The sequence below is a fragment of the Rhynchophorus ferrugineus genome, unplaced genomic scaffold, assembly GCF_030347505.1.
Source record: "Rhynchophorus ferrugineus isolate W39M unplaced genomic scaffold, kcgeb_rfMv2 rfM4, whole genome shotgun sequence".
In the NCBI taxonomy this organism is placed as follows: domain Eukaryota; kingdom Metazoa; phylum Arthropoda; class Insecta; order Coleoptera; family Curculionidae; genus Rhynchophorus; species Rhynchophorus ferrugineus.
Window position 1 is genome coordinate 39,824,860 of NW_027472583.1, and position 72,089 is coordinate 39,896,948.

Below are 72,089 nucleotides of genomic sequence, written 5' to 3' on the forward strand. Positions count from 1 at the left end.
GACTATCGACATATTGCAATATTGGCTCTGCTTCTAACTTGAGCCAGAATTGTAAAATGGTCTTATGAATTAGCGATTTCGCTCCAATTCACATTCCAAGTAATATTCGGCATGCTAATTACGTTGCCGATTGCCAAATTGCATTATCTCTTATAGCTTCCGAGATATGGACTATCGACATCTTGCAATATTGGCTCTGCTTCTAACTTGAGCCAGAATTGTAAAATGGTCTTATGAATTAGCGATTTCGCTCCAATTCACATTCCAAGTAATATTCGGCATGCTAATTACGTTGCCGATTGCCAAATTGCATTATCTCTTATAGTTTCCGAGATATGGACTATCGACATCTTGCAATATTGGCTCTGCTTCTAACTTGGGCCAGAAATGTAAAATGGTCTTATGAATTAGCGATTTCGCTCCAATTCACATTCCAAGTAATATTCGGTATGCTAATTAAGTTGCCGATTGCCAAATTGCATTATCTCTTATAGTTTCCGAGATATGGACTATCGACATCTTGCAATGTTGGCTCTGCTTCTAACTTGGGCCAGAAATGTAAAATGGTCTTATGAATTAGCGATTTCGCTCCAATTCACATTCGAAGTAATATTCGGCATGCTAATTACGTTGCCGATTGCCAAATTGCATTATCTCTTATAGTTTCCGAGATATGGACTATCGACTTCTTGCAATATTGGCTCTGCTTCTAATTTGAGCCAGAATTGTAAAATGGTCCTATGAATTAGCGATATCGCTCCAATTCACATTCCAAGTAATATTCGGCATGCTAATTACGTTGCCGATTGCCAAATTGCATTATCTCTTATAGTTTCCGAGATATGGACTATCGGCATCTTGCAATATTGGCTCTGCTTCTAACTTGAGCCAGATTTGTAAAATGGTCTTATGAATTAGCGATTTCGCTCCAATTCACATTCCAAGTAATATTCGGCATGCTAATTACATTGCCGGTTGCCAAATTGCATTATCTCTTATAGTTTCCGAGATATGGACTATCGACATCTTACAATATTGGCTCTGCTTCTAACTTGGGCCAGAAATGTAAAATGGTCTTATGATTAGCGATTTCGTTGTAATTCACATTCCAAGTAATATTCGGCATGCTAATTACGTTGCCGATTGCCAAATTGCATTATCTCTTATAGTGTCCGAGATATGGACTATCGACATCTTGCAATATTGGCTCTGCTTCTAACTTGGGCCAGAAATGTAAAATGGTCTTATGAATTAGCGATTTCGCTCCAATTCACATTCCAAGTAATATTCGGCATGCTAATGACGTTGCCGATTGCCAAATTGCATTATCTCTTATAGTTTCCGAGATGTGGAATATCGACATCTTGCAATATTGGCTCTGTTTCTAACTTGAGCCAGAATTGTAAAATGGTCTTATGAATTAGCGATTTCGCTCCAATTCACATTCCAAGTAATATTCGGCATGCTAATTACGTTGCCGATTGCCAAATTGCATTATCTCTTATAGTTTCCGAGATATGGACTATCGACATCTTGCAATATTGTCTCTGCTTCTAACTTGAGCCAGAATTGTAAAATGGTCTTATGAATTAGCGATTTCGCTCCAATTCACATTCCAAGTAATATTCGACATGCTAATTACGTTGCCAATTGCCAAATTGCATTATCTCTTGTAGTTTCCGAGATATGGACTATCGACTACTTGCAATATTGGCTCTGCTTCTAATTTGGGCCAGAATTGTAAAATGGTCTTATGAATTAGCGATTTCGTTGTAATTCACATTCCAAGTAATATTCGGCATGCTAATTACGTTGCCGATTGCCAAATTGCATTATCTCTTATAGTTTCCGAGATATGGACTATCGACTTCTTGCAATATTGGCTCTGCTTCTAACTTGGGCCAGAATTGTAAAATGGTCTTATGAATTAGCGATTTCGTTGTAATTCACATTCCAAGTAATATTCGGCATGCTAATTACGTTGCCGATTGCCAAATTGCATTATCTCTTATAGTTTCCGAGATATGGACTATCGACATCTTGCAATATTGGCTCTGCTTCTAACTTGGGCCAGAATTGTAAAATGGTCTTATGAATTAGCGATTTCGTTGTAATTCACATTCCAAGTAATATTCGGCATGCTAATTACGTTGCCGATTGCCAAATTGCATTATCTCTTATAGCTTCCGAGATATGGACTATCGACATCTTGCAATATTGGCTCTGCTTCTAACTTGAGCCAGAATTGTAAAATGGTCTTATGAATTAGCGATTTCGCTCCAATTCACATTCCAAGTAATATTCGGCATGCTAATTACGTTGCCGATTGCCAAATTGCATTATCTCTTATAGTTTCCGAGATATGGACTATCGACATCTTGCAATATTGGCTCTGCTTCTAACTTGGGCCAGAAATGTAAAATGGTCTTATGAATTAGCGATTTCGCTCCAATTCACATTCCAAGTAATATTCGGTATGCTAATTAAGTTGCCGATTGCCAAATTGCATTATCTCTTATAGTTTCCGAGATATGGACTATCGACATCTTGCAATGTTGGCTCTGCTTCTAACTTGGGCCAGAAATGTAAAATGGTCTTATGAATTAGCGATTTCGCTCCAATTCACATTCGAAGTAATATTCGGCATGCTAATTACGTTGCCGATTGCCAAATTGCATTATCTCTTATAGTTTCCGAGATATGGACTATCGACTTCTTGCAATATTGGCTCTGCTTCTAATTTGAGCCAGAATTGTAAAATGGTCCTATGAATTAGCGATATCGCTCCAATTCACATTCCAAGTAATATTCGGCATGCTAATTACGTTGCCGATTGCCAAATTGCATTATCTCTTATAGTTTCCGAGATATGGACTATCGGCATCTTGCAATATTGGCTCTGCTTCTAACTTGAGCCAGATTTGTAAAATGGTCTTATGAATTAGCGATTTCGCTCCAATTCACATTCCAAGTAATATTCGGCATGCTAATTACATTGCCGGTTGCCAAATTGCATTATCTCTTATAGTTTCCGAGATATGGACTATCGACATCTTACAATATTGGCTCTGCTTCTAACTTGGGCCAGAAATGTAAAATGGTCTTATGATTAGCGATTTCGTTGTAATTCACATTCCAAGTAATATTCGGCATGCTAATTACGTTGCCGATTGCCAAATTGCATTATCTCTTATAGTGTCCGAGATATGGACTATCGACATCTTGCAATATTGGCTCTGCTTCTAACTTGGGCCAGAAATGTAAAATGGTCTTATGAATTAGCGATTTCGCTCCAATTCACATTCCAAGTAATATTCGGCATGCTAATGACGTTGCCGATTGCCAAATTGCATTATCTCTTATAGTTTCCGAGATGTGGAATATCGACATCTTGCAATATTGGCTCTGTTTCTAACTTGAGCCAGAATTGTAAAATGGTCTTATGAATTAGCGATTTCGCTCCAATTCACATTCCAAGTAATATTCGGCATGCTAATTACGTTGCCGATTGCCAAATTGCATTATCTCTTATAGTTTCCGAGATATGGACTATCGACATCTTGCAATATTGTCTCTGCTTCTAACTTGAGCCAGAATTGTAAAATGGTCTTATGAATTAGCGATTTCGCTCCAATTCACATTCCAAGTAATATTCGACATGCTAATTACGTTGCCAATTGCCAAATTGCATTATCTCTTGTAGTTTCCGAGATATGGACTATCGACTACTTGCAATATTGGCTCTGCTTCTAATTTGGGCCAGAATTGTAAAATGGTCTTATGAATTAGCGATTTCGTTGTAATTCACATTCCAAGTAATATTCGGCATGCTAATTACGTTGCCGATTGCCAAATTGCATTATCTCTTATAGTTTCCGAGATATGGACTATCGACTTCTTGCAATATTGGCTCTGCTTCTAACTTGGGCCAGAATTGTAAAATGGTCTTATGAATTAGCGATTTCGTTGTAATTCACATTCCAAGTAATATTCGGCATGCTAATTACGTTGCCGATTGCCAAATTGCATTATCTCTTATAGTTTCCGAGATATGGACTATCGACATCTTGCAATATTGGCTCTGTTTCTAACTTGGGCCAGAATTGTAAAATGGTCTTATGAATTAGCGATTTCGTTGTAATTCACATTCCAAGTAATATTCGGCATGCTAATTACGTTGCCGATTGCCAAATTGCATTATCTCTTATAGTTTCCGAGATATGGACTATCGACATCTGCAATATTGGCTCTGCTTCTAACTTGGGCCAGAAATGTAAAATGGTCTTATGAATTAGCGATTTCGCTCCAATTCACATTCCAAGTAATATTCGGCATGCTAATTACATTGCCGGTTGCCAAATTGTATTATCTCTTATAGTTTCCGAGATATGGACTATCGACATGTTGCAATATTGGCTCTGCTTCTAACTTGAGCCAGAATTGTAAACTGGTCTTATGAATTAGCGATTTCGCTTCAATTCACATTCCAAGTAATATTCGGCATGCTAATTACGTTGCCGATTGCCAAATTGCATTATCTCTTATAGTTTCCGAGATATGGACTATCGACATCTTGCAATATTGGCTCTGCTTCTAACTTGGGCCAGAATTGTAAACTGGTCTTATGAATTAGCGATTTCGCTTCAATTCACATTCCAAGTAATATTCGGCATGCTAATTACGTTGCCGATTGCCAAATTGCATTATCTCTTATAGTTTCCGAGATATAGACTATCGACATCTTGCAATATTGGCTCTGCTTCTAACTTGGGCCAGAAATGTAAAATGGTCTTATGAATTAGCGATTTCGCTCCAATTCACATTCCAAGTAATATTCGGCATGCTAATTACGTTGCCGATTGCCAAATTGCATTATCTCTTATAGTTTCCGAGATATGGACTATCGACATCTTGCAATATTGGCTCTGCTTCTAACTTGAGCCAGAATTGTAAAATGGTCTTATGAATTAGCGATTTCGCTCCAATTTACATTCCAAGTAATATTCGGCATGCTAATTACGTTGCCGATTGCCAAATTGCATTATCTCTTATAGTTTCCGAGATATGGACTATCGACTACTTGCAATATTGGCTCTGCTTCTAATTTGGGCCAGAATTGTAAAATGGTCTTATGAATTAGCGATTTCGTTGTAATTCACATTCCAAGTAATATTCGGCATGCTAATTACGTTGCCGATTGCCAAATTGCATTATCTCTTATAGTTTCCGAGATATGGACTATCGACTTCTTGCAATATTGGCTCTGCTTCTAACTTGGGCCAGAATTGTAAAATGGTCTTATGAATTAGCGATTTCGTTGTAATTCACATTCCAAGTAATATTCGGCATGCTAATTACGTTGCCGATTGCCAAATTGCATTATCTCTTATAGTTTCCGAGATATGGACTATCGACATCTTGCAATATTGGCTCTGTTTCTAACTTGGGCCAGAATTGTAAAATGGTCTTATGAATTAGCGATTTCGTTGTAATTCACATTCCAAGTAATATTCGGCATGCTAATTACGTTGCCGATTGCCAAATTGCATTATCTCTTATAGTTTCCGAGATATGGACTATCGACATCTGCAATATTGGCTCTGCTTCTAACTTGGGCCAGAAATGTAAAATGGTCTTATGAATTAGCGATTTCGCTCCAATTCACATTCCAAGTAATATTCGGCATGCTAATTACATTGCCGATTGCCAAATTGTATTATCTCTTATAGTTTCCGAGATATGGACTATCGACATGTTGCAATATTGGCTCTGCTTCTAACTTGAGCCAGAATTGTAAACTGGTCTTATGAATTAGCGATTTCGCTTCAATTCACATTCCAAGTAATATTCGGCATGCTAATTACGTTGCCGATTGCCAAATTGCATTATCTCTTATAGTTTCCGAGATATGGACTATCGACATCTTGCAATATTGGCTCTGCTTCTAACTTGAGCCAGAATTGTAAACTGGTCTTATGAATTAGCGATTTCGCTTCAATTCACATTCCAAGTAATATTCGGCATGCTAATTACGTTGCCGATTGCCAAATTGCATTATCTCTTATAGTTTCCGAGATATAGACTATCGACATCTTGCAATATTGGCTCTGCTTCTAACTTGGGCCAGAAATGTAAAATGGTCTTATGAATTAGCGATTTCGCTCCAATTCACATTCCAAGTAATATTCGGCATGCTAATTACGTTGCCGATTGCCAAATTGCATTATCTCTTATAGTTTCCGAGATATGGACTATCGACATCTTGCAATATTGGCTCTGCTTCTAACTTGAGCCAGAATTGTAAAATGGTCTTATGAATTAGCGATTTCGCTCCAATTTACATTCCAAGTAATATTCGGCATGCTAATTACGTTGCCGATTGCCAAATTGTATTATCTCTTATAGTTTCCGAGATATGGACTATCGACATCTTGCAATATTGGCTCTGCTTCTAACTTGGGCCAGAAATGTAAAATGGTCTTATGATTTAGCGATTTCGTTGTAATTCACATTCCAAGTAATATTCGGCATGCTAATTACGTTGCCGATTGCCAAATTGCATTATCTCTTATAGTTTCCGAGATATGGACTATCGACATCTTGCAATATTGGCTCTGCTTCTAACTTGGGCCAGAAATGTAAAATGGTCTTATGAATTAGCGATTTCGCTCCAATTCACATTCCAAGTAATATTCGGCATGCTAATTACGTTGCCGATTGCCAAATTGCATTATCTCTTATAGTTTCCGAGATATGGACTATCGACATCTTGCAATATTGGCTCTGCTTCTAACTTGAGCCAGAATTGTAAAATGTTCTTATGAATTAGCGATTTCGCTCCAATTCACATTCCAAGTAATATTCGACATGCTAGTTACGTTGCCGATTAGCAAATTGCATTATCTCTTATAGTTTCCGAGATATGGACTATCGACTTCTTGCAATATTGGCTCTGCATCTAATTTGGGCCAGAATTGTAAAATGGTCTTATGAATTAGCGATTTCGTTGTAATTCACATTCCAAGTGATATTCGGCATTCTAATTACGTTGCCGATTGCCAAATTGCATTATCTCTTATAGTTTCCGAGATATGGACAATCGACTTCTTGCAATATTGGCTCTGCTTCTAACTTGGGCCAGAAATGTAAAATGGTCTTATGAATTAGCGATTTCGCTCCAATTCACATTCCAAGTAATATTCGGCATGCTAATTACGTTGCCGATTGCCAAATTGCATTATCTCTTATAGTTTCCGAGATATGGACTATCGACATCTTGCAATATTGGCTCTGCTTCTAACTTGAGCCAGAATTGTAAAATGGTCTTATGAATTAGCGATTTCGCTCCAATTCACATTCCAAGTAATATTCGGCATGCTAATTACGTTGCCGATTGCCAAATTGCATTATCTCTTATAGTTTCCGAGATATGGACTATCGACATCTTGCAATATTGGCTCTGCTTCTAACTTGAGCCAGAATTGTAAAATGGTCTTATGAATTAGCGATTTCGCTCCAATTCACATTCCAAGTAATATTCGACATGCTAATTACGTTGCCGATTGCCAAATTGCATTATCTCTTATAATTTCCGAGATATAGACTATCGACATTTTACAATATTGGCTCGGCTTCTAACTTGGGTCAAAATTGTAAAATGGTCATATGAATTAGTGATTTCGCTCCAATTCACATTCCAAGTAATATTCGGCATGCTAATTACGTTGCCGATTGCCAAATTGCATTATCTCTTATTGTTTCCGAGATATGGACTATCGACATCTTGCAATATTGGCTCTGCTTCTAACTTGGGTCAGAAATGTAAAATGGTCTTATGAATTAGCGATTTCGTTGTAATTCACATTCCAAGTAATATTCGGCATGCTAATTACATTGCCGTTTGCCAAATTGCATTATCTCTTATAGTTTCCGAGATATGGACTATCGACATCTTGCAATATTGGCTCTGGTTCTAACTTGGGCCAGAAATGTAAAATGGTCTTATGAATTAGCGATTTCGCTCCAATTCACATTCCAAGTAATATTCGGCATGCTAATTACGTTGCCGATTGCCAAATTGCATTATCTCTTATTGTTTCCGAGATATGGACTATCGACATCTTGCAATATTGGCTCTGTTTCTAACTTGAGCCAGAATTGTAAAATGGTCTTATGAATTAGCGATTTCGCTCCAATTCACATTCCAAGTAATATTCGGCATGCTAACTACGTTGCCGACTGCCAAATTGCATTATCTCTTATAGTTTCCGAGATATGGACTATCGACATCTTGCAATATTGGCTCTGGTTCTAACTTGGGCCAGAAATGTAAAATGGTCTTATGAATTAGCGATTTCGCTCCAATTCACATTCCAAGTAATATTCGGAATGCTAATTACGTTGCCGATTGCCAAATTGCATTATCTCTTATAGTTTCCGAGATATGGACTATCGACATCTTGCAATATTGGCTCTGGTTCTAACTTGGGCCAGAAATGTAAAATGGTCTTATGAATTAGCGATTTCGCTCCAATTCACATTCCTAGTAATATTCGGCATGCTAATTACGTTGCCGATTGCCAAATTGCATTATCTCTTATAGTTTCCGAGATATGGACTATCGACATCTTGCAATATTGGCTCTGCTTCTAACTTGAACCAGAATTGTAAAATGGTCTTATGAGTTAGCGATTTCGCTCCAATTCACATTCCAAGTAATATTCGGCATGCTAACTACGTTGCCGACTGCCAAATTGCATTATCTCTTATAGTTTCCGACATATGGACTATCGACATCTTGCAATATTGGCTCTGCTTCTAACTTTAGCCAGAATTGTAAAATGGTCTTATGAATTAGCGATTTCGCTCCAATTCACATTCCAAGTAATATTCGGCATGCTAATTACGTTGCCGATTGCCAAATTGCATTATTTCTTACAGTTTCCGAGATATGGACTATCGACATCTTCCAATATTGGCTCTGCTTTGAACTTGGACCAGAAATGTAAAATGGACTTATGAATTAGCGATTTCGCTCCAATTCACATTCCAAGTAATATTCGACATGCTAATTACGTTGCCAATTGCCAAATTGCATTATCTCTTGTAGTTTCCGAGATATGGACTATCGACTACTTGCAATATTGGCTCTGCTTCTAATTTGGGCCAGAATTGTAAAATGGTCTTATGAATTAGCGATTTCGTTGTAATTCTCATTCCCAGTTATATTCGGCATGCTAATTACGTTGCCGATTGCCAAATTGCATTATCTCTTATAGTTTCCGAGATATGGACTATCGACATCTTACAATATTAGCTCTGCTTCTAACTTGAGCCAGAATTGTAATATGGTCTTATGAATTAGCGATTTCGCTCCAATTCACATTCCAAGTAATATTCGGCATGCTAATTACGTTGCCGATTGCCAAATTGCATTATCTCTTATAGTTTCCGAGATATGGACTATCGACATCTTACAATATTAGCTCTGCTTCTAACTTGAGCCAGAATTGTAATATGGTCTTATGAATTAGCGATTTCGCTCCAATTCACATTCCAAGTAATATTCGACATGCTAATTACGTTGCCAATTGCCAAATTGCATTATCTCTTGTAGTTTCCGAGATATGGACTATCGACTACTTGCAATATTGGCTCTGCTTCTAATTTGGGCCAGAATTGTAAAATGGTCTTATGAATTAGCGATTTCGTTGTAATTCTCATTCCCAGTTATATTCGGCATGCTAATTACGTTGCCGATTGCCAAATTGCATTATCTCTTATAGTTTCCGAGATATGGACTATCGACTTCTTGCAATATTTGCTCTGCTTCTAACTTGGGCCAGAATTGTAAAATGGTCTTATGAATTAGCGATTTCGTTGTAATTCACATTCCAAGTAAAATTCGGCATGCTAATTACGTTGCCGATTGCCAAATTGCATTATCTCTTATAGTTTCCGAGATATGGACTATCGACATCTTGCAATATTGGCTCTGCTTCTAACTTGGGCCAGAAATGTAAAATGGTCTTATGAATTAGCGATTTCGCTCCAATTCAAATTCCAAGTAATATTCGGCATGCTAATTACGTTGCCGATTGCCAAATTGCATTATCTCTTATAGTTTCCGAGATATGGACTATCGACATCTTGCAATATTGGCTCTGCTTCTAACATGAGTCAGAATTGTAAAATGGTCTTATGAATTAGCGATTTCGCTCCAATTCACATTCAAAGTAACATTCGACATGCTAAATACGTTGCCAATTGCCAAATTGCATTATCTCTTATAGTTTCCGAGATATGGACTATCGACATCTTGCAATATTGGCTCTGCTTCTAACTTGAGCCAGAATTGTAAAATGGTCTTATGAATTAGCGATTTCGTTCCAATTCACATTCCAAGTAATATTCGGCATGCTAAATACGTTGCCGATTGCCAAATTTCATTATCTCTTATAGTTTCCGAGATATGGACTATCGACATCTTGCAATGTTGGCTCTGCTTCTAACTTGGGCCAGAAATGTAAAATGGTCTTATGAATTAGCGATTTCGCTCCAATTCACATTCCAAGTAATATTCCGCATGCTAATTACGTTGCCGATTGCCAAATTGCATTATCTCTTATAGTTTCCGAGATATGGACTATCGACATCTTGCAATATTTTCTCTGCTTCTAACTTGAGCCAGAATTGTAAAATGGTCTTATGAATTAGCGATATCGCTCCAATTCACATTCCAAGTAATATTCGGCATGCTAATTACGTTGCCGATTGCCAAATTGCATTATCTCTTATAGTTTCCGAGATATGGACTATCGACATCTTGCAATATTGGCTCTGCTTCTAACTTGAGCCAGAATTGTAAAATGGTCTTATGAATTAGCGATTTCGCTCTAATTCACATTCCAAGTAATATTCGGCATGCTAATTACGTTGCCGATTGCCAAATTGCATTATCTCTTATAGTTTCCGATATATGGACTATCGACATCTTGCAATATTGGCTCTGCTTCTAACTTGGGCCAGAAATGTAAAATGGTCTTATGAATTAGCGATTTCGTTGTAATTCACATTCCAAGTAATATTCGGCATGCTAATTACGTTGCCGATTGCCAAATTGTTTTATCTCTTATAGTTTCCGAGATATGGACTATCGACTTCTTGCAATATTGGCTCTGCATTTAATTAGGGCCAGAATTGTAAAATGGTCTTATGAATTAGCGATTTCGTTGTAATTCACATTCCAAGTAATATTCGACATGCTAATTACGTTGCCGATTGCCAAATTGCATTATCTCTTATAGTTTCCGAGATATGGACTATCGACTTCTTGCAATATTGGCTCTGCATCTAATTAGGGCCAGAATTGTAAAATGGTCTTATGAATTAACGATTTCGCTCCAATTCACATTCCAAGAAATATTCGGCATGCTAATTACGTTGCCGATTGCCAAATTGCATTATCTCTTATAGTTTCCGAGATATGGACTATCGACTTCTTGCAATATTGGCTCTGCTTCTAACTTGAGCCAGATTTGTAAAATGGTCTTATGAATTAGCGATTTCGCTCCAATTCACATTCCAAGTAATATTCGACATGCTAATTACGTTGCCAATTGCCAAATTGCATTATCTCTTATAGTTTCCGAGATATGGACTATCGACTACTTGCAATATTGGCTCTGCTTCTAATTTGGGCTAGAATTGTAAAATGGTCTTATGAATTAGCGATTTCGTTGTAATTCACATTCCAAGTAATATTCGGCATGCTAATTACGTTGCCGATTACCAAATTGCATTATCTCTTATAGTTTCCGAGATATGGACTATCGACTTCTTGCAATATTGGCTCTGCTTCTAACTTGGGCCAGAATTGTAAAATGGTCTTATGAATTAGCGATTTCGTTGTAATTCACATTCCAAGTAATATTCGGCATGCTAATTACGTTGCCGATTGCCAAATTGCATTATCTCTTATAGTTTCCGAGATATGGACTATCGACATCTTGCAATATTGGCTCTGCTTCTAACTTGGGCCAGAATTGTAAAATGGTCTTATGAATTAGCGATTTCGTTGTAATTCACATTCCAAGTAATATTCGGCAGGCTAATTACGTTGCCGATTGCCAAATTGCATTATCTCTTATAGTTTCCGAGATATGGACTATCGACATCTTGCAATATTGGCTCTGCTTCTAACTTGGGCCAGAAATGTAAAATGGTCTTATGAATTAGCGATTTCGCTCCAATTCACATTCCAAGTAATATTCGGCATGCTAATTACGTTGCCGATTGCCAAATTGTATTATCTCTTATAGTTTCCGAGATATGGACTATCGACATCTTGCAATATTGGCTCTGCTTCTAACTTGAGCCAGAATTGTAAACTGGTCTTATGAATTAGCGATTTCGCTTCAATTCACATTCCAAGTAATATTCGGCATGCTAATTACGTTGCCGATTGCCAAATTGCATTATCTCTTATAGTTTCCGAGACATAGACTATCGACATCTTGCAATATTGGCTCTGCTTCTAACTTGGGCCAGAAATGTAAAATGGTCTTATGAATTAGCGATTTCGCTCCAATTCACATTCCAAGTAATATTCGGCATGCTAATTACGTTGCCGATTGCCAAATTGCATTATCTCTTATAGTTTCCGAGATATGGACTATCGACATCTTGCAATATTGGCTCTGCTTCTAACTTGAGCCAGAATTGTAAAATGGTCTTATGAATTAGCGATTTCGCTCCAATTTACATTCCAAGTAATATTCGGCATGCTAATTACGTTGCCGATTGCCAAATTGTATTATCTCTTATAGTTTCCGAGATATGGACTATCGACATCTTGCAATATTGGCTCTGCTTCTAACTTGGGCCAGAATTGTAAAATGGTCTTATGAATTAGCGATTTCGTTGTAATTCACATTCCAAGTGATATTCGGCATGCTAATTACGTTGCCGATTGCCAAATTGCATTATCTCTTATAGTTTCCGAGATATGGACTATCGACTTCTTGCAATACTCGCTCTGCTTCTAACTTGGGCCAGAAATGTAAAATGGTCTTATGAATTAGCGATTTCGCTCCAATTCACATTCCAAGTAATATTCGGCATGCTAATTACGTTGCCGATTGCCAAATTGCATTATCTCTTATAGTTTCCGAGATATGGGCTATCGACATCTTGCAATATTGGCTCTGCTTCTAACTTGAGCCAGAATTGTAAAATGGTCTTATGAATTAGCGATTTCGCTCCAATTCACATTCCAAGTAATATTCGGCATGCTAATTACGTTGCCGATTGCCAAATTGCATTATCTCTTATAGTTTCCGAGATATGGACTATCGACATCTTGCAATATTGGCTCTGCTTCTAACTTGAGCCAGAATTGTAAAATGGTTTTATGAATTAGCGATTTCGCTCCAATTCACATTCCAAGTAATATTCGACATGCTAATTACGTTGCCGATTGCCAAATTGCATTATCTCTTATAGTTTCCGAGATATAGACTATCGACATTTTACAATATTGGCTCGGCTTCTAACTTGGGTCAAAATTGTAAAATGGTCATATGAATTAGTGATTTCGCTCCAATTCACATTCCAAGTAATATTCGGCATGCTAATTACGTTGCCGATTGCCAAATTGCATTATCTCTTATAGTTTCCGAGATATGGACTATCGACATCTTGCAATATTGGCTCTGCTTCTAACTTGGGCCAGAATTGTAAAATGGTCTTATGAATTAGCGATTTCGTTGTAATTCACATTCCAAGTGATATTCGGCATGCTAATTACGTTGCCGATTGCCAAATTGCATTATCTCTTATAGTTTCCGAGATATAGACTATCGACATTTTACAATATTGGCTCGGCTTCTAACTTGGGTCAAAATTGTAAAATGGTCATATGAATTAGCGATATCGCTCCAATTCACATTCCAAGTAATATTCGGCATGCTAATTACGTTGCCGATTGCCAAATTGCATTATCTCTTATAGTTTCCGAGATATGGACTATCGACATCTTGCAATATTGGCTCTGCTTCTAACTTGAGCCAGAATTGTAAAATGGTCTTATGAATTAGCGATTTCGCTCTAATTCACATTCCAAGTAATATTCGGCATGCTAATTACGTTGCCGATTGCCAAATTGCATTATCTCTTATAGTTTCCGATATATGGACTATCGACATCTTGCAATATTGGCTCTGCTTCTAACTTGGGCCAGAAATGTAAAATGGTCTTATGAATTAGCGATTTCGTTGTAATTCACATTCCAAGTAATATTCGGCATGCTAATTACGTTGCCGATTGCCAAATTGTTTTATCTCTTATAGTTTCCGAGATATGGACTATCGACTTCTTGCAATATTGGCTCTGCATTTAATTAGGGCCAGAATTGTAAAATGGTCTTATGAATTAGCGATTTCGTTGTAATTCACATTCCAAGTAATATTCGACATGCTAATTACGTTGCCGATTGCCAAATTGCATTATCTCTTATAGTTTCCGAGATATGGACTATCGACTTCTTGCAATATTGGCTCTGCATCTAATTAGGGCCAGAATTGTAAAATGGTCTTATGAATTAACGATTTCGCTCCAATTCACATTCCAAGAAATATTCGGCATGCTAATTACGTTGCCGATTGCCAAATTGCATTATCTCTTATAGTTTCCGAGATATGGACTATCGACTTCTTGCAATATTGGCTCTGCTTCTAACTTGAGCCAGATTTGTAAAATGGTCTTATGAATTAGCGATTTCGCTCCAATTCACATTCCAAGTAATATTCGACATGCTAATTACGTTGCCAATTGCCAAATTGCATTATCTCTTGTAGTTTCCGAGATATGGACTATCGACTACTTGCAATATTGGCTCTGCTTCTAATTTGGGCCAGAATTGTAAAATGGTCTTATGAATTAGCGATTTCGTTGTAATTCACATTCCAAGTAATATTCGGCATGCTAATTACGTTGCCGATTACCAAATTGCATTATCTCTTATAGTTTCCGAGATATGGACTATCGACTTCTTGCAATATTGGCTCTGCTTCTAACTTGGGCCAGAATTGTAAAATGGTCTTATGAATTAGCGATTTCGTTGTAATTCACATTCCAAGTAATATTCGGCATGCTAATTACGTTGCCGATTGCCAAATTGCATTATCTCTTATAGTTTCCGAGATATGGACTATCGACATCTTGCAATATTGGCTCTGCTTCTAACTTGGGCCAGAATTGTAAAATGGTCTTATGAATTAGCGATTTCGTTGTAATTCACATTCCAAGTAATATTCGGCAGGCTAATTACGTTGCCGATTGCCAAATTGCATTATCTCTTATAGTTTCCGAGATATGGACTATCGACATCTTGCAATATTGGCTCTGCTTCTAACTTGGGCCAGAAATGTAAAATGGTCTTATGAATTAGCGATTTCGCTCCAATTCACATTCCAAGTAATATTCGGCATGCTAATTACGTTGCCGATTGCCAAATTGTATTATCTCTTATAGTTTCCGAGATATGGACTATCGACATCTTGCAATATTGGCTCTGCTTCTAACTTGAGCCAGAATTGTAAACTGGTCTTATGAATTAGCGATTTCGCTTCAATTCACATTCCAAGTAATATTCGGCATGCTAATTACGTTGCCGATTGCCAAATTGCATTATCTCTTATAGTTTCCGAGACATAGACTATCGACATCTTGCAATATTGGCTCTGCTTCTAACTTGGGCCAGAAATGTAAAATGGTCTTATGAATTAGCGATTTCGCTCCAATTCACATTCCAAGTAATATTCGGCATGCTAATTACGTTGCCGATTGCCAAATTGCATTATCTCTTATAGTTTCCGAGATATGGACTATCGACATCTTGCAATATTGGCTCTGCTTCTAACTTGAGCCAGAATTGTAAAATGGTCTTATGAATTAGCGATTTCGCTCCAATTTACATTCCAAGTAATATTCGGCATGCTAATTACGTTGCCGATTGCCAAATTGCATTATCTCTTATAGTTTCCGAGATATGGACTATCGACATCTTGCAATATTGGCTCTGCTTCTAACTTGGGCCAGAATTGTAAAATGGTCTTATGAATTAGCGATTTCGTTGTAATTCACATTCCAAGTGATATTCGGCATGCTAATTACGTTGCCGATTGCCAAATTGCATTATCTCTTATAGTTTCCGAGATATGGACTATCGACTTCTTGCAATACTCGCTCTGCTTCTAACTTGGGCCAGAAATGTAAAATGGTCTTATGAATTAGCGATTTCGCTCCAATTCACATTCCAAGTAATATTCGGCATGCTAATTACGTTGCCGATTGCCAAATTGCATTATCTCTTATAGTTTCCGAGACATAGACTATCGACATCTTGCAATATTGGCTCTGCTTCTAACTTGGGCCAGAAATGTAAAATGGTCTTATGAATTAGCGATTTCGCTCCAATTCACATTCCAAGTAATATTCGGCATGCTAATTACGTTGCCGATTGCCAAATTGCATTATCTCTTATAGTTTCCGAGATATGGACTATCGACATCTTGCAATATTGGCTCTGCTTCTAACTTGGGCCAGAATTGTAAAATGGTCTTATGAATTAGCGATTTCGTTGTAATTCACATTCCAAGTGATATTCGGCATGCTAATTACGTTGCCGATTGCCAAATTGCATTATCTCTTATAGTTTCCGAGATATGGACTATCGACTTCTTGCAATACTCGCTCTGCTTCTAACTTGGGCCAGAAATGTAAAATGGTCTTATGAATTAGCGATTTCGCTCCAATTCACATTCCAAGTAATATTCGGCATGCTAATTACGTTGCCGATTGCCAAATTGCATTATCTCTTATAGTTTCCGAGATATGGGCTATCGACATCTTGCAATATTGGCTCTGCTTCTAACTTGAGCCAGAATTGTAAAATGGTCTTATGAATTAGCGATTTCGCTCCAATTCACATTCCAAGTAATATTCGGCATGCTAATTACGTTGCCGATTGCCAAATTGCATTATCTCTTATAGTTTCCGAGATATGGACTATCGACATCTTGCAATATTGGCTCTGCTTCTAACTTGAGCCAGAATTGTAAAATGGTTTTATGAATTAGCGATTTCGCTCCAATTCACATTCCAAGTAATATTCGACATGCTAATTACGTTGCCGATTGCCAAATTGCATTATCTCTTATAGTTTCCGAGATATAGACTATCGACATTTTACAATATTGGCTCGGCTTCTAACTTGGGTCAAAATTGTAAAATGGTCATATGAATTAGTGATTTCGCTCCAATTCACATTCCAAGTAATATTCGGCATGCTAATTACGTTGCCGATTGCCAAATTGCATTATCTCTTATAGTTTCCGAGATATGGACTATCGACATCTTGCAATATTGGCTCTGCTTCTAACTTGGGCCAGAAATGTAAAATGGTCTTATGAATTAGCGATTTCGCTCCAATTCACATTCCAAGTAATATTCGGCATGCTAATTACGTTGCCGATTGCCAAATTGCATTATCTCTTATAGTTTCCGAGATATGGACTATCGACATCTTGCAATATTGGCTCTGGTTCTAACTTGGGCCAGAAATGTAAAATGGTCTTATGAATTAGCGATTTCGCTCCAATTCACATTCCAAGTAATATTCGGCATGCTAATTACGCTGCCGATTGCCAAATTGCATTATCTCTTATAGTTTCCGAGATATGGACTATCGACACCTTGCAATATTGGCTCTGTTTCTAACTTGAGCCAGAATTGTAAAATGGTCTTATGAATTAGCGATTTCGCTCCAATTTACATTCAAAGTAATATTCAACATGCTAAATACGTTGCCGATTGCCAAATTGCATTATCTCTTATAGTTTCCGAGATATGGACTATCGACCTCTTGCAATATTGGCTCTGCTTCTAACTTGAAGCAGAATTGTAAAATGGTCTTATGAATTAGCGATTTCGCTCCAATTCACATTCCAAGTAATATTCGGCATGCTAACTACGTTGCCGACTGCCAAAATTGCATTATCTTTTATAGTTTCCGACATATGGACTATCGACATCTTGCAATATTGGCTCTGCTTCTAACTTTAGCCAGAATTGTAAAATGGTCTTGTGAATTAGCGATTTCGCTCCAATTCACATTCCAAGTAATATTCGGCATGCTAATTACGTTGCCGAATGCCAAATTGCATTATTTCTTATAGTTTCCGAGATATGGACTATCGACATCTTCCAATATTGGCTCTGCTTCTAACTTGAGCCAGAATTGTAAAATGGTCTTATGAATTAGCGATTTCGCTCCAATTCACATTCCAAGTAATATTCCGCATGCTAATTACGTTGCCGATTGCCAAATTGCATTATCTCTTATAGTTTCCGAGATATGGACTATCGACATCTTGCAATATTGGCTCTGCTTCTAACTTGGGCCAGAAATGTATAATGGTCTAATGAATTAGCGATTTCGTTGTAATTCACATTCCAAGTAATATACGGCATGCTAATTACGTTGCCGATTGCCAAAATGCATTATCTCTTATAGTTTCCGAGATATGGACTATCAACATCTTGCAATATTGGCTCTGCTTTGAACTTGGACCAGAAATGTAAAATGGACTTATGAATTAGCGATTTCGCTCCAATTCACATTCCAAGTAATATTCGACATGCTAATTACGTTGCCGATTGCCAAATTGCATTATCTCTTATAGTTTCCGAGATATGGACTATCGACTAGTTGCAATATTAGCTCTGCTTCTAATTTGGGCCAGAATTGTAAAATGGTCTTATGAATTAGCGATTTCGTTGTAATTCTCATTCCAAGTTATATTCGGCATGCTAATTACGTTGCCGATTGCCAAATTGCATTATCTCTTATAGTTTCCGAGATATGGACTATCGACTTCTTGCAATATTTGCTCTGCTTCTAACTTGGGCCAGAATTGTAAAATGGTCTTGTGAATTAGCGATTTCGTTGTAATTCACATTCCAAGTAAAATTCGGCATGCTAATTACGTTGCCGATTGCCAAATTGCATTATCTCTTATAGTTTCCGAGATATGGACTATCGACATCTTACAATATTGGCTCTGCTTCTAACTTGAGCCAGAATTGTAATAGGGTCTTATGAATTAGCGATTTCGCTCCAATTCACATTCCAAGTAATATTCGACATGCTAATTACGTTGCCAATTGCCAAATTGCATTATCTCTTGTAGTTTCCGAGATATGGACTATCGACTACTTGCAATATTGGCTCTGCTTCTAATTTGGGCCAGAATTGTAAAATGGTCTTATGAATTAGCGATTTCGTTGTAATTCTCATTCCAAGTTATATTCGGCATGCTAATTACGTTGCCGGTTGCCAAATTGCATTATCTCTTATAGTTTCCGAGATATGGACTATCGACTTCTTGCAATATTTGCTCTGCTTCTAACTTGGGCCAGAATTGTAAAATGGTCTTATGAATTAGCGATTTCGTTGTAATTCACATTCCAAGTAAAATTCGGCATGCTAATTACGTTGCCGATTGCCAAATTGCATTATCTCTTATAGTTTCCGAGATATGGACTATCGACATCTTGCAATATTGGCTCTGCTTCTAACTTGGTCCAGAATTGTAAAATGGTCTTATGAATTAGCGATTTCGTTGTAATTCACATTCCAAGTTATATTCGGCATGCTAATTACGTTGCCGATTGCCAAATTGCATTATCTCTTATAGTTTCCGAGATATGGACTATCGACTTCTTGCAATATTGGCTCTGCTTCTAATTTGGGCCAGAATTGTAAAATGGTCTTATGAATTAGCGATTTCGTTGTAATTCACATTCCAAGTAATATTCGGCATGCTAATTACGTTGCCGATTGCCAAATTGCATTATCGCTTATAGTTTCCGAGATATGGACTATCGACATCTTGCAATATTGGCTCTGCTTCTAACTTGGGCCAGAAATGTAAAATGGTCTTATGAATTAGCGATTTCGCTCCAATTCACATTCCAAGTAATATTCGGCATGCTAATTACGTTGCCGATTGCCAAATTGCATTATCTCTTATAGTTTCCGAGATATGGACTATCGACATCTTGCAATATTGGCTCTGCTTCTAACTTGAGTCAGAATTGTAAAATGGTCTTATGAATTAGCGATTTCGCTCCAATTCACATTCAAAGTAATATTCGACATGCTAAATACGTTGCCGATTGCCAAATTGCATTATCTCTTATAGTTTCCGAGATATGGACTATCGACATCTTGCAATATTGGCTCTGCTTCTAACTTGAGCCAGAATTGTAAAATGGTCTTATGAATTAGCGATTTCGCTCCAATTCACATTCCAAGTAATATTCGGCATGCTAAATACGTTGCCGATTGCCAAATTGCATTATCTCTTATAGTTTCCGAGATATGGACTATCGACATCTTGCAATGTTGGCTCTGCTTCTAACTTGGGCCAGAAATGTAAAATGGTCTTATGAATTAGCGATTTCGCTCCAATTCACATTCCAAGTAATATTCCGCATGCTAATTACGTTGCCGATTGCCAAATTGCATTATCTCTTATAGTTTCCGAGATAGGGATTATCGACATCTTGCAATATTTTCTCTGCTTCTAACTTGAGCCAGAATTGTAAAATGGTCTTATGAATTAGCGATATCGCTCCAATTCACATTCCAAGTAATATTCGGCATGCTAATTACGTTGCCGACTGCCAAATTGTATTATCTCTTATAGTTTCCGAGATATGGACTATCGACATCTTGCAATATTGGCTCTGCTTCTAACTTGAGCCAGAATTGTAAAATGGTCTTATGAATTAGCGATTTCGCTCTAATTCACATTCCAAGTAATATTCGGCATGCTAATTACGTTGCCGATTGCCAAATTGCATTATCTCTTATAGTTTCCGATATATGGACTATCGACATCTTGCAATATTGGCTCTGCTTCTAACTTGGGCCAGAAATGTAAAATGGTCTTATGAATTAGCGATTTCGTTGTAATTCACATTCCAAGTAATACTCGGCATGCTAATTACGTTACCGTTTGCCAAATTGCTTTATCTCTTATAGTTTCCGAGATATGGACTATCGACTTCTTGCAATATTGGCTCTGCATTTAATTAGGGCCAGAATTCTAAAATGGTCTTATGAATTAGCGATTTCGTTGTAATTCACATTCCAAGTAATATTCGACATGCTAATTACGTTGCCGATTGCCAAATTGCATTATCTCTTATAGTTTCCGAGATATGGACTATCGACTTCTTGCAATATTGGCTCTGCATCTAATTAGGGCCAGAATTGTAAAATAGTCTTATGAATTAGCGATTTCGCTCCAATTCACATTCCAAGAAATATTCGGCATGCTAATTACGTTGCCGATTGCCAAATTGCATTATCTCTTATAGTTTCCGAGATATGGACTATCGACTTCTTGCAATATTGGCTCTGCATCTAATTTGGGCCAGAATTGTAAAATGGTCTTATGAATTAGCGATTTCGTTGTAATTCACATTCCAAGTAATATTCGGCATGCTAATTACGTTGCCGATTGCCAAATTGCATTATCTCTTATAGTTTCCGAGATACGGACTATCGACTTCTTGCAATATTGGCTCTGCTTCTAACTTGGGCCAGAATTGTAAAATGGTCTTATGAATTAGGGATTTCGTTGTAATTCACATTCCAAGTAATATTCGGCATGCTAATTACGTTGCCGATTGCCAAATTGCATTATCTCTTATAGTTTCCGAGATATGGACTATCGACTTCTTGCAATATTGGCTCTGCATCTAATTAGGGCCAGAATTGTAAAATGGTCTTATGAATTAGCGATTTCGTTGTAATTCACATTCCAAGTAATATTCGGCATGCTAATTACGTTGCCGATTGCCAAATTGCATTATCTCTTATAGTTTCCGAGATATGGACTATCGACTTCTTGCAATATTGGCTCTGCATATAATTTGGGCCAGAATTGTAAAATGGTCTTATGAATTAGCGATTTCGTTGTAATTCACATTCCAAGTAATATTCGGCATGCTAATTACGTTGCCGATTGCCAAATTGCATTATCTCTTATAGTTTCCGAGATATGGACAATCGACTTCTTGCAATATTGGCTCTGCTTCTAACTTGGGCCAGAATTGTAAAATGGTCTTATGAATTAGCGATTTCGTTGTAATTCACATTCCAAGTAATAATCGGCATGCTAATTACGTTGCCGATTGCCAAATTGCATTATCTCTTATAGTTTCCGAGATATGGACTATCGACTTCTTGCAATATTGGCTCTGCATTTAATTAGAGCCAGAATTGTAAAATGGTCTTATGAATTAGCGATTTCGTTGTAATTCACATTCCAAGTAATATTCGGCATGCTAATTACGTTGCCGATTGCCAAATTGCATTATCTCTTATAGTTTCCGAGATACGGACTATCGACTTCTTGCAATATTGGCTCTGCTTCTAACTTGGGCCAGAATTGTAAAATGGTCTTATGAATTAGCGATTTCGTTGTAATTCACATTCCAAGTAATATTCGGCATGCTAATTACGTTGCCGATTGCCAAATTGCATTATCTCTTATAGTTTCCGAGATATGGACTATCGACTTCTTGCAATATTGGCTCTGCATCTAATTAGGGCCAGAATTGTAAAATGGTCTTATGAATTAGCGATTTCGTTGTAATTCACATTCCAAGTAATATTCGGCATGCTAATTACGTTGCCGATTGCCAAATTGCATTATCTCTTATAGTTTCCGAGATATGGACTATCGACTTCTTGCAATATTGGCTCTGCATCTAATTAGGGCCAGAATTGTAAAATGGTCTTATGAATTAGCGATTTCGTTGTAATTCACATTCCAAGTAATATTCGGCATGCTAATTACGTTGCCGATTGCCAAATTGCATTATCTCTTATAGTTTCCGAGATATGGACTATCGACTTCTTGCAATATTGGCTCTGCTTCTAACTTGGGCCAGAATTGTAAAATGGTCTTATGAATTAGCGATTTCGCTCCAATTCACATTCCAAGAAATATTCGGCATGCTAATTACGTTGCCGATTGCCAAATTGCATTATCTCTTATAGTTTCCGAGATATGGACTATCGACATCTTGCAATATTGGCTCTGCTTCTAACTTGAGCCAGAATTGTAAAATGGTCTTATGAATGAGCGATTTCGCTCCACTTCACATTCCAAGTAATATTCGACATGCTAATTACGTTGCCGATTGCCAAATTGCATTATCTCTTATAGTTTCCGAGATATAGACTATCGACATTTTACAATATTGGCTCTGCTTCTAACTTGGGTCAAAATTGTAAAATGGTCTTATGAATTAGCGATTTCGCTCCAATTCACATTCCAAGTAATATTCGGCATGCTAATTACGTTGCCGATTGCCAAATTGCATTATCTCTTATAGTTTCCGAGATATGGACTATCGACTTCTTGCAATATTGGCTCTGCATCTAATTTGGGCCAGAATTGTAAAATGGTCTTATGAATTAGCGATTTCGTTGTAATTCACATTCCAAGTAATATTCGGCATGCTAATTACGTTGCCGATTGCCAAATTGCATTATCCCTTATAGTTTCCGAGATACGGACTATCGACTTCTTGCAATATAGGCTCTGCTTCTAACTTGGGCCATAAATGTAAAATGGTCTTATGAATTAACGATTTCGCTCCAATTCACATACCAAGTAATATTCGGCATGCTAATTACGTTGCCGATTGCCAAATTGCATTATCTCTTATAGTTTCCGAGATATGGACTATCGATATCTTGCAATATTGGCTCTGCTTCTAACTTGGGCCAGAAATGTAAAATAGTCTTATGAATTAGCGATTTCGCTCCAATTCACATTCCAAGTAATATTCGGCATGCTAATTACGTTGCCGATTGCCAAATTGCATTATCTCTTATAGTTTCCGAGATATGGACTATCGACATCTTGCAATATTGGCTCTGCTTCTAACTTGAGCCAGAATTGTAAAATGGTCTTACGATTTAGCGATTTCGCTCCAATTCACATTCAAAGTAATATTCAACATGCTAAATACGTTGCCGATTGCCAAATTGCATTATCTCTTATAGTTTCCGGGATATGGACTATCGACATCTTGCAATATTGGCTCTGCTTCTAACTTGAGCCAGAATTGTAAAATGGTCTTATGAATTAGCGATTTCGCTCCAATTCACATCCCAAGTAATATTCGGCATGCTAATTACGTTGCCGATTGCCAAATTGCATTATCTCTTATAGTTTCCGAGATATGGACTATCGACATCTTGCAATATTGGCTCTGCTTCTAACTTGGGCCAGAAATGTAAAATGGTCTTATGAATTAGCGATTTCGCTCCAATTCACATTCCAAGTAATATTCGGCATGCTAATTACGTTTCCGATTGCCAAATTGCATTATATCTTATAGTTTCCGAGATATGGACTATCGACATCTTGAAAAATTGGCTCTGCTGCTAACTTGAGCCAGAATTGTAAAATGGTCTTATGAATTAGCGATTTCGCTCCAATTCACATTCAAAGTAATATTCGACATGCTAAATACGTTGCCGATTGTCAAATTGCATTATCTCTTATAGTTTCCGAGATATGGACTATCGACATCTTGCAATATTGGCTCTGCTTCTAACTTGAGCCAGAATTGTAAAATGGCCTTATGAATTAGCGATTTCGCTCCAATTCACATTCCAAGTAATATGCGGCATGCTAATTACGTTGCCGATTGCCAAATTGCATTATCTCTTATAGTTTCCGAGATATGGACTATCGACATCTTGCAATATTGGCTCTGCTTCTAACTTGGGCCAGAAATGTAAAATGGTCTCATAAATTAGAGATTTCGCTCCAATTCACATTCCAAGTAATATTCGGCATGCTAATTACGTTGCCGATTGCTAAATTGCATTATCTCTTATAGTTTCCGAGATATGGACTATCGACATCTTGCAATATTGGCTCTGCTTCTAACTTGGGCCAGAAATGTAAAATGGTCTTATGAATTAGCGATTTCGCTCCAATTCATATTCCAAGTAATATTCGGCATGCTAATTACGTCGCCAATTGCCAAATTGCATTATCTCTTATAGTTTCCGAAATATGGACTATCGACATCTTGCAATATTGGCTCTGCTTCTAACTAGAGCCAGAATTGTAAAATGGTCTTATGAATTAGCGATATCGCTCCAATTCACATTCCAAGTAATATTCGGCATGCTAATTACGTTGCCGATTGCCAAATTGCATTATCTCTTATAGTTTCCGAGATATGGACTATCGACATCTTGCAATATTGGCTCTGCTTCTAACTTGGGCCAGAAATGTAAAATGGTCTTATGAATTAGCGATTTCGCTCCAATTCACATTCCAAGTAATATTCGGCATGCTAATTACGTTGCCGATTGCCAAATTGCATTATCTCTTATAGTTTCCGAGATATGGACTATCGACATCTTGCAATATTGGCTCTGCTTCTAACTTGAGCCAGAATTGTAAAATGGTTTTATAAATTAGCGATTTCGCTCCAATTCACATTCCAAGTAATATTCGACATGCTAATTACGTTGCCGATTGCCAAATTGCATTATCTCTTATAGTTTCCGAGATATAGACTATCGACATTTTACAATATTGGCTCGGCTTCTAACTTGGGTCAAAATTGTAAAATGGTCATATGAATTAGTGATTTCGCTCCAATTCACATTCCAAGTAATATTCGGCATGCTAATTACGTTGCCGATTGCCAAATTGCATTATCTCTTATAGTTTCCGAGATATGGACTATCGACATCTTGCAATATTGGCTCTGCTTCTAACTTGGGCCAGAAATGTAAAATGGTCTTATGAATTAGCGATTTCGCTCCAATTCACATTCCAAGTAATATTCGGCATGCTAATTACGTTGCCGATTGCCAAATTGCATTATCTCTTATAGTTTCCGAGATATGGACTATCGACATCTTGCAATATTGGCTCTGGTTCTAACTTGGGCCAGAAATGTAAAATGGTCTTATGAATTAGCGATTTCGCTCCAATTCACATTCCAAGTAATATTCGGCATGCTAATTACGCTGCCGATTGCCAAATTGCATTATCTCTTATAGTTTCCGAGATATGGACTATCGACACCTTGCAATATTGGCTCTGTTTCTAACTTGAGCCAGAATTGTAAAATGGTCTTATGAATTAGCGATTTCGCTCCAATTTACATTCAAAGTAATATTCAACATGCTAAATACGTTGCCGATTGCCAAATTGCATTATCTCTTATAGTTTCCGAGATATGGACTATCGACCTCTTGCAATATTGGCTCTGCTTCTAACTTGAAGCAGAATTGTAAAATGGTCTTATGAATTAGCGATTTCGCTCCAATTCACATTCCAAGTAATATTCGGCATGCTAACTACGTTGCCGACTGCCAAAATTGCATTATCTTTTATAGTTTCCGACATATGGACTATCGACATCTTGCAATATTGGCTCTGCTTCTAACTTTAGCCAGAATTGTAAAATGGTCTTGTGAATTAGCGATTTCGCTCCAATTCACATTCCAAGTAATATTCGGCATGCTAATTACGTTGCCGAATGCCAAATTGCATTATTTCTTATAGTTTCCGAGATATGGACTATCGACATCTTCCAATATTGGCTCTGCTTCTAACTTGAGCCAGAATTGTAAAATGGTCTTATGAATTAGCGATTTCGCTCCAATTCACATTCCAAGTAATATTCCGCATGCTAATTACGTTGCCGATTGCCAAATTGCATTATCTCTTATAGTTTCCGAGATATGGACTATCGACATCTTGCAATATTGGCTCTGCTTCTAACTTGGGCCAGAAATGTATAATGGTCTAATGAATTAGCGATTTCGTTGTAATTCACATTCCAAGTAATATACGGCATGCTAATTACGTTGCCGATTGCCAAAATGCATTATCTCTTATAGTTTCCGAGATATGGACTATCGACATCTTCCAATATTGGCTCTGCTTCTAACTTGAGCCAGAATTGTAAAATGGTCTTATGAATTAGCGATTTCGCTCCAATTCACATTCCAAGTAATATTCGACATGCTAATTACGTTGCCGATTGCCAAATTGCATTATCTCTTATAGTTTCCGAGATATGGACTATCGACTAGTTGCAATATTAGCTCTGCTTCTAATTTGGGCCAGAATTGTAAAATGGTCTTATGAATTAGCGATTTCGTTGTAATTCTCATTCCAAGTTATATTCGGCATGCTAATTACGTTGCCGATTGCCAAATTGCATTATCTCTTATAGTTTCCGAGATATGGACTATCGACTTCTTGCAATATTTGCTCTGCTTCTAACTTGGGCCAGAATTGTAAAATGGTCTTATGAATTAGCGATTTCGTTGTAATTCACATTCCAAGTAAAATTCGGCATGCTAATTACGTTGCCGATTGCCAAATTGCATTATCTCTTATAGTTTCCGAGATATGGACTATCGACATCTTACAATATTGGCTCTGCTTCTAACTTGAGCCAGAATTGTAATAGGGTCTTATGAATTAGCGATTTCGCTCCAATTCACATTCCAAGTAATATTCGACATGCTAATTACGTTGCCGATTGCCAAATTGCATTATCTCTTGTAGTTTCCGAGATATGGACTATCGACTACTTGCAATATTGGCTCTGCTTCTAATTTGGGCCAGAATTGTAAAATGGTCTTATGAATTAGCGATTTCGTTGTAATTCTCATTCCAAGTTATATTCGGCATGCTAATTACGTTGCCGATTGCCAAATTGCATTATCTCTTATAGTTTCCGAGATATGGACTATCGACTTCTTGCAATATTTGCTCTGCTTCTAACTTGGGCCAGAATTGTAAAATGGTCTTATGAATTAGCGATTTCGTTGTAATTCACATTCCAAGTAAAATTCGGCATGCTAATTACGTTGCCGATTGCCAAATTGCATTATCTCTTATAGTTTCCGAGATATGGACTATCGACATCTTGCAATATTGGCTCTGCTTCTAACTTGGTCCAGAATTGTAAAATGGTCTTATGAATTAGCGATTTCGTTGTAATTCACATTCCAAGTTATATTCGGCATGCTAATTACGTTGCCGATTGCCAAATTGCATTATCTCTTATAGTTTCCGAGATATGGACTATCGACTTCTTGCAATATTGGCTCTGCTTCTAATTTGGGCCAGAATTGTAAAATGGTCTTATGAATTAGCGATTTCGTTGTAATTCACATTCCAAGTAATATTCGGCATGCTAATTACGTTGCCGATTGCCAAATTGCATTATCGCTTATAGTTTCCGAGATATGGACTATCGACATCTTGCAATATTGGCTCTGCTTCTAACTTGGGCCAGAAATGTAAAATGGTCTTATGAATTAGCGATTTCGCTCCAATTCACATTCCAAGTAATATTCGGCATGCTAATTACGTTGCCGATTGCCAAATTGCATTATCTCTTATAGTTTCCGAGATATGGACTATCGACATCTTGCAATATTGGCTCTGCTTCTAACTTGAGTCAGAATTGTAAAATGGTCTTATGAATTAGCGATTTCGCTCCAATTCACATTCAAAGTAATATTCGACATGCTAAATACGTTGCCGATTGCCAAATTGCATTATCTCTTATAGTTTCCGAGATATGGACTATCGACATCTTGCAATATTGGCTCTGCTTCTAACTTGAGCCAGAATTGTAAAATGGTCTTATGAATTAGCGATTTCGCTCCAATTCACATTCCAAGTAATATTCGGCATGCTAAATACGTTGCCGATTGCCAAATTGCATTATCTCTTATAGTTTCCGAGATATGGACTATCGACATCTTGCAATGTTGGCTCTGCTTCTAACTTGGGCCAGAAATGTAAAATGGTCTTATGAATTAGCGATTTCGCTCCAATTCACATTCCAAGTAATATTCCGCATGCTAATTACGTTGCCGATTGCCAAATTGCATTATCTCTTATAGTTTCCGAGATAGGGATTATCGACATCTTGCAATATTTTCTCTGCTTCTAACTTGAGCCAGAATTGTAAAATGGTCTTATGAATTAGCGATATCGCTCCAATTCACATTCCAAGTAATATTCGGCATGCTAATTACGTTGCCGACTGCCAAATTGTATTATCTCTTATAGTTTCCGAGATATGGACTATCGACATCTTGCAATATTGGCTCTGCTTCTAACTTGAGCCAGAATTGTAAAATGGTCTTATGAATTAGCGATTTCGCTCTAATTCACATTCCAAGTAATATTCGGCATGCTAATTACGTTGCCGATTGCCAAATTGCATTATCTCTTATAGTTTCCGATATATGGACTATCGACATCTTGCAATATTGGCTCTGCTTCTAACTTGGGCCAGAAATGTAAAATGGTCTTATGAATTAGCGATTTCGTTGTAATTCACATTCCAAGTAATACTCGGCATGCTAATTACGTTACCGTTTGCCAAATTGCTTTATCTCTTATAGTTTCCGAGATATGGACTATCGACTTCTTGCAATATTGGCTCTGCATTTAATTAGGGCCAGAATTCTAAAATGGTCTTATGAATTAGCGATTTCGTTGTAATTCACATTCCAAGTAATATTCGACATGCTAATTACGTTGCCGATTGCCAAATTGCATTATCTCTTATAGTTTCCGAGATATGGACTATCGACTTCTTGCAATATTGGCTCTGCATCTAATTAGGGCCAGAATTGTAAAATAGTCTTATGAATTAGCGATTTCGCTCCAATTCACATTCCAAGAAATATTCGGCATGCTAATTACGTTGCCGATTGCCAAATTGCATTATCTCTTATAGTTTCCGAGATATGGACTATCGACTTCTTGCAATATTGGCTCTGCATCTAATTTGGGCCAGAATTGTAAAATGGTCTTATGAATTAGCGATTTCGTTGTAATTCACATTCCAAGTAATATTCGGCATGCTAATTACGTTGCCGATTGCCAAATTGCATTATCTCTTATAGTTTCCGAGATACGGACTATCGACTTCTTGCAATATTGGCTCTGCTTCTAACTTGGGCCAGAATTGTAAAATGGTCTTATGAATTAGGGATTTCGTTGTAATTCACATTCCAAGTAATATTCGGCATGCTAATTACGTTGCCGATTGCCAAATTGCATTATCTCTTATAGTTTCCGAGATATGGACTATCGACTTCTTGCAATATTGGCTCTGCATCTAATTAGGGCCCGAATTGTAAAATGGTCTTATGAATTAGCGATTTCGTTGTAATTCACATTCCAAGTAATATTCGGCATGCTAATTACGTCGCCGATTGCCAAATTGCATTATCTCTTATAGTTTCCGAGATATGGACTATCGACTTCTTGCAATATTGGCTCTGCATATAATTTGGGCCAGAATTGTAAAATGGTCTTATGAATTAGCGATTTCGTTGTAATTCACATTCCAAGTAATATTCGGCATGCTAATTACGTTGCCGATTGCCAAATTGCATTATCTCTTATAGTTTCCGAGATACGGACAATCGACTTCTTGCAATATTGGCTCTGCTTCTAACTTGGGCCAGAATTGTAAAATGGTCTTATGAATTAGCGATTTCGTTGTAATTCACATTCCAAGTAATAATCGGCATGCTAATTACGTTGCCGATTGCCAAATTGCATTATCTCTTATAGTTTCCGAGATATGGACTATCGACTTCTTGCAATATTGGCTCTGCATTTAATTAGAGCCAGAATTGTAAAATGGTCTTATGAATTAGCGATTTCGTTGTAATTCACATTCCAAGTAATATTCGGCATGCTAATTACGTTGCCGATTGCCAAATTGCATTATCTCTTATAGTTTCCGAGATACGGACTATCGACTTCTTGCAATATTGGCTCTGCTTCTAACTTGGGCCAGAATTGTAAAATGGTCTTATGAATTAGCGATTTCGTTGTAATTCACATTCCAAGTAATATTCGGCATGCTAATTACGTTGCCGATTGCCAAATTGCATTATCTCTTATAGTTTCCGAGATATGGACTATCGACTTCTTGCAATATTGGCTCTGCATCTAATTTGGGCCAGAATTGTAAAATGGTCTTATGAATTAGCGATTTCGCTCCAATTCACATTCCAAGTAATATTCGACATGCTAATTACGTTGCCGATTGCCAAATTGCATTATCTCTTATAGTTTCCGAGATATAGACTATCGACATTTTACAATATTGGCTCGGCTTCTAACTTGGGTCAAAATTGTAAAATGGTCATATGAATTAGTGATTTCGCTCCAATTCACATTCCAAGTAATATTCGGCATGCTAATTACGTTGCCGATTGCCAAATTGCATTATCTCTTATAGTTTCCGAGATATGGACTATCGACATCTTGCAATATTGGCTCTGCTTCTAACTTGGGCCAGAAATGTAAAATGGTCTTATGAATTAGCGATTTCGCTCCAATTCACATTCCAAGTAATATTCGGCATGCTAATTACGTTGCCGATTGCCAAATTGCATTATCTCTTATAGTTTCCGAGATATGGACTATCGACATCTTGCAATATTGGCTCTGGTTCTAACTTGGGCCAGAAATGTAAAATGGTCTTATGAATTAGCGATTTCGCTCCAATTCACATTCCAAGTAATATTCGGCATGCTAATTACGCTGCCGATTGCCAAATTGCATTATCTCTTATAGTTTCCGAGATATGGACTATCGACACCTTGCAATATTGGCTCTGTTTCTAACTTGAGCCAGAATTGTAAAATGGTCTTATGAATTAGCGATTTCGCTCCAATTTACATTCAAAGTAATATTCAACATGCTAAATACGTTGCCGATTGCCAAATTGCATTATCTCTTATAGTTTCCGAGATATGGACTATCGACCTCTTGCAATATTGGCTCTGCTTCTAACTTGAAGCAGAATTGTAAAATGGTCTTATGAATTAGCGATTTCGCTCCAATTCACATTCCAAGTAATATTCGGCATGCTAACTACGTTGCCGACTGCCAAAATTGCATTATCTTTTATAGTTTCCGACATATGGACTATCGACATCTTGCAATATTGGCTCTGCTTCTAACTTTAGCCAGAATTGTAAAATGGTCTTGTGAATTAGCGATTTCGCTCCAATTCACATTCCAAGTAATATTCGGCATGCTAATTACGTTGCCGAATGCCAAATTGCATTATTTCTTATAGTTTCCGAGATATGGACTATCGACATCTTCCAATATTGGCTCTGCTTCTAACTTGAGCCAGAATTGTAAAATGGTCTTATGAATTAGCGATTTCGCTCCAATTCACATTCCAAGTAATATTCCGCATGCTAATTACGTTGCCGATTGCCAAATTGCATTATCTCTTATAGTTTCCGAGATATGGACTATCGACATCTTGCAATATTGGCTCTGCTTCTAACTTGGGCCAGAAATGTATAATGGTCTAATGAATTAGCGATTTCGTTGTAATTCACATTCCAAGTAATATACGGCATGCTAATTACGTTGCCGATTGCCAAAATGCATTATCTCTTATAGTTTCCGAGATATGGACTATCGACATCTTCCAATATTGGCTCTGCTTCTAACTTGAGCCAGAATTGTAAAATGGTCTTATGAATTAGCGATTTCGCTCCAATTCACATTCCAAGTAATATTCGACATGCTAATTACGTTGCCGATTGCCAAATTGCATTATCTCTTATAGTTTCCGAGATATGGACTATCGACTAGTTGCAATATTAGCTCTGTTTCTAACTTGAGCCAGAATTGTAAAATGGTCTTATGAATTAGCGATTTCGCTCCAATTTACATTCAAAGTAATATTCAACATGCTAAATACGTTGCCGATTGCCAAATTGCATTATCTCTTATAGTTTCCGAGATATGGACTATCGACCTCTTGCAATATTGGCTCTGCTTCTAACTTGAAGCAGAATTGTAAAATGGTCTTATGAATTAGCGATTTCGCTCCAATTCACATTCCAAGTAATATTCGGCATGCTAACTACGTTGCCGACTGCCAAAATTGCATTATCTTTTATAGTTTCCGACATATGGACTATCGACATCTTGCAATATTGGCTCTGCTTCTAACTTTAGCCAGAATTGTAAAATGGTCTTGTGAATTAGCGATTTCGCTCCAATTCACATTCCAAGTAATATTCGGCATGCTAATTACGTTGCCGAATGCCAAATTGCATTATTTCTTATAGTTTCCGACATATGGACTATCGACATCTTGCAATATTGGCTCTGCTTCTAACTTTAGCCAGAATTGTAAAATGGTCTTGTGAATTAGCGATTTCGCTCCAATTCACATTCCAAGTAATATTCCGCATGCTAATTACGTTGCCGATTGCCAAATTGCATTATCTCTTATAGTTTCCGAGATATGGACTATCGACATCTTGCAATATTGGCTCTGCTTCTAACTTGGGCCAGAAATGTATAATGGTCTAATGAATTAGCGATTTCGTTGTAATTCACATTCCAAGTAATATACGGCATGCTAATTACGTTGCCGATTGCCAAAATGCATTATCTCTTATAGTTTCCGAGATATGGACTATCGACATCTTCCAATATTGGCTCTGCTTCTAACTTGAGCCAGAATTGTAAAATGGTCTTATGAATTAGCGATTTCGCTCCAATTCACATTCCAAGTAATATTCGACATGCTAATTACGTTGCCGATTGCCAAATTGCATTATCTCTTATAGTTTCCGAGATATGGACTATCGACTAGTTGCAATATTAGCTCTGCTTCTAATTTGGGCCAGAATTGTAAAATGGTCTTATGAATTAGCGATTTCGTTGTAATTCTCATTCCAAGTTATATTCGGCATGCTAATTACGTTGCCGATTGCCAAATTGCATTATCTCTTATAGTTTCCGAGATATGGACTATCGACTTCTTGCAATATTTGCTCTGCTTCTAACTTGGGCCAGAATTGTAAAATGGTCTTATGAATTAGCGATTTCGTTGTAATTCACATTCCAAGTAAAATTCGGCATGCTAATTACGTTGCCGATTGCCAAATTGCATTATCTCTTATAGTTTCCGAGATATGGACTATCGACATCTTACAATATTGGCTCTGCTTCTAACTTGAGCCAGAATTGTAATAGGGTCTTATGAATTAGCGATTTCGCTCCAATTCACATTCCAAGTAATATTCGACATGCTAATTACGTTGCCAATTGCCAAATTGCATTATCTCTTGTAGTTTCCGAGATATGGACTATCGACTACTTGCAATATTGGCTCTGCTTCTAATTTGGGCCAGAATTGTAAAATGGTCTTATGAATTAGCGATTTCGTTGTAATTCTCATTCCAAGTTATATTCGGCATGCTAATTACGTTGCCGATTGCCAAATTGCATTATCTCTTATAGTTTCCGAGATATGGACTATCGACTTCTTGCAATATTTGCTCTGCTTCTAACTTGGGCCAGAATTGTAAAATGGTCTTATGAATTAGCGATTTCGTTGTAATTCACATTCCAAGTAAAATTCGGCATGCTAATTACGTTGCCGATTGCCAAATTGCATTATCTCTTATAGTTTCCGAGATATGGACTATCGACATCTTGCAATATTGGCTCTGCTTCTAACTTGGTCCAGAATTGTAAAATGGTCTTATGAATTAGCGATTTCGTTGTAATTCACATTCCAAGTTATATTCGGCATGCTAATTACGTTGCCGATTGCCAAATTGCATTATCTCTTATAGTTTCCGAGATATGGACTATCGACTTCTTGCAATATTGGCTCTGCTTCTAATTTGGGCCAGAATTGTAAAATGGTCTTATGAATTAGCGATTTCGTTGTAATTCACATTCCAAGTAATATTCGGCATGCTAATTACGTTGCCGATTGCCAAATTGCATTATCGCTTATAGTTTCCGAGATATGGACTATCGACATCTTGCAATATTGGCTCTGCTTCTAACTTGGGCCAGAAATGTAAAATGGTCTTATGAATTAGCGATTTCGCTCCAATTCACATTCCAAGTAATATTCGGCATGCTAATTACGTTGCCGATTGCCAAATTGCATTATCTCTTATAGTTTCCGAGATATGGACTATCGACATCTTGCAATATTGGCTCTGCTTCTAACTTGAGTCAGAATTGTAAAATGGTCTTATGAATTAGCGATTTCGCTCCAATTCACATTCAAAGTAATATTCGACATGCTAAATACGTTGCCGATTGCCAAATTGCATTATCTCTTATAGTTTCCGAGATATGGACTATCGACATCTTGCAATATTGGCTCTGCTTCTAACTTGAGCCAGAATTGTAAAATGGTCTTATGAATTAGCGATTTCGCTCCAATTCACATTCCAAGTAATATTCGGCATGCTAAATACGTTGCCGATTGCCAAATTGCATTATCTCTTATAGTTTCCGAGATATGGACTATCGACATCTTGCAATGTTGGCTCTGCTTCTAACTTGGGCCAGAAATGTAAAATGGTCTTATGAATTAGTGATTTCGCTCCAATTCACATTCCAAGTAATATTCCGCATGCTAATTACGTTGCCGATTGCCAAATTGCATTATCTCTTATAGTTTCCGAGATAGGGATTATCGACATCTTGCAATATTTTCTCTGCTTCTAACTTGAGCCAGAATTGTAAAATGGTCTTATGAATTAGCGATATCGCTCCAATTCACATTCCAAGTAATATTCGGCATGCTAATTACGTTGCCGACTGCCAAATTGTATTATCTCTTATAGTTTCCGAGATATGGACTATCGACATCTTGCAATATTGGCTCTGCTTCTAACTTGAGCCAGAATTGTAAAATGGTCTTATGAATTAGCGATTTCGCTCTAATTCACATTCCAAGTAATATTCGGCATGCTAATTACGTTGCCGATTGCCAAATTGCATTATCTCTTATAGTTTCCGATATATGGACTATCGACATCTTGCAATATTGGCTCTGCTTCTAACTTGGGCCAGAAATGTAAAATGGTCTTATGAATTAGCGATTTCGTTGTAATTCACATTCCAAGTAATACTCGGCATGCTAATTACGTTACCGTTTGCCAAATTGCTTTATCTCTTATAGTTTCCGAGATATGGACTATCGACTTCTTGCAATATTGGCTCTGCATTTAATTAGGGCCAGAATTCTAAAATGGTCTTATGAATTAGCGATTTCGTTGTAATTCACATTCCAAGTAATATTCGACATGCTAATTACGTTGCCGATTGCCAAATTGCATTATCTCTTATAGTTTCCGAGATATGGACTATCGACTTCTTGCAATATTGGCTCTGCATCTAATTAGGGCCAGAATTGTAAAATAGTCTTATGAATTAGCGATTTCGCTCCAATTCACATTCCAAGAAATATTCGGCATGCTAATTACGTTGCCGATTGCCAAATTGCATTATCTCTTATAGTTTCCGAGATATGGACTATCGACTTCTTGCAATATTGGCTCTGCATCTAATTTGGGCCAGAATTGTAAAATGGTCTTATGAATTAGCGATTTCGTTGTAATTCACATTCCAAGTAATATTCGGCATGCTAATTACGTTGCCGATTGCCAAATTGCATTATCTCTTATAGTTTCCGAGATACGGACTATCGACTTCTTGCAATATTGGCTCTGCTTCTAACTTGGGCCAGAATTGTAAAATGGTCTTATGAATTAGGGATTTCGTTGTAATTCACATTCCAAGTAATATTCGGCATGCTAATTACGTTGCCGATTGCCAAATTGCATTATCTCTTATAGTTTCCGAGATATGGACTATCGACTTCTTGCAATATTGGCTCTGCATCTAATTAGGGCCAGAATTGTAAAATGGTCTTATGAATTAGCGATTTCGTTGTAATTCACATTCCAAGTAATATTCGGCATGCTAATTACGTCGCCGATTGCCAAATTGCATTATCTCTTATAGTTTCCGAGATATGGACTATCGACTTCTTGCAATATTGGCTCTGCATATAATTTGGGCCAGAATTGTAAAATGGTCTTATGAATTAGCGATTTCGTTGTAATTCACATTCCAAGTAATATTCGGCATGCTAATTACGTTGCCGATTGCCAAATTGCATTATCTCTTATAGTTTCCGAGATATGGACAATCGACTTCTTGCAATATTGGCTCTGCTTCTAACTTGGGCCAGAATTGTAAAATGGTCTTATGAATTAGCGATTTCGTTGTAATTCACATTCCAAGTAATAATCGGCATGCTAATTACGTTGCCGATTGCCAAATTGCATTATCTCTTATAGTTTCCGAGATATGGACTATCGACTTCTTGCAATATTGGCTCTGCATTTAATTAGAGCCAGAATTGTAAAATGGTCTTATGAATTAGCGATTTCGTTGTAATTCACATTCCAAGTAATATTCGGCATGCTAATTACGTTGCCGATTGCCAAATTGCATTATCTCTTATAGTTTCCGAGATACGGACTATCGACTTCTTGCAATATTGGCTCTGCTTCTAACTTGGGCCAGAATTGTAAAATGGTCTTATGAATTAGCGATTTCGTTGTAATTCACATTCCAAGTAATATTCGGCATGCTAATTACGTTGCCGATTGCCAAATTGCATTATCTCTTATAGTTTCCGAGATATGGACTATCGACTTCTTGCAATATTGGCTCTGCATCTAATTAGGGCCAGAATTGTAAAATGGTCTTATGAATTAGCGATTTCGTTGTAATTCACATTCCAAGTAATATTCGGCATGCTAATTACGTTGCCGATTGCCAAATTGCATTATCTCTTATAGTTTCCGAGATATGGACTATCGACTTCTTGCAATATTGGCTCTGCATCTAATTAGGGCCAGAATTGTAAAATGGTCTTATGAATTAGCGATTTCGTTGTAATTCACATTCCAAGTAATATTCGGCATGCTAATTACGTTGCCGATTGCCAAATTGCATTATCTCTTATAGTTTCCGAGATATGGACTATCGACTTCTTGCAATATTGGCTCTGCTTCTAACTTGGGCCAGAATTGTAAAATGGTCTTATGAATTAGCGATTTCGCTCCAATTCACATTCCAAGAAATATTCGGCATGCTAATTACGTTGCCGATTGCCAAATTGCATTATCTCTTATAGTTTCCGAGATATGGACTATCGACATCTTGCAATATTGGCTCTGCTTCTAACTTGAGCCAGAATTGTAAAATGGTCTTATGAATGAGCGATTTCGCTCCACTTCACATTCCAAGTAATATTCGACATGCTAATTACGTTGCCGATTGCCAAATTGCATTATCTCTTATAGTTTCCGAGATATAGACTATCGACATTTTACAATATTGGCTCTGCTTCTAACTTGGGTCAAAATTGTAAAATGGTCTTATGAATTAGCGATTTCGCTCCAATTCACATTCCAAGTAATATTCGGCATGCTAATTACGTTGCCGATTGCCAAATTGCATTATCTCTTATAGTTTCCGAGATATGGACTATCGACTTCTTGCAATATTGGCTCTGCATCTAATTTGGGCCAGAATTGTAAAATGGTCTTATGAATTAGCGATTTCGTTGTAATTCACATTCCAAGTAATATTCGGCATGCTAATTACGTTGCCGATTGCCAAATTGCATTATCCCTTATAGTTTCCGAGATACGGACTATCGACTTCTTGCAATATAGGCTCTGCTTCTAACTTGGGCCATAAATGTAAAATGGTCTTATGAATTAACGATTTCGCTCCAATTCACATACCAAGTAATATTCGGCATGCTAATTACGTTGCCGATTGCCAAATTGCATTATCTCTTATAGTTTCCGAGATATGGACTATCGATATCTTGCAATATTGGCTCTGCTTCTAACTTGGGCCAGAAATGTAAAATAGTCTTATGAATTAGCGATTTCGCTCCAATTCACATTCCAAGTAATATTCGGCATGCTAATTACGTTGCCGATTGCCAAATTGCATTATCTCTTATAGTTTCCGAGATATGGACTATCGACATCTTGCAATATTGGCTCTGCTTCTAACTTGAGCCAGAATTGTAAAATGGTCTTACGATTTAGCGATTTCGCTCCAATTCACATTCAAAGTAATATTCAACATGCTAAATACGTTGCCGATTGCCAAATTGCATTATCTCTTATAGTTTCCGGGATATGGACTATCGACATCTTGCAATATTGGCTCTGCTTCTAACTTGAGCCAGAATTGTAAAATGGTCTTATGAATTAGCGATTTCGCTCCAATTCACATCCCAAGTAATATTCGGCATGCTAATTACGTTGCCGATTGCCAAATTGCATTATCTCTTATAGTTTCCGAGATATGGACTATCGACATCTTGCAATATTGGCTCTGCTTCTAACTTGGGCCAGAAATGTAAAATGGTCTTATGAATTAGCGATTTCGCTCCAATTCACATTCCAAGTAATATTCGGCATGCTAATTACGTTTCCGATTGCCAAATTGCATTATATCTTATAGTTTCCGAGATATGGACTATCGACATCTTGAAAAATTGGCTCTGCTGCTAACTTGAGCCAGAATTGTAAAATGGTCTTATGAATTAGCGATTTCGCTCCAATTCACATTCAAAGTAATATTCGACATGCTAAATACGTTGCCGATTGTCAAATTGCATTATCTCTTATAGTTTCCGAGATATGGACTATCGACATCTTGCAATATTGGCTCTGCTTCTAACTTGAGCCAGAATTGTAAAATGGCCTTATGAATTAGCGATTTCGCTCCAATTCACATTCCAAGTAATATGCGGCATGCTAATTACGTTGCCGATTGCCAAATTGCATTATCTCTTATAGTTTCCGAGATATGGACTATCGACATCTTGCAATATTGGCTCTGCTTCTAACTTGGGCCAGAAATGTAAAATGGTCTCATAAATTAGAGATTTCGCTCCAATTCACATTCCAAGTAATATTCGGCATGCTAATTACGTTGCCGATTGCCAAATTGCATTATCTCTTATAGTTTCCGAGATATGGACTATCGACATCTTGCAATATTGGCTCTGCTTCTAACTTGGGCCAGAAATGTAAAATGGTCTTATGAATTAGCGATTTCGCTCCAATTCATATTCCAAGTAATATTCGGCATGCTAATTACGTCGCCAATTGCCAAATTGCATTATCTCTTATAGTTTCCGAAATATGGACTATCGACATCTTGCAATATTGGCTCTGCTTCTAACTAGAGCCAGAATTGTAAAATGGTCTTATGAATTAGCGATATCGCTCCAATTCACATTCCAAGTAATATTCGGCATGCTAATTACGTTGCCGATTGCCAAATTGCATTATCTCTTATAGTTTCCGAGATATGGACTATCGACATCTTGCAATATTGGCTCTGCTTCTAACTTGGGCCAGAAATGTAAAATGGTCTCATAAATTAGTGATTTCGCTCCAATTCACATTCCAAGTAATATTCGGCATGCTAATTACGTTGCCGATTGCCAAATTGCATTATCTCTTATAGTTTCCGAGATATGGACTATCGACATCTTGCAATATTGGCTCTGCTTCTAACTTGGGCCAGAAATGTAAAATGGTCTTATGAATTAGCGATTTCGCTCCAATTCATATTCCAAGTAATATTCGGCATGCTAATTACGTCGCCAATTGCCAAATTGCATTATCTCTTATAGTTTCCGAAATATGGACTATCGACATCTTGCAATATTGGCTCTGCTTCTAACTAGAGCCAGAATTGTAAAATGGTTTTATGAATTAGCGATATCGCTCCAATTCACATTCCAAGTAATATTCGGCATGCTAATTACGTTGCCGATTGCCAAATTGCATTATCTCTTATAGTTTCCGAGATATGGACTATCGACTTCTTGCAATATTGGCTCTGCATCTAATTTGGGCCAGAAATGTAAAATGGTCTCATAAATTAGAGATTTCGCTCCAATTCACATTCCAAGTAATATTCGGCATGCTAATTACGTTGCCGATTGCCAAATTGCATTATCTCTTATAGTTTCCGAGATATGGACTATCGACATCTTGCAATATTAGCTCTGCTTCTAATTTGGGCCAGAATTGTAAAATGGTCTTATGAATTAGCGATTTCGTTGTAATTCTCATTCCAAGTTATATTCGGCATGCTAATTACGTTGCCGATTGCCAAATTGCATTATCTCTTATAGTTTCCGAGATATGGACTATCGACATCTTCCAATATTGGCTCTGCTTCTAACTTGAGCCAGAATTGTAAAATGGTCTTATGAATTAGCGATTTCGCTCCAATTCACATTCCAAGTAATATTCGACATGCTAATTACGTTGCCGATTGCCAAATTGCATTATCTCTTATAGTTTCCGAGATATGGACTATCGACTAGTTGCAATATTAGCTCTGCTTCTAATTTGGGCCAGAATTGTAAAATGGTCTTATGAATTAGCGATTTCGTTGTAATTCTCATTCCAAGTTATATTCGGCATGCTAATTACGTTGCCGATTGCCAAATTGCATTATCTCTTATAGTTTCCGAGATATGGACTATCGACTTCTTGCAATATTTGCTCTGCTTCTAATTTGGGCCAGAATTGTAAAATGGTCTTATGAATTAGCGATTTCGTTGTAATTCTCATTCCAAGTTATATTCGGCATGCTAATTACGTTGCCGATTGCCAAATTGCATTATCTCTTATAGTTTCCGAGATATGGACTATCGACTTCTTGCAATATTTGCTCTGCTTCTAACTTGGGCCAGAATTGTAAAATGGTCTTATGAATTAGCGATTTCGTTGTAATTCACATTCCAAGTAAAATTCGGCATGCTAATTACGTTGCCGATTGCCAAATTGCATTATCTCTTATAGTTTCCGAGATATGGACTATCGACATCTTGCAATATTGGCTCTGCTTCTAACTTGGTCCAGAATTGTAAAATGGTCTTGTGAATTAGCGATTTCGTTGTAATTCACATTCCAAGTTATATTCGGCATGCTAATTACGTTGCCGATTGCCAAATTGCATTATCTCTTATAGTTTCCGAGATATGGACTATCGACTTCTTGCAATATTGGCTCTGCTTCTAATGTGGGCCAGAATTGTAAAATGGTCTTATGAATTAGCGATTTCGTTGTAATTCACATTCCAAGTAATATTCGGCATGCTAATTACGTTGCCGATTGCCAAATTGCATTATCGCTTATAGTTTCCGAGATATGGACTATCGACATCTTGCAATATTGGCTCTGCTTCTAACTTGGGCCAGAAATGTAAAATGGTCTTATGAATTAGCGATTTCGCTCCAATTCACATTCCAAGTAATATTCGGCATGCTAATTACGTTGCCGATTGCCAAATTGCATTATCTCTTATAGTTTCCGAGATATGGACTATCGACATCTTGCAATATTGGCTCTGCTTCTAACTTGAGTCAGAATTGTAAAATGGTCTTATGAATTAGCGATTTCGCTCCAATTCACATTCAAAGTAATATTCGACATGCTAAATACGTTGCCGATTGCCAAATTGCATTATCTCTTATAGTTTCCGAGATATGGACTATCGACATCTTGCAATATTGGCTCTGCTTCTAACTTGAGCCAGAATTGTAAAATGGTCTTATGAATTAGCGATTTCGCTCCAATTCACATTCCAAGTAATATTCGGCATGCTAAATACGTTGCCGATTGCCAAATTGCATTATCTCTTATAGTTTCCGAGATATGGACTATCGACATCTTGCAATGTTGGCTCTGCTTCTAACTTGGGCCAGAAATGTAAAATGGTCTTATGAATTAGCGATTTCGCTCCAATTCACATTCCAAGTAATATTCCGCATGCTAATTACGTTGCCGATTGCCAAATTGCATTATCTCTTATAGTTTCCGAGATAGGGATTATCGACATCTTGCAATATTTTCTCTGCTTCTAACTTGAGCCAGAATTGTAAAATGGTCTTATGAATTAGCGATATCGCTCCAATTCACATTCCAAGTAATATTCGGCATGCTAATTACGTTGCCGACTGCCAAATTGTATTATCTCTTATAGTTTCCGAGATATGGACTATCGACATCTTGCAATATTGGCTCTGCTTCTAACTTGAGCCAGAATTGTAAAATGGTCTTATGAATTAGCGATTTCGCTCTAATTCACATTCCAAGTAATATTCGGCATGCTAATTACGTTGCCGATTGCCAAATTGCATTATCTCTTATAGTTTCCGATATATGGACTATCGACATCTTGCAATATTGGCTCTGCTTCTAACTTGGGCCAGAAATGTAAAATGGTCTTATGAATTAGCGATTTCGTTGTAATTCACATTCCAAGTAATACTCGGCATGCTAATTACGTTACCGTTTGCCAAATTGCTTTATCTCTTATAGTTTCCGAGATATGGACTATCGACTTCTTGCAATATTGGCTCTGCATTTAATTAGGGCCAGAATTCTAAAATGGTCTTATGAATTAGCGATTTCGTTGTAATTCACATTCCAAGTAATATTCGACATGCTAATTACGTTGCCGATTGCCAAATTGCATTATCTCTTATAGTTTCCGAGATATGGACTATCGACTTCTTGCAATATTGGCTCTGCATCTAATTAGGGCCAGAATTGTAAAATAGTCTTATGAATTAGCGATTTCGCTCCAATTCACATTCCAAGAAATATTCGGCATGCTAATTACGTTGCCGATTGCCAAATTGCATTATCTCTTATAGTTTCCGAGATATGGACTATCGACTTCTTGCAATATTGGCTCTGCATCTAATTTGGGCCAGAATTGTAAAATGGTCTTATGAATTAGCGATTTCGTTGTAATTCACATTCCAAGTAATATTCGGCATGCTAATTACGTTGCCGATTGCCAAATTGCATTATCTCTTATAGTTTCCGAGATACGGACTATCGACTTCTTGCAATATTGGCTCTGCTTCTAACTTGGGCCAGAATTGTAAAATGGTCTTATGAATTAGGGATTTCGTTGTAATTCACATTCCAAGTAATATTCGGCATGCTAATTACGTTGCCGATTGCCAAATTGCATTATCTCTTATAGTTTCCGAGATATGGACTATCGACTTCTTGCAATATTGGCTCTGCATCTAATTAGGGCCAGAATTGTAAAATGGTCTTATGAATTAGCGATTTCGTTGTAATTCACATTCCAAGTAATATTCGGCATGCTAATTACGTCGCCGATTGCCAAATTGCATTATCTCTTATAGTTTCCGAGATATGGACTATCGACTTCTTGCAATATTGGCTCTGCATATAATTTGGGCCAGAATTGTAAAATGGTCTTATGAATTAGCGATTTCGTTGTAATTCACATTCCAAGTAATATTCGGCATGCTAATTACGTTGCCGATTGCCAAATTGCATTATCTCTTATAGTTTCCGAGATATGGACAATCGACTTCTTGCAATATTGGCTCTGCTTCTAACTTGGGCCAGAATTGTAAAATGGTCTTATGAATTAGCGATTTCGTTGTAATTCACATTCCAAGTAATAATCGGCATGCTAATTACGTTGCCGATTGCCAAATTGCATTATCTCTTATAGTTTCCGAGATATGGACTATCGACTTCTTGCAATATTGGCTCTGCATTTAATTAGAGCCAGAATTGTAAAATGGTCTTATGAATTAGCGATTTCGTTGTAATTCACATTCCAAGTAATATTCGGCATGCTAATTACGTTGCCGATTGCCAAATTGCATTATCTCTTATAGTTTCCGAGATACGGACTATCGACTTCTTGCAATATTGGCTCTGCTTCTAACTTGGGCCAGAATTGTAAAATGGTCTTATGAATTAGCGATTTCGTTGTAATTCACATTCCAAGTAATATTCGGCATGCTAATTACGTTGCCGATTGCCAAATTGCATTATCTCTTATAGTTTCCGAGATATGGACTATCGACTTCTTGCAATATTGGCTCTGCATCTAATTAGGGCCAGAATTGTAAAATGGTCTTATGAATTAGCGATTTCGTTGTAATTCACATTCCAAGTAATATTCGGCATGCTAATTACGTTGCCGATTGCCAAATTGCATTATCTCTTATAGTTTCCGAGATATGGACTATCGACTTCTTGCAATATTGGCTCTGCATCTAATTAGGGCCCGAATTGTTAAATGGTCTTATGAATTAGCGATTTCGTTGTAATTCACATTCCAAGTAATATTCGGCATGCTAATTACGTTGCCGATTGCCAAATTGCATTATCTCTTATAGTTTCCGAGATATGGACTATCGACTTCTTGCAATATTGGCTCTGCTTCTAACTTGGGCCAGAATTGTAAAATGGTCTTATGAATTAGCGATTTCGCTCCAATTCACATTCCAAGAAATATTCGGCATGCTAATTACGTTGCCGATTGCCAAATTGCATTATCTCTTATAGTTTCCGAGATATGGACTATCGACATCTTGCAATATTGGCTCTGCTTCTAACTTGAGCCAGAATTGTAAAATGGTCTTATGAATGAGCGATTTCGCTCCACTTCACATTCCAAGTAATATTCGACATGCTAATTACGTTGCCGATTGCCAAATTGCATTATCTCTTATAGTTTCCGAGATATAGACTATCGACATTTTACAATATTGGCTCTGCTTCTAACTTGGGTCAAAATTGTAAAATGGTCTTATGAATTAGCGATTTCGCTCCAATTCACATTCCAAGTAATATTCGGCATGCTAATTACGTTGCCGATTGCCAAATTGCATTATCTCTTATAGTTTCCGAGATATGGACTATCGACTTCTTGCAATATTGGCTCTGCATCTAATTTGGGCCAGAATTGTAAAATGGTCTTATGAATTAGCGATTTCGTTGTAATTCACATTCCAAGTAATATTCGGCATGCTAATTACGTTGCCGATTGCCAAATTGCATTATCCCTTATAGTTTCCGAGATACGGACTATCGACTTCTTGCAATATAGGCTCTGCTTCTAACTTGGGCCATAAATGTAAAATGGTCTTATGAATTAACGATTTCGCTCCAATTCACATACCAAGTAATATTCGGCATGCTAATTACGTTGCCGATTGCCAAATTGCATTATCTCTTATAGTTTCCGAGATATGGACTATCGATATCTTGCAATATTGGCTCTGCTTCTAACTTGGGCCAGAAATGTAAAATAGTCTTATGAATTAGCGATTTCGCTCCAATTCACATTCCAAGTAATATTCGGCATGCTAATTACGTTGCCGATTGCCAAATTGCATTATCTCTTATAGTTTCCGAGATATGGACTATCGACATCTTGCAATATTGGCTCTGCTTCTAACTTGAGCCAGAATTGTAAAATGGTCTTACGATTTAGCGATTTCGCTCCAATTCACATTCAAAGTAATATTCAACATGCTAAATACGTTGCCGATTGCCAAATTGCATTATCTCTTATAGTTTCCGGGATATGGACTATCGACATCTTGCAATATTGGCTCTGCTTCTAACTTGAGCCAGAATTGTAAAATGGTCTTATGAATTAGCGATTTCGCTCCAATTCACATCCCAAGTAATATTCGGCATGCTAATTACGTTGCCGATTGCCAAATTGCATTATCTCTTATAGTTTCCGAGATATGGACTATCGACATCTTGCAATATTGGCTCTGCTTCTAACTTGGGCCAGAAATGTAAAATGGTCTTATGAATTAGCGATTTCGCTCCAATTCACATTCCAAGTAATATTCGGCATGCTAATTACGTTTCCGATTGCCAAATTGCATTATATCTTATAGTTTCCGAGATATGGACTATCGACATCTTGAAAAATTGGCTCTGCTGCTAACTTGAGCCAGAATTGTAAAATGGTCTTATGAATTAGCGATTTCGCTCCAATTCACATTCAAAGTAATATTCGACATGCTAAATACGTTGCCGATTGTCAAATTGCATTATCTCTTATAGTTTCCGAGATATGGACTATCGACATCTTGCAATATTGGCTCTGCTTCTAACTTGAGCCAGAATTGTAAAATGGCCTTATGAATTAGCGATTTCGCTCCAATTCACATTCCAAGTAATATGCGGCATGCTAATTACGTTGCCGATTGCCAAATTGCATTATCTCTTATAGTTTCCGAGATATGGACTATCGACATCTTGCAATATTGGCTCTGCTTCTAACTTGGGCCAGAAATGTAAAATGGTCTCATAAATTAGAGATTTCGCTCCAATTCACATTCCAAGTAATATTCGGCATGCTAATTACGTTGCCGATTGCCAAATTGCATTATCTCTTATAGTTTCCGAGATATGGACTATCGACATCTTGCAATATTGGCTCTGCTTCTAACTTGGGCCAGAAATGTAAAATGGTCTTATGAATTAGCGATTTCGCTCCAATTCATATTCCAAGTAATATTCGGCATGCTAATTACGTCGCCAATTGCCAAATTGCATTATCTCTTATAGTTTCCGAAATATGGACTATCGACATCTTGCAATATTGGCTCTGCTTCTAACTAGAGCCAGAATTGTAAAATGGTCTTATGAATTAGCGATATCGCTCCAATTCACATTCCAAGTAATATTCGGCATGCTAATTACGTTGCCGATTGCCAAATTGCATTATCTCTTATAGTTTCCGAGATATGGACTATCGACATCTTGCAATATTGGCTCTGCTTCTAACTTGGGCCAGAAATGTAAAATGGTCTCATAAATTAGTGATTTCGCTCCAATTCATATTCCAAGTAATATTCGGCATGCTAATTACGTCGCCAATTGCCAAATTGCATTATCTCTTATAGTTTCCGAAATATGGACTATCGACATCTTGCAATATTGGCTCTGCTTCTAACTAGAGCCAGAATTGTAAAATGGTCTTATGAATTAGCGATATCGCTCCAATTCACATTCCAAGTAATATTCGGCATGCTAATTACGTTGCCGATTGCCAAATTGCATTATCTCTTATAGTTTCCGAGATATGGACTATCGACTTCTTGCAATATTGGCTCTGCATCTAATTTGGGCCAGAATTGTAAAATGGTCTTATAAATTAGCGATTTCGTTGTAATTCACATTCAAAGTAATATTCGGCATGCTAATTACGTTGCCGATTGCCAAATTGCATTATCTCTTATAGTTTCCGAGATATGGACAATCGACTTCTTGCATTATTGGCTCTGCTTCTAACTTGGGCCAGAAATGTAAAATGGTCTTATGAATTAGCGATTTCGCTCCAATTCACATTCCAAGTAATATTCGGCATGCTAATTACGTTGCCGATTGCCAAATTGCATTATCTCTTATAGTTTCCGAGATATGGACTGTCGACATCTTGCAATATTGGCTCTGCTTCTAACTTGAGCCAGAATTGTAAAATGGTCTTATGAATTAGCGATTTCGCTCCAATTCACATTCCAAGTAATATTCGGCATGCTAATTACGTTGCCGATTGCCAAATTGCTTTATCTTTTATAGTTTCCGAGATATGGACTATCGACATCTTGCAATATTGGCTCCGCTTCTAACTTGAGCCAGAATTGTAAAATGGTCTTATGAATTAGCGATTTCGCTCCAATTCACATTCCAAGTAATATTCGACATGCTAATTACGTTGCCGATTGCCAAATTGCATTATCTCTTATAGTTTCCGAGATATAGACTATCGACATTTTACAATATTGGCTCTGCTTCTAACTTGGGTCAAAATTGTAAAATGGTCTTATGAATTAGCGATTTCGCTCCAATTCACATTCCAAGTAATATTCGGCATGCTAATTACGTTGCCGATTGCCAAATTGCATTATCTCTTATTGTTTCCGAGATATGGACTATCGACATCTTGCAATATTGGCTCTGTTTATAACTTGGGCCAGAAATGTAAAATGGTCTTATGAATTAGCGATTTCGTTGTAATTCACATTCCAAGTAATATTCGGCATGCTAATTACGTTGCCGATTGCCAAATTGCATTATCTCTTATAGTTTCCGAGATATGGACTATCGACATCTTGCAATATTGGCTCTGCTTCTAACTTGAGCCAGAATTGTAAAATGGTCTTATGAATTAGCGATTTCGCTCCAATTCACATTCCAAGTAATATTCGGCATGCTAATTACGTTGCCGATTGCCAAATTGCATTATATCTTATAGTTTCCGAGATATGGACTATCGACATCTTGCAATATTGGCTCTGCTTCTAACTTGAGCCAGAATTGTAAAATGGTCTTATGAATTAGCGATTTCGCTCCAATTCACATTCCAAGTAATATTCGGCATGCTAATTACGTTGCCGATTGCCAAATTGCATTATCTCTTATAGTTTCCGAGATATGGACTATCGACATCTTGCAATATTGGCTCTGCTTCTAACTTGAGCCAGAATTGTAAAATGGTCTTATGAATTAGCGATTTCGCTCCAATTCACATTCCAAGTAATATTCGGCGTGCTAATTACGTTGCCGATTTCCCAATTGCATTATCTCTTATAGTTTACGAGATATGGACTATCGACATCTTGCAATATTGGCTCTGCTTCTAACTTGAGCCAGAATTGTAAAATGGTCTTATGAATTAGCGATTTCGAACCAATTCACATTCCAAGTAATATTCGGCATGCTAATTACGTTGCCGATTGCCAAATTGCATTATCTCTTATAGTTTCCGAGATATGGACTATCGACATCTTGCAATATTGGCTCTGCTTCTAACTTGAGCCAGAATTGTAAAATGGTCTTATGAATTAGCGATTTCGCTCCAATTCACATTCCAAGTTATATTCGGCATGCTAATTACGTTGCCGATTGCCAAATTGCATTATCTCTTATAGTTTCCGAGATATGGACTATCGACTTCTTGCAATATTTGCTCTGCTTCTAACTTGGGCCAGAATTGTAAAATGGTCTTATGAATTAGCGATTTCGTTGTAATTCACATTCCAAGTAAAATTCGGCATGCTAATTACGTTGCCGATTGCCAAATTGCATTATCTCTTATAGTTTCCGAGATATGGACTATCGACATCTTGCAATATTGGCTCTGCTTCTAACTTGGTCCAGAATTGTAAAATGGTCTTATGAATTAGCGATTTCGTTGTAATTCACATTCCAAGTTATATTCGGCATGCTAATTACGTTGCCGATTGCCAAATTGCATTATCTCTTATAGTTTCCGAGATATGGACTATCGACTTCTTGCAATATTGGCTCTGCTTCTAATTTGGGCCAGAATTGTAAAATGGTCTTATGAATTAGCGATTTCGTTGTAATTCACATTCCAAGTAATATTCGGCATGCTAATTACGTTGCCGATTGCCAAATTGCATTATCGCTTATAGTTTCCGAGATATGGACTATCGACATCTTGCAATATTGGCTCTGCTTCTAACTTGGGCCAGAAATGTAAAATGGTCTTATGAATTAGCGATTTCGCTCCAATTCACATTCCAAGTAATATTCGGCATGCTAATTACGTTGCCGATTGCCAAATTGCATTATCTCTTATAGTTTCCGAGATATGGACTATCGACATCTTGCAATATTGGCTCTGCTTCTAACTTGAGTCAGAATTGTAAAATGGTCTTATGAATTAGCGATTTCGCTCCAATTCACATTCAAAGTAATATTCGACATGCTAAATACGTTGCCGATTGCCAAATTGCATTATCTCTTATAGTTTCCGAGATATGGACTATCGACATCTTGCAATATTGGCTCTGCTTCTAACTTGAGCCAGAATTGTAAAATGGTCTTATGAATTAGCGATTTCGCTCCAATTCACATTCCAAGTAATATTCGGCATGCTAAATACGTTGCCGATTGCCAAATTGCATTATCTCTTATAGTTTCCGAGATATGGACTATCGACATCTTGCAATGTTGGCTCTGCTTCTAACTTGGGCCAGAAATGTAAAATGGTCTTATGAATTAGCGATTTCGCTCCAATTCACATTCCAAGTAATATTCCGCATGCTAATTACGTTGCCGATTGCCAAATTGCATTATCTCTTATAGTTTCCGAGATAGGGATTATCGACATCTTGCAATATTTTCTCTGCTTCTAACTTGAGCCAGAATTGTAAAATGGTCTTATGAATTAGCGATATCGCTCCAATTCACATTCCAAGTAATATTCGGCATGCTAATTACGTTGCCGACTGCCAAATTGTATTATCTCTTATAGTTTCCGAGATATGGACTATCGACATCTTGCAATATTGGCTCTGCTTCTAACTTGAGCCAGAATTGTAAAATGGTCTTATGAATTAGCGATTTCGCTCTAATTCACATTCCAAGTAATATTCGGCATGCTAATTACGTTGCCGATTGCCAAATTGCATTATCTCTTATAGTTTCCGATATATGGACTATCGACATCTTGCAATATTGGCTCTGCTTCTAACTTGGGCCAGAAATGTAAAATGGTCTTATGAATTAGCGATTTCGTTGTAATTCACATTCCAAGTAATACTCGGCATGCTAATTACGTTACCGTTTGCCAAATTGCTTTATCTCTTATAGTTTCCGAGATATGGACTATCGACTTCTTGCAATATTGGCTCTGCATTTAATTAGGGCCAGAATTCTAAAATGGTCTTATGAATTAGCGATTTCGTTGTAATTCACATTCCAAGTAATATTCGACATGCTAATTACGTTGCCGATTGCCAAATTGCATTATCTCTTATAGTTTCCGAGATATGGACTATCGACTTCTTGCAATATTGGCTCTGCATCTAATTAGGGCCAGAATTGTAAAATAGTCTTATGAATTAGCGATTTCGCTCCAATTCACATTCCAAGAAATATTCGGCATGCTAATTACGTTGCCGATTGCCAAATTGCATTATCTCTTATAGTTTCCGAGATATGGACTATCGACTTCTTGCAATATTGGCTCTGCATCTAATTTGGGCCAGAATTGTAAAATGGTCTTATGAATTAGCGATTTCGTTGTAATTCACATTCCAAGTAATATTCGGCATGCTAATTACGTTGCCGATTGCCAAATTGCATTATCTCTTATAGTTTCCGAGATACGGACTATCGACTTCTTGCAATATTGGCTCTGCTTCTAACTTGGGCCAGAATTGTAAAATGGTCTTATGAATTAGGGATTTCGTTGTAATTCACATTCCAAGTAATATTCGGCATGCTAATTACGTTGCCGATTGCCAAATTGCATTATCTCTTATAGTTTCCGAGATATGGACTATCGACTTCTTGCAATATTGGCTCTGCATCTAATTAGGGCCAGAATTGTAAAATGGTCTTATGAATTAGCGATTTCGTTGTAATTCACATTCCAAGTAATATTCGGCATGCTAATTACGTCGCCGATTGCCAAATTGCATTATCTCTTATAGTTTCCGAGATATGGACTATCGACTTCTTGCAATATTGGCTCTGCATATAATTTGGGCCAGAATTGTAAAATGGTCTTATGAATTAGCGATTTCGTTGTAATTCACATTCCAAGTAATATTCGGCATGCTAATTACGTTGCCGATTGCCAAATTGCATTATCTCTTATAGTTTCCGAGATATGGACAATCGACTTCTTGCAATATTGGCTCTGCTTCTAACTTGGGCCAGAATTGTAAAATGGTCTTATGAATTAGCGATTTCGTTGTAATTCACATTCCAAGTAATAATCGGCATGCTAATTACGTTGCCGATTGCCAAATTGCATTATCTCTTATAGTTTCCGAGATATGGACTATCGACTTCTTGCAATATTGGCTCTGCATTTAATTAGAGCCAGAATTGTAAAATGGTCTTATGAATTAGCGATTTCGTTGTAATTCACATTCCAAGTAATATTCGGCATGCTAATTACGTTGCCGATTGCCAAATTGCATTATCTCTTATAGTTTCCGAGATACGGACTATCGACTTCTTGCAATATTGGCTCTGCTTCTAACTTGGGCCAGAATTGTAAAATGGTCTTATGAATTAGCGATTTCGTTGTAATTCACATTCCAAGTAATATTCGGCATGCTAATTACGTTGCCGATTGCCAAATTGCATTATCTCTTATAGTTTCCGAGATATGGACTATCGACTTCTTGCAATATTGGCTCTGCATCTAATTAGGGCCAGAATTGTAAAATGGTCTTATGAATTAGCGATTTCGTTGTAATTCACATTCCAAGTAATATTCGGCATGCTAATTACGTTGCCGATTGCCAAATTGCATTATCTCTTATAGTTTCCGAGATATGGACTATCGACTTCTTGCAATATTGGCTCTGCATCTAATTAGGGCCAGAATTGTAAAATGGTCTTATGAATTAGCGATTTCGTTGTAATTCACATTCCAAGTAATATTCGGCATGCTAATTACGTTGCCGATTGCCAAATTGCATTATCTCTTATAGTTTCCGAGATATGGACTATCGACTTCTTGCAATATTGGCTCTGCTTCTAACTTGGGCCAGAATTGTAAAATGGTCTTATGAATTAGCGATTTCGCTCCAATTCACATTCCAAGAAATATTCGGCATGCTAATTACGTTGCCGATTGCCAAATTGCATTATCTCTTATAGTTTCCGAGATATGGACTATCGACATCTTGCAATATTGGCTCTGCTTCTAACTTGAGCCAGAATTGTAAAATGGTCTTATGAATGAGCGATTTCGCTCCACTTCACATTCCAAGTAATATTCGACATGCTAATTACGTTGCCGATTGCCAAATTGCATTATCTCTTATAGTTTCCGAGATATAGACTATCGACATTTTACAATATTGGCTGTGCTTCTAACTTGGGTCAAAATTGTAAAATGGTCTTATGAATTAGCGATTTCGCTCCAATTCACATTCCAAGTAATATTCGGCATGCTAATTACGTTGCCGATTGCCAAATTGCATTATCTCTTATAGTTTCCGAGATATGGACTATCGACTTCTTGCAATATTGGCTCTGCATCTAATTTGGGCCAGAATTGTAAAATGGTCTTATGAATTAGCGATTTCGTTGTAATTCACATTCCAAGTAATATTCGGCATGCTAATTACGTTGCCGATTGCCAAATTGCATTATCCCTTATAGTTTCCGAGATACGGACTATCGACTTCTTGCAATATAGGCTCTGCTTCTAACTTGGGCCATAAATGTAAAATGGTCTTATGAATTAACGATTTCGCTCCAATTCACATACCAAGTAATATTCGGCATGCTAATTACGTTGCCGATTGCCAAATTGCATTATCTCTTATAGTTTCCGAGATATGGACTATCGATATCTTGCAATATTGGCTCTGCTTCTAACTTGGGCCAGAAATGTAAAATAGTCTTATGAATTAGCGATTTCGCTCCAATTCACATTCCAAGTAATATTCGGCATGCTAATTACGTTGCCGATTGCCAAATTGCATTATCTCTTATAGTTTCCGAGATATGGACTATCGACATCTTGCAATATTGGCTCTGCTTCTAACTTGAGCCAGAATTGTAAAATGGTCTTACGATTTAGCGATTTCGCTCCAATTCACATTCAAAGTAATATTCAACATGCTAAATACGTTGCCGATTGCCAAATTGCATTATCTCTTATAGTTTCCGGGATATGGACTATCGACATCTTGCAATATTGGCTCTGCTTCTAACTTGAGCCAGAATTGTAAAATGGTCTTATGAATTAGCGATTTCGCTCCAATTCACATCCCAAGTAATATTCGGCATGCTAATTACGTTGCCGATTGCCAAATTGCATTATCTCTTATAGTTTCCGAGATATGGACTATCGACATCTTGCAATATTGGCTCTGCTTCTAACTTGGGCCAGAAATGTAAAATGGTCTTATGAATTAGCGATTTCGCTCCAATTCACATTCCAAGTAATATTCGGCATGCTAATTACGTTTCCGATTGCCAAATTGCATTATATCTTATAGTTTCCGAGATATGGACTATCGACATCTTGAAAAATTGGCTCTGCTGCTAACTTGAGCCAGAATTGTAAAATGGTCTTATGAATTAGCGATTTCGCTCCAATTCACATTCAAAGTAATATTCGACATGCTAAATACGTTGCCGATTGTCAAATTGCATTATCTCTTATAGTTTCCGAGATATGGACTATCGACATCTTGCAATATTGGCTCTGCTTCTAACTTGAGCCAGAATTGTAAAATGGCCTTATGAATTAGCGATTTCGCTCCAATTCACATTCCAAGTAATATGCGGCATGCTAATTACGTTGCCGATTGCCAAATTGCATTATCTCTTATAGTTTCCGAGATATGGACTATCGACATCTTGCAATATTGGCTCTGCTTCTAACTTGGGCCAGAAATGTAAAATGGTCTCATAAATTAGAGATTTCGCTCCAATTCACATTCCAAGTAATATTCGGCATGCTAATTACGTTGCCGATTGCCAAATTGCATTATCTCTTATAGTTTCCGAGATATGGACTATCGACATCTTGCAATATTGGCTCTGCTTCTAACTTGGGCCAGAAATGTAAAATGGTCTTATGAATTAGCGATTTCGCTCCAATTCATATTCCAAGTAATATTCGGCATGCTAATTACGTCGCCAATTGCCAAATTGCATTATCTCTTATAGTTTCCGAAATATGGACTATCGACATCTTGCAATATTGGCTCTGCTTCTAACTAGAGCCAGAATTGTAAAATGGTCTTATGAATTAGCGATATCGCTCCAATTCACATTCCAAGTAATATTCGGCATGCTAATTACGTTGCCGATTGCCAAATTGCATTATCTCTTATAGTTTCCGAGATATGGACTATCGACATCTTGCAATATTGGCTCTGCTTCTAACTTGGGCCAGAAATGTAAAATGGTCTCATAAATTAGTGATTTCGCTCCAATTCACATTCCAAGTAATATTCGGCATGCTAATTACGTTGCCGATTGCCAAATTGCATTATCTCTTATAGTTTCCGAGATATGGACTATCGACATCTTGCAATATTGGCTCTGCTTCTAACTTGGGCCAGAAATGTAAAATGGTCTTATGAATTAGCGATTTCGCTCCAATTCATATTCCAAGTAATATTCGGCATGCTAATTACGTCGCCAATTGCCAAATTGCATTATCTCTTATAGTTTCCGAAATATGGACTATCGACATCTTGCAATATTGGCTCTGCTTCTAACTAGAGCCAGAATTGTAAAATGGTTTTATGAATTAGCGATATCGCTCCAATTCACATTCCAAGTAATATTCGGCATGCTAATTACGTTGCCGATTGCCAAATTGCATTATCTCTTATAGTTTCCGAGATATGGACTATCGACTTCTTGCAATATTGGCTCTGCATCTAATTTGGGCCAGAAATGTAAAATGGTCTCATAAATTAGAGATTTCGCTCCAATTCACATTCCAAGTAATATTCGGCATGCTAATTACGTTGCCGATTGCCAAATTGCATTATCTCTTATAGTTTCCGAGATATGGACTATCGACATCTTGCAATATTGGCTCTGCTTCTAACTTGGGCCAGAAATGTAAAATGGTCTTATGAATTAGCGATTTCGCTCCAATTCATATTCCAAGTAATATTCGGCATGCTAATTACGTCGCCAATTGCCAAATTGCATTATCTCTTATAGTTTCCGAAATATGGACTATCGACATCTTGCAATATTGGCTCTGCTTCTAACTAGAGCCAGAATTGTAAAATGGTCTTATGAATTAGCGATATCGCTCCAATTCACATTCCAAGTAATATTCGGCATGCTAATTACGTTGCCGATTGCCAAATTGCATTATCTCTTATAGTTTCCGAGATATGGACTATCGACTTCTTGCAATATTGGCTCTGCATCTAATTTGGGCCAGAATTGTAAAATGGTCTTATAAATTAGCGATTTCGTTGTAATTCACATTCAAAGTAATATTCGGCATGCTAATTACGTTGCCGATTGCCAAATTGCATTATCTCTTATAGTTTCCGAGATATGGACTATCGACTTCTTGCATTATTGGCTCTGCTTCTGACTTGGGCCAGAAATGTAAAATGGTCTTATGAATTAGCGATTTCGCTCCAATTCACATTCCAAGTAATATTCGGCATGCTAATTACGTTGCCGATTGCCAAATTGCATTATCTCTTATAGTTTCCGAGATATGGACTGTCGACATCTTGCAATATTGTCTCTGCCTCTAACTTGAGCCAGAATTGTAAAATGGTCTTATGAATTAGCGATTTCGCTCCAATTCACATTCCAAGTAATATTCGGCATGCTAATTACGTTGCCGATTGCCAAATTGCATTATCTTTTATAGTTTCCGAGATATGGACTATCGACATCTTGCAATATTGGCTCCGCTTCTAACTTGAGCCAGAATTGTAAAATGGTCTTATGAATTAGCGATTTCGCTCCAATTCACATTCCAAGTAATATTCGACATGCTAATTACGTTGCCGATTGCCAAATTGCATTATCTCTTATAGTTTCCGAGATATAGACTATCGACATTTTACAATATTGGCTCTGCTTCTAACTTGGGTCAAAATTGTAAAATGATCTTATGAATTAGCGATTTCGCTCCAATTCACATTCCAAGTAATATTCGGCATGCTAATTACGTTGCCGATTGCCAAATTGCATTATCTCTTATTGTTTCCGAGATATGGACTATCGACATCTTGCAATATTGGCTCTGTTTCTAACTTGGGCCAGAAATGTAAAATGGTCTTATGAATTAGCGATTTCGTTGTAATTCACATTCCAAGTAATATTCGGCATGCTAATTACGTTGCCGATTGCCAAATTGCATTATCTCTTATAGTTTCCGAGATATGGACTATCGACATCTTGCAATATTGGCTCTGCTTCTAACTTGAGCCAGAATTGTAAAATGGTCTTATGAATTAGCGATTTCGCTCCAATTCACATTCCAAGTAATATTCGGCATGCTAATTACGTTGCCGATTGCCAAATTGCATTATATCTTATAGTTTCCGAGATATGGACTATCGACATCTTGCAATATTGGCTCTGCTTCTAACTTGAGCCAGAATTGTAAAATGGTCTTATGAATTAGCGATTTCGCTCCAATTCACATTCCAAGTAATATTCGGCATGCTAATTACGTTGCCGATTGCCAAATTGCATTATCTCTTATAGTTTCCGAGATATGGACTATCGACATCTTGGCAATATTGGCTCTGCTTCTAACTTGAGCCAGAATTGTAAAATGGTCTTATGAATTAGCGATTTCGCTCCAATTCACATTCCAAGTAATATTCGGCGTGCTAATTACGTTGCCGATTTCCCAATTGCATTATCTCTTATAGTTTACGAGATATGGACTATCGACATCTTGCAATATTGGCTCTGCTTCTAACTTGAGCCAGAATTGTAAAATGGTCTTATGAATTAGCGATTTCGAACCAATTCACATTCCAAGTAATATTCGGCATGCTAATTACGTTGCCGATTGCCAAATTGCATTATCTCTTATAGTTTCCGAGATATGGGACTATCGACATCTTGCAATATTGGCTCTGCTTCTAACTTGAGCCAGAATTGTAAAATGGTCTTATGAATTAGCGATTTCGCTCCAATTCACATTCCAAGTAATATTCGGCATGCTAATTACGTTTCCGATTGCCAAATTGCGTTATCTCTTATAGTTTCCGAGATATGGACTATCGACATCTTGCAATATTGGCTCTGCTTCTAACTTGAGCCAGAATTGTAAAATGGTCTTATGAATTAGCGATTTCGCTCCAATTCACATTCCAAGTAATATTCGGCATGCTAATTACGTTTCCGATTGCCAAATTGCATTATCTCTTATAGTTTCCGAGATATGGATTATCGACATCTTGCAATATTGGCTCTGCTTCTAACTTGAGCCAGAATTGTAAAATGGTCTTATGAATTAGCGATTTCGCTCCAATTCACATTCCAAGTAATATTCGGCATGCTAATTACGTTGCCCATTGCCAAATTGCATTATCTCTTATAGTTTCCGAGATATGGACTATCGACATCTTGCAATATTGGCTCTGCTTCTAACTTGAGCCAGAATTGTAAAATGGTCTTATGAATTAGCGATTTCGCTCCAATTTACATTCCAAGTAATATTCGGGCATGCTAATTACGTTGCCGATTGCCAAATTGCATTATCTCTTATAGTTTCCGAGATATGGACTATCGACATCTTGCAATATTGGCTCCGCTTCTAACTTGAGCCAGAATTGTAAAATGGTCTTATGAATTAGCGATTTCGCTCCAATTCACATTCCAAGTAATATTCGACATGCTAATTACGTTGCCGATTGCCAAATTGCATTATCTCTTATAGTTTCCGAGATATAGACTATCGACATTTTAGAATATTGGCTCTGCTTCTAACTTGGGTCAAAATTATAAAATGGTCTTATGAATTAGCGATTTCGCTCCAATTCACATTCCAAGTAATATTCGGCATGCTAATTACGTTGCCGATTGCCAAATTGCATTATCTCTTATTGTTTCCGAGATATGGACTATCGACATCTTGCAATATTGGCTCTGTTTCTAACTTGGGCCAGAAATGTAAAATGGTCTTATGAATAAGCGATTTCGTTGTAATTCACATTCCAAGTAATACTCGGCATGCTAATTACGTTGCCGATTGCCGAATTGCATTATCTCTTATAGTTTCCGAGATATGGACTATCGACATCTTGCAATATTGGCTCTGCTTCTAACTTGAGCCAGAATTGTAAAATGGTCTTATGAATTAGCGATTTCGCTCCAATTCACATTCCAAGTAATATTCGACATGCTAATTACGTTGCCAATTGCCAAATTGCATTATCTCTTGTAGTTTCCGAGATATGGACTATCGACATCTTGCAATATTGGCTCTGCTTCTAACTTGAGCCAGAATTGTAAAATGGTCTTATGAATTAGCGATTTCGCTCCAATTCACATTCCAAGTAATATTCGGCATGCTAATTACGTTGCCGATTGCCAAATTGCATTATCTCTTATTGTTTCCGAGATATGGACTATCGACATCTTGCAATATTGGCTCTGGTTCTAACTTGGGCCAGAAATGTAATATAGTCTTATGAACTAGCGATTTCGCTCCAATACACATTCCAAGTAATATTCGGCATGCTTATTACGTTGCCCATTGCCAAATTGCATTATCTCTTATAGTTTCCGATATATGGACTATCGACATCTTGCAATATTGGCTCTGCTTCTAACTTGGGCCAGAAATGTAAAATGGTCTTATGAATTAGCGATTTCGCTCCAATTCACATTCCAAGTAATATTCGGCATGCTAATTACGTTGCCGATTGCCAAATTGCATTATCTCTTATAGTTTCCGGGATATGGACTATCGACATCTTGCAATATTGGCTCTGCTTCTAACTTGAGCCAGAATTGTAAAATGATCTTATGAATTAGCGATTTCGCTCCAATTCACATTCCAAGTAATATTCGGCATGCTAATTACGTTGCCGATTGCCAAACTGCATTATCTCTTCTAGTTTCCGAGATATGGACTATCGACATCTTGCAATATTGGCTCTGCTTCTAACTTGAGCCAGAATTGTAAAATGGTCTTATGAATTAGCGATTTCGCTCCAATTCACATTCAAAGTAATATTCGACATGCTAAATACGTTGCCGATTGCCAAATTGCATTATCTCTTATAGTTTCCGAGATATGGACTATCGACATCTTGCAATATTGGCTCTGCTTCTAACTTGAGCCAGAATTGTAAAATGGTCTTATGAATTAGTGATTTCGCTCCAATTCACATTCCAAGTAATATTCGGCATTCTAATTACGTTGCCGATTTCCAAATTGCATTATCACTTATAGTTTCCGAGATATGGACTATCGACATCTTGCAATATTGGCTCTGCTTCTAACTTGGGCCAGAAATGTAAAATGGTCTTATGAATTAGTAATTTCGATGTAATTTACATTCCAAGTAATATTCGGCATGCTAATTACGTTGCCGATTGCCAAATTGCATTATCTCTTATAGTTTCCGAGATATGGACTATCGACATCTTGCAATATTGGCTCTGCTTCTAACTTGGGCCAGAAATGTAAAATGGTCTTATGAATTAGCGATTTCGCTCCAATTCACATTCCAAGTAATATTCGGCATGCTAATTACGTTGCCGATTGCCAAATTGCATTATCTCTTATTGTTTCCGAGATATGGACTATCGACATCTTGCAATATTGGCTCCGCTTCTAACTTGGGCCAGAAATGTAAAATGGTCTTATGAATTAGCGATTTCGTTGTAATTCACATTTCAAGTAATATTCGGCATGCTAATTACGTTGCTGATTGTCAAATTGCATTATCTCTTATAGTTTCCGAGATATGGACTATCGACATCTTGCAATATTGGCTATGGTTCTAACTTGGGCCAGAAATGTAAAATAGTCTTATGAATTAGCGATTTCGCTCCAATTCACATTCCAAGTAATATTCGGCATGCTAATTACGTTGCCCATTGCCAAATTGCATTATCTCTTATAGTTTCCGAGATATGGACTATCGACATCTTGCAATATTGGCTCTGCTTCTAACTTGGGCCAGAAATGTAAAATGGTCTTATGAATTAGCGATTTCGCTCCAATTCACATTCCAAGTAATATTCGGCATGCTAATTACGTTGCCGATTGCCAAATTGCATTATCTCTTAAAGTTTCCGGGATATGGAGTATCGATTTCTTGCAATATTGGCTCTGCTTCTAACTTGAGCCAGAATTGTAAAATGGTCTTATGAATTAGCGATTTCGCTCCAATTCACATTCCAAGTAATATTCGGCATGCTAATTACGTTGCCGATTGCCAAACTGCATTATCTCTTCTAGTTTCCGAGATATGGACTATCGACATCTTGCAATATTGGCTCTGCTTCTAACTTGAGCCAGAATTGTAAAATGGTCTTATGAATTAGCGATTTCGCTCCAATTCACATTCCAAGTAATATTCGGCATGCTAATTACGTTGCCGATTGCCAAATTGCATTATCTCTTATAGTTTCCGAGATATGGACTATCGACATCTTGCAATATTGGCTCTGCTTCTAACTTGAGCCAGAATTGTAAAATGGTCTTATGAATTAGCGATTTCGCTCCAATTCACATTCTAAGTAATATTCGGCATGCTAATTACGTTGCCGATTTCCAAATTGCATTATCTCTTATAGTTTACGAGATATGGACTATCGACATCTTGCAATATTGGCTCTGCTTCTAACTTGAGCCAGAATTGTAAAATGGTCTTATGAATTAGCGATTTCGCTCCAATTCACGCTCCAAGGAATATTCGGCATGCTAATTACGTTGCCGATTGCCAAATTGCGTTATCTCTTATAGTTTCCGATATATGGACTATCGACATCTTGCAATATTGGCTCTGCTTCTAACTTGAGCCAGAATTGTAAAATGGTCTTATGAATTAGCGATTTCGCTCCAATTCACATTCCAAGTAATATTCGGCATGCTAATTACGTTGCCGATTGCCAAATTGCATTATCTCTTATAGTTTCCGAGATATGGACTATCGACATCTTGCAATATTGGCTCTGCTACTAACTTGAGCCAGAATTGTAAAATGGTCTTATGAATTAGCGATTTCGCTCCAATTCACATTCCAAGTAATATTCGGCATGCTAATTACGTTGCCGATTGCCAAATTGCATTATCTCTTATAGTTTCCGAGATATGGACTATCGACATCTTGCAATATTGGCTCTGCTTCTAACTTGAGCCAGAATTGTAAAATGGTCTTATGAATTAGCGATTTCGCTCCAATTCACATTCCAAGTATTATTCGGCATGCTAATTACGTTGCCGATTGCCAAATTGCATTATCTCTTATAGTTTCCGAGATATGGACTATCGACATCTTGCAATATTGGCTCTGCTTCTAACTTGAGCCAGAATTGTAAAATGGCCTTATGAATTAGCGATTTCGCTCCAATTCACATTCCAAGTAATATTCGGCATGCCAATTACGTTGCCGATTTCCAAATTGCATTATCTCTTATAGTTTACGAGATATGGACTATCGACATCTTGCAATATTGGCTCTGCTTCTAACTTGGGCCAGAAATGTAAAATGGTCTTATGAATTAGCGATTTCGCTCCAATTCACATTCCAAGTAATATTCGGCATGCTAATTACGTTGCCGATTTCCAAATTGCATTATCTCTTATAGTTTACGAGATATGGACTATCGACATCTTGCAATATTGGCTCTGCTTCTAACTTGAGCCAGAATTGTAAAATGGTCTTATGAATTAGCGATTTCGCTCCAATTCACATTCCAAGTAATATTCGGCATACTAATTACGTTGCCGATTGCCAAATTGCATTATCTCTTATAGTATCCGAGATATGGACTATCGACATCTTGCAATATTGGCTCTGCTTCTAACTTGGGCCAGAAATGTAAAATGGTCTTATGAATTAGCGATTTCGCTCCAATTCACATTCCAAGTAATATTCGGCATGCTAATTACGTTGCCGATTGCCAAATTGCATTATCTCTTATAGTTTCCGAGATATGGACTATCGACATCTTGCAATATTGGCTCTGCTTCTAACTTGAGCCAGAATTGTAAAATGGTCTTATGAATTAGCGATTTCGCTCCAATTCACATTCCAAGTAATATTCGGCATGCTAATTACGTTGCCGATTGCCAAATTGCATTATCTCTTATAGTTTCCGAGATATGGACTATCGACATCTTGCAATATTGGCTCTGCTTCTAACTTGAGCCAGAATTGTAAAATGGTCTTATGAATAAGCGATTTCGCTCCAATTCACATTCCAAGTAATATTCGGCATGCTAATTACGTTGCCGATTGCCAAATTGCATTATCTCTTATAGTTTCCGAGATATGGACTATCGACATCTTGCAATATTGGCTCTGCTTCTAACTTGAGCCAGAATTATAAAATGGTCTTATGAATTAGCGATTTCGCTCCAATTCACATTCCAAGTAATATTCGGCATGCTAATTACGTTGCCGATATCCAAATTGCATTATCTCTTATAGTTTACGAGATATGGACTATCGACATCTTGCAATATTGGCTCTGCTTCTAACTTGAGCCAGAATTGTAAAATGGTCTTATGAATTAGCGATTTCGCTCCAATTCACATTCCAAGTAATATTCGGCATTCTAATTACGTTGCCGATTGCCAAATTGCATTATTTATTATAGTTTCCGAGATATGGACTGTCGACATCTTGCAATATTGGCTCTGCTTCTAACTTGAGCCAGAATTGTAAAATGGTCTTATGAATTAGCGATTTCGCTCCAATTCACATTCCAAGTAATATTCGGCATGCTAATTACGTTGCCGATTTCCAAATTGCATTATCTCTTATAGTTTACGAGATATGGACTATCGACATCTTGCAATATTGGCTCTGCTTCTAACTTGGGCCAGAAATGTAAAATGGTCTTATGAATTAGCGATTTCGCTCCAATTCACATTCCAAGTAATATTCGGCATGCTAATTACGTTGCCGATTGCCAAATTGCATTATCTTTTATAGTTTCCGAGATATGGACTACCGACATCTTGCAATATTGGCTCTGCTTCTAACTTGAGCCAGAATTGTAAAATGGTCTTATGAATTAGCGATTTCGCTCCAATTCACATTCCAAGTAATATTCGGCATGCTAATTACGTTGCCGATTGCCAAATTGCATTATCTCTTATAGTTTCCGAGATATGGACTATCGACATCTTGCAATATTGGCTCTGCTTCTAATTTGAGCCAGAATTGTAAAATGGTCTTATGAATTAGCGATTTCGCTCCAACTCGCATTCCAAGTAATATTCGGCATGCTAATTACGTTGCCGATTTCCAAATTGCATTATCTCTTATAGTTTACGAGATATGGACTATCGACATCTTGCAATATTGGCTCTGCTTCTAACTTGGGCCAGAAATGTAAAATGGTCTTATGAATTAGCGATTTCGCTCCAATTCACATTCCAAGTAATATTCGGTATGCTAATTACGTTGCCGATTGCCAAATTGCATTATCTCTTATAGTTTCCGAGATATGGACTACCGACATCTTGCAATATTGGCTCTGCTTCTAACTTGAGCCAGAATTGTAAAATGGTCTTATGAATTAGCGATTTCGCTCCAATTCACATTTCAAGTAATATTCGGCATGCTAATTACGTTGCCGATTGCCAAATTGCATTATCTCTTATAGTTTCCGAGATATGGACTATCGACATCTTGCAATATTGGCTCTGCTTCTAACTTGAGCCAGAATTGTAAAATGGTCTTATGAATTAGCGATTTCGCTCCAATTCACATTCCAAGTAATATTCGGCATGCTAATTACGTTGCCGATTGCCAAATTGCATTATCTCTTATAGTTTCCGAGATATGGACTATCGACATCTTGCAATATTGGCTCTGCTTCTAACTTGAGCCAGAATTGTAAAATGGTCTTATGAATTAGCGATTTCGCTCCAATTCACATTCTAAGTAATATTCGGCATGCTAATTACGTTGCCGATTTCCAAATTGCATTATCTCTTATAGTTTACGAGATATGGACTATCGACATCTTGCAATATTGGCTCTGCTTCTAACTTGAGCCAGAATTGTAAAATGGTCTTATGAATTAGCGATTTCGCTCCAATTCACATTCCAAGTAATATTCGGCATACTAATTACGTTGCCGATTGCCAAATTGCATTATCTCTTATAGTATCCGAGATATGGACTATCGACATCTTGCAATATTGGCTCTGCTTCTAACTTGGGCCAGAAATGTAAAATGGTCTTATGAATTAGCGATTTCGCTCCAATTCACATTCCAAGTAATATTCGGCATGCTAATTACGTTGCCGATTGCCAAATTGCATTATCTCTTATAGTTTCCGAGATATGGACTATCGACATCTTGCAATATTGGCTCTGCTTCTAACTTGAGCCAGAATTGTAAAATGGTCTTATGAATTAGCGATTTCGCTCCAATTCACATTCCAAGTAATATTCGGCATGCTAATTACGTTGCCGATTGCCAAATTGCATTATCTCTTATAGTTTCCGAGATATGGACTATCGACATCTTGCAATATTGGCTCTGCTTCTAACTTGAGCCAGAATTGTAAAATGGTCTTATGAATAAGCGATTTCGCTCCAATTCACATTCCAAGTAATATACGGCATGCTAATTACGTTGCCGATTGCCAAATTGCATTATCTCTTATAGTTTCCGAGATATGGACTATCGACATCTTGCAATATTGGTTCTGCTTCTAACTTGAGCCAGAATTATAAAATGGTCTTATGAATTAGCGATTTCGCTCCAATTCACATTCCAAGTAATATTCGGCATGCTAATTACGTTGCCGATTTCCAAATTGCATTATCTCTTATAGTTTACGAGATATGGACTATCGACATCTTGCAATATTGGCTCTGCTTCTAACTTGAGCCAGAATTGTAAAATGGTCTTATGAATTAGCGATTTCGCTCCAATTCACATTCCAAGTAATATTCGGCATGCTAATTACGTTGCCGATTGCCAAATTGCATTATTTCTTATAGTTTCCGAGATATGGACTGTCGACATCTTGCAATATTGGCTCTGCTTCTAACTTGAGCCAGAATTGTAAAATGGTCTTATGAATTAGCGATTTCGCTCCAATTCACATTCCAAGTAATATTCGGCATGCTAATTACGTTGCCGATTGCCAAATTGCATTATCTCTTATAGTTTCCGAGATATGGACTATCGACATCTTGCAATATTGGCTCTGCTTCTAACTTGGGCCAGAAATGTAAAATGGTCTTATGAATTAGCGATTTCGCTCCAATTCACATTCCAAGTAATATTCGGCATGCTAATTACGTTGCCGATTGCCAAATTGCATTATCTCTTATAGTTTCCGAGATATGGACTATCGATATCTTGCAATATTGGCTCTGCTTCTAACTTGAGCCAGAATTGTAAAATGGTCTTATGAATTAGCGATTTCGCTCCAATTCCCATTCCAAGTAATATTCGGCATGCTAATTACGTTGCCGATTGCCAAATTGCATTATCTCTTATAGTTTCCGAGATATGGACTATCGACATCTTGCAATATTGGCTCTGCTTCTGACTTGAGCCAGAATTGTAAAATGGTCTTATGAATTAGCGATTTCGCTCCAATTCACATTCCAAGTAATATTCGGCATGCTAATTACGTTGCCGATTGCCAAATTGCATTATCTCTTATAGTTTCCGAGATATGGACTATCGACATCTTGCAATATTGGCTCCGCTTCTAACTTGGGCCAGAAATGTATAATGGTCTTATGAATTAGCGATTTCGCTCCAATTCACATTCCAAGTAATATTCGGCATGCTAATTACGTTGCCGATCTCTTATAGTTTCCGAGATATGGACTATCGACACCTTGCAATATTGGCTCTGCTTCTAACTTGAGCCAGAATTGTAAAATGGTCTTATGAATTAGCGATTTCGCTCCAATTCACATTCCAAGTAATATTCGGCATGCTAATTACGTTGCCGATTGCCAAATTGCATTATCTCTTATAGTTTCAGAGATATGGACTATCGACATCTTGCAATATTGGCTCTGCTTCTAACTTGGGCCATAAATGTAAAATGGTCTTATGAATTAGCGATTTCGCTCCAATTCACATTCCAAGTAATATTCGGCATGCCAATTACGTTGCCGATTGCCAAATTGCATTATCTCTTATAGTTTCCGAGATATGGACTATCGACATCTTGCAATATTAGCTCTGCTTCTAACTTGAGCCAGAATTGTAAAATGGTCTTATGAATTAGCGATTTCGCTCCAATTCACATTCAAAGTAATATTCGACATGCCAATTACGTTGCCGATTGCCAAATTGCATTATCTCTTATAGTTTCCGAGATATGGACTATCGACAATTTGCAATATTGGCTCTGCTTCTAACTTGAGACAGAATTGTAAAATGGTCTTATGAATTAGCGATTTCGCTCCTATTCACATTCCAAGTAATATTCGGCATGCCAATTACGTTGCCGATTGCCAAATTGCATTATCTCTTATAGTTTCCGAGATATGGACTATCGACAATTTGCAATATTGGCTCTGCTTCTAACTTGAGCCAGAATTGTAAAATGGTCTTTTGAATTAGCGATTTCGCTCCAATTCACATTCCAAGTAATATTCGGCATGCCAATTACGTTGCCGATTGCCAAATTGCATTATCTCTTATAGTTTCCGAGATATGGACTATCGACAATTTGCAATATTGGCTCTGCTTCTAACTTGAGCCAGAATTGTAAAATGGTCTTATGAATTAGCGATTTCGCTCCAATTCACATTCCAAGTAATATTCGGCATGCTAATTACGTTGCCGATTGCCAAATTTCATTATCTCTTATAGTTTCCGAGATATGGACTATCGACATCTTGCAATATTGGCTCTGCTTCTAACTTGGGCCAGAAATGTAAAATGGTCTTATGAAATAGCGATTTCGCTCCAATTCACATTCCAAGTAGTATTCGGCATGCTAATTACGTTGCCTATTGCCAAATTGCATTATCTCTTATAGTTTCCGAGATATGGACTATCGACATCTTGCAATATTGGCTCTGCTTCTAACTTGGGTCAAAATTGTAAAATGGACTTATGAATTAGCGATTTCGCTCCAATTCACATTCCAAGTAATATTCGGCATGCTATTTACGTTGCCGATTGCCAAATTGCATTATCTCTTATAGTTTCAGAGATATGGACTATCGACATCTTGCAATATTGGCTCTGCTTCTAACTTGGGCCATAAATGTAAAATGGACTTATGAATTAGCGATTTCGCTCCAATTCACATTCCAAGTAATATTCGGCATGCTATTTACGTTGCCGATTGCCAAATTGCATTATCTCTTATAGTTTCCGAGATATGGACTATCGATATCTTGCAATATTGGCTCTGCTTCTAACTTGAGCCAGAATTGTAAAATGGTCTTATGAATTAGCGATTTCGCTCCAATTCACATTCCATGTAATATTCGGCATGCTAATTACGTTGCCGATTGCCAAATTGCATTATCTCTTATAGTTTCCGAGATATGGACTATCGACATCTTGCAATATTGGCTCTGCTTCTAACTTGAGCCAGAATTGTAAAATGGTCTTATGAATTAGCGATTTCGCTCCAATTCACATTCCAAGTAATATTCGGCATGCTAATTACGTTGCCGATTGCCAAATTGCATTATCTCTTATAGTTTCCGAGATATGGACTATCGACATCTTGCAATATTGGCTCTGCTTCTAACTTGAGCCAGAATTGTAAAATGGTCTTATGAATTAGCGATTTCGCTCCAATTCACATTCCAAGTAATATTCGGCATGCTAATTACGTTGCCGATTTCCAAATTGCATTATCTCTTATAGTTTACGAGATATGGACTATCGACATCTTGCAATATTGGCTCTGCTTCTAACTTGAGCCAGAATTGTAAAATGGTCTTATGAATTAGCGATTTCGCTCCAATTCACATTCCAAGTAATGTTCGGCATGCTAATTACGTTGCCGATTGCCAAATTGCATTATCTCTTATAGTTTCCGAGATATGGACTATCGACATGTTGCAATATTGGCTCTGCTTCTAACTTGGGCCAGAAATGTAAAATGGTCTTATGAATTAGCGATTTCGCTCCAATTCACATTCCAAGTAATATTCGGCATGCTAATTACGTTGCCGATTGCCAAATTGCATTATCTCTTATAGTTTCCGAGATATGGACTATCGACTTCTTGCAATATTGGCTCTGCATCTAATTTGGGCCAGAATTGTAAAATGGTCTTATAAATTAGCGATTTCGTTGTAATTCACATTCAAAGTAATATTCGGCATGCTAATTACGTTGCCGATTGCCAAGTTGCATTATCTTTTATAGTTTCCGAGATATGGACTATCGACTTCTTGCATTATTGGCTCTGCTTCTGACTTGGGCCACAAATGTAAAATGGTCTTATGAATTAGCGATTTCGCTCCAATTCACATTCCAAATAATATTCGGCATGCTAATTACGTTGCCGATTGCCAAATTGCATTATCTCTTATAGTTTCCGAGATATGGACTGTCGACATCTTGCAATATTGGCTCTGCTTCTAACTTGAGCCAGAATTGTAAAATGGTCTTATGAATTAGCGATTTCGCTCCAATTCACATTCCAAGTAATATTCGGCATGCTAATTACGTTGCCGATTGCCAAATTGCATTATCTTTTATAGTTTCCGAGATATGGACTATCGACATCTTGCAATATTGGCTCCGCTTCTAACTTGAGCCAGAATTGTAAAATGGTCTTATGAATTAGCGATTTCGCTCCAATTCACATTCCAAGTAATATTCGACATGCTAATTACGTTGCCGATTGCCAAATTGCATTATCTCTTATAGTTTCCGAGATATAGACTATCGACATTTTACAATATTGGCTCTGCTTCTAACTTGGGTCAAAATTGTAAAATGGTCTTATGAATTAGCGATTTCGCTCCAATTCACATTCCAAGTAATATTCGGCATGCTAATTACGTTGCCGATTGCCAAATTGCATTATCTCTTATTGTTTCCGAGATATGGACTATCGACATCTTGCAATATTGGCTCTGTTTATAACTTGGGCCAGAAATGTAAAATGGTCTTATGAATTAGCGATTTCGTTGTAATTCACATTCCAAGTAATATTCGGCATGCTAATTACGTTGCCGATTGCCAAATTGCATTATCTCTTATAGTTTCCGAGATATGGACTATCGACATCTTGCAATATTGGCTCTGCTTCTAACTTGAGCCAGAATTGTAAAATGGTCTTATGAATTAGCGATTTCGCTCCAATTCACATTCCAAGTAATATTCGGCATGCTAATTACGTTGCCGATTGCCAAATTGCATTATCTCTTATAGTTTCCGAGATATGGACTATCGACATCTTGCAATATTGGCTCTGCTTCTAACTTGAGCCAGAATTGTAAAATGGTCTTATGAATTAGCGATTTCGCTCCAATTCACATTCCAAGTAATATTCGGCATGCTAATTACGTTGCCGATTGCCAAATTGCATTATCTCTTATAGTTTCCGAGATATGGACTATCGACATCTTGCAATATTGGCTCTGCTTCTAACTTGAGCCAGAATTGTAAAATGGTCTTATGAATTAGCGATTTCGCTCCAATTCACATTCCAAGTAATATTCGGCATGCTAATTACGTTGCCGATTTCCAAATTGCATTATCTCTTATAGTTTACGAGATATGGACTATCGACATCTTGCAATATTGGCTCTGCTTCTAACTTGAGCCAGAATTGTAAAATGGTCTTATGAATTAGCGATTTCGAACCAATTCACATTCCAAGTAATATTCGGCATGCTAATTACGTTGCCGATTGCCAAATTGCATTATCTCTTATAGTTTCCGAGATATGGACTATCGACATCTTGCAATATTGGCTCTGCTTCTAACTTGAGCCAGAATTGTAAAATGGTCTTATGAATTAGCGATTTCGCTCCAATTCACATTCCAAGTAATATTCGGCATGCTAATTACGTTTCCGATTGCCAAATTGCATTATCTCTTATAGTTTCCGAGATATGGACTATCGACATCTTGCAATATTGGCTCTGCTTCTAACTTGAGCCAGAATTGTAAAATGGTCTTATGAATTAGCGATTTCGATCCAATTCACATTCCAAGTAATATTCGGCATGCTAATTACGTTGCCCATTGCCAAATTGCATTATCTCTTATAGTTTCCGAGATATGGACTATCGACATCTTGCAATATTGGCTCTGCTTCTAACTTGAGCCAGAATTGTAAAATGGTCTTATGAATTAGCGATTTCGCTCCAATTTATATTCCAAGTAATATTCGGCATGCTAATTACGTTGCCGATTGCCAAATTGCATTATCTCTTATAGTTTCCGAGATATGGACTATCGACATCTTGCAATATTGGCTCCGCTTCTAACTTGAGCCAGAATTGTAAAATGGTCTTATGAATTAGCGATTTCGCTCCAATTCACATTCCAAGTAATATTC